This window comes from Corvus brachyrhynchos, unplaced genomic scaffold (genome assembly GCF_000691975.1).
Source record: "Corvus brachyrhynchos isolate BGI_N302 unplaced genomic scaffold, ASM69197v1 scaffold409, whole genome shotgun sequence".
NCBI lineage: Eukaryota > Metazoa > Chordata > Aves > Passeriformes > Corvidae > Corvus > Corvus brachyrhynchos.
In genome coordinates, this window is record NW_008246059.1 from 3816713 (window position 1) to 3878948 (window position 62236).

Genomic DNA, 62236 nt, shown 5'->3' on the forward strand with positions numbered 1-62236 from the left:
ACAGAGAACAAATTATTATAGAATTAGAACAACAGTTTAAAATTAAGGGATTGCTTATTGCACCAGAAAAAATACAACAGATGCCACCTTGGAAATATTTGGGTTCAATAATAGATCAAATCACAGTAAGGCCACAGAAAATTGAGTTAAACCCTACTATTAAAACGCGTAATGATGTTCAAAAAATAGTAGGTAACATTAATTGGGTTTGGACAATATGTGGTATCACCGACTCAGATTTACAACTTCTGTTAAATTTATTGTCAGGAGGAGGGGGTGTTAATGCTCCTCAAAATGTAACCAAAGCAGCACAAAAGGCTCTTGAAAATAATGGGCAAAAAACTGTACAAGTCTATACATTCCACATGAATCCAGATGTGAACATTGCAGTAGCTATATTTAGTCAAAAAGCTCACGTGTTTGCAGTTATTTTTCAATGGGCCCAACAGATCCATTGTGTATATTAGAATGGGTCTTTTTGCCAGCACAACCAAAGAAAACTATAATGACACCTGTGGAATTACTAGCCCATATTATAATAAAAAGCCGAAACCGAGTAATAGAAATATCCGGATTCAAGCCTGCAGGAATTATTGTGCCAACAACTAAAGTATATTTAAATTGGATGCTAAGACATAGCAGAGACTTGCAAACTGCTACTTTGGAGTTTACAGGCAAACCAGTGTTCGTACACCAGGACATAAAATGTACACATTTGTAAAAAATACTGAGATAATTTCAAAATCCCTTTGTTCTTCTAAGCCAGTTCAAGGAATAACAATTTTCACAGCTGCCAGTGGAAAAACTGGGAAGGCTGCTTATGTTTGGAGAGAGAAAGAGCAGTGGAAACAGGAAGTTCTACATGAAACAAATGGCCACTCTACTCAGTACTTAGAATTATTGGCAGTAGCAGCAGTATTTGAAAAATGGAATAATCAGCCAATTAATGTTGTATGCGATTCACTTTATGTGGTAGGAGTAACTTGTCGCTTAGAACATGCATTTTTAAAGGAATTGAATAACCATGACCTATATTTGCTTTTTTGTCACTTGGTTTTTGCTTTATCAAAAAGACACTGTGTTTATTTTGTTATTCCTATTTGTAGTCATTCTAAATTACAGGGTAGCCTAGCCGAAGGCAATGCACGAGCAGATTACTCAGTTTCTCCTGCCTGGGCTGCTCCTGTGGGAAATAAGTTTCAACAAGCAGCACAGTCGCATCAATTTTTTCATCAATCAGCAAAAGTCCTGCACCGACAATTTCATATTTCCTGGACTGATGCACAAGCTATTGTTGCATCTTGCAGTGATTGTCAACAACATCATCAGCCATTTGGGGACAGCAGTTAATCCTAGAGGACTTGGACCCTTGGAATTGTGGCAAATGGATGTAACGCATTTTCCAGAGTTTGGCCAACTTAAGTTTATTCATGTGTCTGTTGACTGTTTTTCTTTTGCAGTCTGGGCCACTGTACAAACAGGAGAAACCACGAAATGTGTTCTAAAACATTTACACACAGCTATTGCTGCCCTTGGGATTCCACGTACCTTCAAAACTGATAACAGCCCGGGTTATACCAGTCGTAATTTTGCCACCTTTTGCAATTTATGGGGTATTGTTCATATCACTGGGATTCCACATTCTCCCACAGGACAAGCTATCGTGGAATGCATCCATCACACCTTGAAGCAATTGCTTTACAAACGAAAAGGGGGAGAATTGTCCCTTTCTCCTCAAGCCCACTTGGAAAATCTGTCTATGTAATGAATTATCTACATATCCCAGGTGATAATCTTGTTCCTCCTGCGGTAAAACATAAGGCAGGACTAAAAGGGGACTTAAGTGAAACTCCACGAGATAGCAGGAAAGTATGGGTAAAAAATGGGGCTACAGGGCAATGGGAAGGACCAATGCAATTCCTAACTTGGGGAAGGGGGTATGCATGTGTTTCCATAGACATGGGATCACGCTGGGTACCTGCGAAGTGGGTGAAACCATGGCTGGGGAAAGACAGCGATCCCAACCTGTGTGCTGATACCGAAAATTGAAATCTCACCTCAGCTACAGCTCAAATGTCCTGATTCAGACTGTGGACAGTGTAAACCATGGGTATTGTGTAAGTTGTGATGCAAGGTGGTATTGCAGTAGTATTAATATTGTTACGAAAAAATGTAAAGAAATACATACTGCAGAGGAACGTAAAGTAGGAGTAAAACGAGTTTTTATTGGAACAAGATCCCTTTGCCAAAAGAGGCTGAAGATTGGTGGGTACCTGAGGATGACTGCTCATGGCTTTTAGCACACTGGAAGGAGAGAATGCAAGAAAAATGGGATCTAGTGGGAAAATTTCAGTGATCACATTTTTACTGTTAAGCCTTATGACAACAGTCAAAGCATACAATATGCTGGAAGTAGCACCACAACACAATGTATGGGTGACTTTTACTAATGTTACTAAGCAGGATTCCTTTTGTCTGTCTATGGCTATGCCAGCTGATCCATTCCGTACTTGCTTGATAGGCATAGCTGACTTTAACCCTGAACGATTTAAGGGATACCTAAATAGACCAATTCCTGCTCCTAGTAATGTTACAATGCTTAATGCTACATTATTGGCTGGTTCAGAAGCAGCAGGAGCCATAGCTAATTGTACTGAGGACTTGCTTTTGGCACTTAATGCGACTTCAATAGAGCCCCAAGAGCTTACACTGTTAGGTTCAATGGGAAAGAACGGCAGTTGTGTTGAATTTGGTAATGTTCATGGTGTCTTGGCATGTCTTAATAGAACCAGACAGCAAGACCCAGAAATAAATTATGGCTATTTCCAAAACATCTCACCCAAAGCACCAGAATACCATGAATGTGTTCCAAATCAAACTCGGAAAATAGGGTGCCAGAAGAATGAGTATTTGTTTTGCCCACACCGATTTGTGCATGAAGTAAACAATCCATCTGCTGCTCTTTGGAATAATGATACAGCTAAACGGCTACCACCTGGAATATTTTTTATTTGTGGGGATCAGGCATGGCAAGGGTGATAGGGGGATCATGTTTCTTGGGAAAACTTACTTTGTTCACACCTTCTAAGGTAGACCTACTAAATCACACTGTATGGAACTTACGAAGAACCTACCACAACGACCACGACAAAGTGTGTCTCAGTTAGGTCCTGAATGTAATGAAAAGATTCAGTTTTGGTCAACACCATCATGGGTTATTACTTCCTTATTAACACCAAGTGTTGCTGCAGCCAGAGCCTTACGTAACTTTAAAAAGCTGGCTTACTGGCCAAATAGTTAAACATTACACCAAATATTATCACTGACATGTTAGTTGATGCAGACAGTGTAAGGCATGCATTATTACAGAATAGGGCTGCTATCGACTTTCCGCTGCTAGCGCAGGGATGTGGTTGTGAGGACTTTGAAGGAATGTGTTGTATGAATTTATCTGATCATTCTGTAGCCATCCATAGAAGGCTTAAGGAAATACAGGAAAACATGAAAAAGATCACGACAGGACATGGGCTAGACACATGGTTGGAAGGATTTGGGCTTACTGGGTGGTTGAAAGATTATTGTCAAACAAATCCTTATTATAGGGGCTGTGTTTATTTGTTTTTTAATTGTTTTGCCATGTTTAATCACTTGTATTTCTAGAAAGGTGTAGAAATCAATACATAGCATATGGCTGGTTCAAGGAAAGAAAGGGCAGAAATGTGGAAACCATGTTTTTACTAGAAAATGGACATATCGTGAACCAGCCATAAAATAGAAGAACCAGAGCATGTAAGACAGAAGGACTTAAGCACGTACACAGGGGAAAAAGTCCATGGGAAGGTTGTGAGAAAGGAACAAGCAGCATTGGGGAGGATGTGAAGGAGGGAAAAGCAAAGGAAGAAAAGGATAAGAAAATGCAAACTGAAGGACAGTTGTGACATACACGATGGACGATGTGACACACACACGAGCCAATCATAAAGCATAAAGTAGTGTGTGAAAATAGGCCTTAACCAATAATAATTATGCACGATCGTGTGTAGGGAACTGTATATTAGGGACAGTAGTTCATCAATAAAATGGCTTCTGCCTGATTCACGCTGAATCGTGTTGAGTCCATTGTTTCTCTCCGCATTCTGTAACATTTGAGTTTAGGAGCTAGTGTGACATTTGATTCTTGCTTTCCAGGTAACACAATAATATTCACTTCAAAGCAGTGAAGTGAGGCAACAATCTTACATATGTGTATATATTTGTATCTGCACCTTGAACTAGGTCACTGAACACACACTAATGGCAATAAAATTACTCAAAGGGCAACTACAGGTTCTGTATGAACTCCTGAAGAATGGTGTCATCAATTAAACTTAATCTTTTACAGAGCAGTTTAATATCTGAAAAGTCATCAAAAATTACAACAAGAATTAAAAGAGTCAAATCCAGCCTTTAAATTATTCCCATAGGAATAAAATTGTTTATTTTCTAACCATTGGACTCAACAAGGAAAACTTATTTGGAAATTTTTTACTGATGAAAAAAACTGGCCCAGACAATGTAACAAAGATTTAAATATTATATCTTTAAAAACCCGACTAGAAACAAGAAAGTAATTTGGAAGAAAGATTAACTGTGCAAGCAAGTAGCAGGACAGACATAATGTGATTCAAAAACTAAACAACTTAGTTAAATTTTCAAATGCATTAGAGGCTTATTAACCTGAACTGTCTGAAGAAGGTGGTGATACATGGATTCACTTGACTGTATTTTACCCTCAATTTTTCATCCAGAAACAGCTACCAATGACAAACAGCAAAATACACAAATCTCAGAGATCCTCAAGTATGTTATTGCCCTCTTGGGAACCTGAATGGAGGAAAACAGAGAAAGTTTGCATCATAGAAGAAACCAAAAGACAACTGAGAACTCTATGGCTAATATGAAGCAGAAAAATATTGCTGTGTTCCCGCATCTGTATTTGCATTCTGTTTACAAAGTTTGGGTTCGGGGCATTCAGATTAAATGTCTGCATTTTTATACAGAACAAGAAAGAATTCTCTCCATGAGAAATCTGTGGTATTATGCACAGATTTATCCTTTCTTTTGATCTGGCTTTTTAAATCTAAAGCCCTCAAAATATCACAACCACTTGTGGTGTTGGAAGAAGGAACTTCTGTTGCAGAAGTCTACTCACACCTTCTTAACCTTTGGCTGAGGTCAGGCAGCCAAACCACATTTTTAACTCTACAAGAAAGTAAGAGACGGAATTTTAAGAAACTATTCTTTAGCATTTATAAATGGTCAACCATGCAATAAATTAAGTCCTAACCTGAAACAATCCCATAGCAATGGAGTATGGATAGGGTAACAGAAAAAATATTACAATAGCAACTCTTTTTTGGAGCATGGTACTTAGGTACCAACAACCTACTGATGTACACAGTCCAAAGGTTATTTCTGCTACGAGATTTGATTAGGAAATTTTTCCTTTTCATAAAAGAAATTGCTTTTTCATTGAAAGATTGAACATTTTCAGATTTTTTTTTTTCAATGAAGCTAACTATTTTCACCCCATAGAAAAGATACTATTTTAGCCTACTATTTCACATCAAGAAAGCATTTGAAAGATGGATTTGTTGAAATTTCTGTAGAATAGCCTTCAAATTATATGATAAATTCCTAAATGTTGGCTTGAGAGATACACCTTTTAGAAGAAACAATCCAATAAATCTCAGCCCAAAACTGCTGAGAATTTTTATGTAGTTCCAATTGCATGGACTTCCTACCTTATTCTTATGTTCACACAATATCCTTACAGGAATGGCAGCAAATACTTTCAGGTGAAATACTACTGTTATTTCTAAATGTGACGAATTTGTATCTTCTCTTTTGCTAAATGAAATTTGGCAACCGAAACCAAAGGTCAGTATCTCACTACAACACAGGAGCAGAACAACAGGAAGAGTTTTGCAGATCAGTGGAAAAGGCTTGGGACCTTCAGTGCTGCCATTTTTACTATGTCTGTTCTTCCACCAACATTTGCAATGATGCAAATGCTTCTTTTAAAGCATCTTTCTGTAGTAGTATATGCTGTCCTTTGGAAGTTCTACTCTTCTGATTTGTCTTAGAAAACAAATTTCTCTTTTACAGTAGTTTTGACCTTGAAAATGATAGGATGACTTTCATTAATAAAGAACTAAGCATGGAGACTCTTAGTATTAGAATCAAATGTTCACCTTCTTAAAATGATAAATACTTCTCTCACGTTGCTTTATTAACACACTCCAACAAAACAAAGAAAAAATTTAGGACGATGCTATGATTTCCTGGCCAAGTCAAGAGGCTGTGCAACTTGGCACATAAGTCATGAAAACCAAGCCCTTTTGCAACATAATTGTAAAAAATGTTTTTATTTTCATGAATTATAGAACAAAGTCCTTGCTGCTGACTACATCACTGAATTCCAATGTAAGGACTTCTCATACATAAATCTTGCTACACAGTAAATTTGAAAACTCACAAGTAATTCCCAAGTGCTCAAACGAAAACATGCACTCTGAATGCATGTGTAGTAATATACGGTAAAGGAATTTAGAGCAAAGCTTTTCAGAGTCAAAACTGCAGGCATGAATCCGACAGCAGAAGTTGTTTTAGCTCCAGTTTTCTTTTTAAATCATCAACACCAGTGAAGGACCCCTACCAGTGGGATCCTTGGGAGTCATATTTTAAACACTGTATGAAAGACTCTTCTCTCCAGGGTTTAAGCATTGTCTACCATGATCAAATTGATCCTGTGGCATTTAACTCATAAATAAGAAAAAAATCAGAGTAAAAAAAAGTAAAGTTCCAACCATTTTCAGAGACACCATTTCTGCTCATCAGTCCTCAGTGAAAGTCACAGATTTTGGACCTATGGATATCTGTACTGATCACTAAAGCAGATCACCTCTGAGGAAGGACCATGCCTGAGCTGCCTGGCTTGAAGCAGGAGAGATGAAACGCTAAACCCAGGAACAGAATATGCTGAATACCAAAGTATGAAGGCCATAGATGGAAAGCTGCCATCCAAAACACAGACTTTCTTTAGGAAAAGCATACAACTGATATATATGTTCACTGGAGAAAATATATCCAAATAAGGAAAGGAAGGACATAAAGTGCATCTCTGAGACAAAAAGCACATTTGGCTACTTGTTATCACTTCCATTGAAGCTAAAAGCCAGGTTAAATGATGTACAGTTTATATTTTGCTTCTTTATTGCTCTGTTTTTCTATTTGCTTTGTAAAATAGACGTTTGTGCTGTTCCGTCTGTGTGACTATCTTGCTTACATCAATATTTTCATTTGAATAAATATACTTCTATTTATCTCTGAAACAGTTAACCATACAGACTACTCCTTCCTGGATGTTTTACAACTGATAACTTGTGATAGGCATTCGGTCCTTAAACATGGTGAGGTTCTTATACTATATCCTAATGCTGTATTCTTAATAATCAAAGGAACATTCAAAGGACAAGCTTGTTTTATCCTGCAAGACTGTTATTGAAAACCATCCACAATGTGGGTTGAAATATCTTGTCACAAAACTAAATTTATTCTGTTTTCATGAGAAGCAATTTTGTCCTTGATTAGATCTCAGCAACACAAGAGCATTTAGCCACCCCATTTCTTGTAATGATGTCACATAATATACACAGCTCCACTGTAACGGTTTTGGGTTTAACTTCAGCTCAGATTCAAATGAAACTTTGAAGCCCAAAAACCAGGTTTATTTTAGTCTGAGAGAAAAACGAGCCAGTCAAAATACAAATTTATGTCAAACTCTAAGTTCTAGTAAGTACAAAATGCCTTTTTTAAAAACATTGCTTGTTTCACTATGAAAGCACAAAGCTTTATTTGCTAGTGTCCTTAGCTTCTGTTACCTTATCAGTTTTCCCTAGAAGCCATTTCTTTAGTAAAGTGATTCCTTTGTAGACAGCTGATATCATCATCATGATCCAAAAGCATAGGAACTATTACAGGTGTGATATTATTTTAATAAAATATTTAAAATTCATAATAAATGTACCCAGAGTTTTCTTTCAATACTCCAGAACACGTTAGGTAGAAGGTTTACTTCTTTTGGCTCTCTTTAACTTTGAATAACCTTCTTCTTTCTGCTCACAAAAACAAGACAAACAAACAGAAAAGGGCAAAAACCAGTAAAGCAAATGAAGCAGCAATACTAAGCTAACAGTTCAACTAAAAAAAAAGTTGTTTCTGAGTGAAATGCTTAGTTGAATAAGAAGTAATTAATAAAAGGTTCTGTTTTCCAATAGAAATAATTTAAAGTATAAGTACAGCGGCTGAATAATTAGGACTACAGCTACTTTGAAAATACCCTTTACATTCTAGCTACCATGACTTTCAAAACCAACTGATCATTCTTGAGGTAATGACAAAGTCTTACTCTTCAGAGATGTGTTTAGCAGTGTCCCCAGTCAGCACCATTATATTTTAATCTGGGGACAGGAGGAATCAGCTCAATAAGTATCAGAGTCCATCCTACCCCAGTTAACAGACAAGTCTCTTTCCTATTCCTGACACACCACTGAAACTTCCCGAGAGCTGTGCATCCACCTCCCTTGAGTCCAGCAGTGGCAGCACTGCAGTGGCAGTGTGGCAGTGAGAACCTGCTGTCTCCTGATACTTCCCAAAAGTAGCTTGCAGGGCTCAGGCCTGTGCTAGTCACAGCCTGCCTGGAGAGTGAGGAATGCATGTGGCACTTGTGACTACTGACTAGGACAGGGTAGTGCCCCTTCCCCATTCCAGCAGTGCTGCCAGACCAGCTACAAGCTCTCCATGATCACAAGCCCTGGTGTGTCTGAGTCATTCCCAGTGGCAGGCAAAGGACTTCATTAATTTGTATTGTGGTGGAAGTCTTCCCTCAATACCCAGACCCCTGTGGGTTATTCTTATAAACAGCTATTTTTAGCTGCTGGTTTTCTTCTCCTTGTGAGACTGACTCTACTGCTGTAGCACTGCAGTGCTGAGCCTGTGTAACCAGTGATTCAGTGGTGGCCCTGTGGAAGGGCCTTTCCCAGCTGCAGTTGGATGGGGCCAGCTCAGAGCAGCTGGGCTGGCGCTTCCCACACAAACTCCTCTCTTCCCTGCTGCAGCTTGAGCTCTGGGGTATGAGTGTATTCCTGCAGCTGGCCCCTGGGGTTGCTGTACTGGCCTTTTTCTGAACTGCACAGAAAGCACAGCCTTTGTTCTTTTAATTACAGTTAAAACTTCCAGAACTGTCTTGTATTTGGCTTTAAAACCATAACAAAACAAGATGTCATTTCTACAGAACATTGCTTAATTCAAGTCCTCTAGATGAAAAACTCATAGAGCCACTGAGAATGCCCAGAGTTATACTGGGCAGGATAAAACTGTTTTCTGTAGAATTAGAAAATCTGCTTCAGAAACATTAATGTCATTAAACATTTCAATAGCATCTCTTCCCAGAGACAAACATTTTAAATGAACTCTTCAAGTGACAGTATCATACCCAATGGTTACTGCTAATTTTTTCCTGGTTAAGGTTAATTTTATACAGAGAGTTCAGTAAGATTTCTTAGCCTGCCCATTTTAATTGGAACATGCTAAAAATTTTAAAATATCTTTTTTATCTCTTAATTCAGGTCCTTCTGGACTGGATTAAGGAGTGCATGGGGCGGGGGGGGGGGGGTTACCTGTCTTCTTCTGGCGCAACCTTTCTTTACAGGTGCTTCCATGTTGCCCTCCTTGACTGGCAAAGTCGGTTTTGAGGTCAGTGTTTCACATGTCAGATACTTGTTCACTGTAATTGTCTTAAAGCATAGAAGTTTATACCTTCATTAGCAAAAACACCCCACAACATTTTGAATACTTTTTCTGACTGTTAAAATTACCTACTTTTTCAAAAGGTGCCCTCATCACACAAAGCTGAGATAACCTTCCAAACTACATTTTATAGATGAAAAAAGTGATAAGCACAAGACATTTCATCCATGTCCCTGATATATGGGGCACCACCTACATAAAAATTTCATGGAAATCAGCTCAACTATTTATTTCATTGAAATGCAGGGAGAATCACAGAAAAATTAGGTTGTAAAGTACTTCTAGCTGTCATGTAATCATAACTTTTACTCAAAACAGAGCTAACTCCAAAAATAGCTTGACTCAGTCAAGTTCTGAGAATCTGAAAAGCTAACCAACCCAAAAACTTCCCTCTGCAACTTTTTCTAGTAGTTGACCATTCTCACACTGAACATTTTTTTCCTCATGTCCAGTGGGATTTTTTCCTGTTGCAACTTGTGCTTTTTGTGAAATTGTAATTAAACTTGTATTTGTAAAACTTCCATATTTGTCTAACAGCACAATGCTTTACACATAACTGCTGTCAGCACTACACAATTGATGAGGTTTGAGATTCCTTTCAGGAGGAAGGAATTATTCCATTAATATTGTTTCATATGAAGAGAGACTGACACCAAAAAAATGTCACCATGTTAACCTCACACAGACCCGGACAAACTGTTTTAAACAAAGGAAAACTAATTACCTCACCATAAAAGTCCCAAATAAAAGAAATGGGTATTTCACAAAACACAGTAAATCATCTTCCTTTTCAGAAATAAAGCAGCAGTGGCTGAAAACATTAAGTTATATGGTAGAATTTTAGGAAACTATATTTAGAATGATGGTAGAACATGATGAAAGTCATGCTTTTTATTGCTTAACGTTGTTTTCGAATTTGTGAGAAGCAGTGAGGATGAGCCCTGTTCTTTACTGTACCTGTTCAAAGTTAGGTTTGGAATGATGACTCGTTGTCTCAGCAATACAGTCCTTAGAGTGGCATGCTGCTTTGTTTTCTTCACTTTCGGCCATGCACACTGTATCTTTGAAGACAGATTCATGAATATTTAACCCAGCTCCTTTATTTGATCTCTTTGTTTGTTGCAGTGACAAACTGGAATTTGTCATTTCATTGTCTAATTTACAAATCTGCACATGCACTTCCTTTGACTGGTGTTGTTTCTCAAGAACTTGAGTAGTATTTTGACTTGCAAACTTTTTTCCCCTTCTTGCACTGGAAGTAGGAGATTCATCATATGTATTCAGACATGGACTGGTGTTTGACTTCTGAAGCACTGGCCCAACATTCTTAAGAAAGAAGGGAGAATTTGCCTTTTTGTGATTGACTTCACTTGGATTCTCAGCTGAAGCTGAGTTTTCAGAAAAATCAGAGTTAGCAATTTGTCCACCAGACTGGGTTTTCCATCGGAATATGGGAGTACCATGTTTTGCCTGTGTCTTCGTGTTCTTTACCTGAAGCACACTGCTGTCAGCAGGATTTTTGACTGGCATATGTTGAAGGTGTTTGAAAACCTGAGTTATGCTGGACTTGTGCACAGACAGCACAGAAGATGAAACACCCACACTTTTTATTGGTGAATGCCTTTCAGCATTTTCCCTTTTCTTCCTATCTATTTGATTTGTGATCTTTCCATTCATTTGCATCAACTTTCCCTTGAAAATTGGTATAATTTTGCTGACTTTTGGGGGTGTGGATTCAAAGGCTGAGTTTTCAGGTGTTCCTAAAGATTTTGCAGTTGGTAACTGTGGTACTCCTGGTATTTGCTTGTAGCTCATTGATTTCTCGGTTGCTTCAATGCTAAGCCCTCCTGTACTCCTACTGCTACTCGAAAAACTGTGGGCTCCCGGCTCTTTGATCAAACGCTCCATCCAGTGGCTGTTCTCCGTACTGCACGGTGAAGGAATTCGAGGCAAAGTCTGTTTCCTTGGAGGAGCCTGCGTTAGAGATACTACACAAACCATCTCACCGTCCAATTTCGTATGCTTAGGTTTTATTTCCTGCAACACAACAAGAGCTGCTAAATTTAATAAACTGGATTTAAAGATCTGATAGTGCCACCTAACGCATCACTATATGATATCAACCCAATACACATCACAATATAGAAGCATAAAATTATGTGTTTTGAATTAGAATTACTATATTTTCAAACAATATTTAGTTGTCACTATAAATTAAAGGTATTTTTTAAATCCTCCTCCAGTTCTTTGCTTACAAACTATGCTAGAATATCTTATTTCTCAGAAGGAAAGACTTAAATTAGAAGTAATTATCTTGGTTTAGTGCTTTCCAACTGGATAATGCCTACCCCTTTTGAGGGGGTCTGCAGAGGGTTTGACTGACAGCGCTCCTCAACTCGGAAGACTTCTAAGAGCATCTCTATTCTGAGCAAAAGACAGTTTGGATGTCTATAAAAACTGCAGATGACACAGAGAACCCATTCTAGCTTTGATCACTGGAGCGACATAAACAGGAACTGCTTTCTGAAAGAGGATTATAGTATTTTAGAACCTCTGCAACTTCTGTCACTATTCTTTGTTTAGAATTAATTACTTCATTTCTTTTTTCACTCACTACTACCAAAGAAATTTGAGTCTCAGCCTTTGACACAACCTCAAATTAAAGGAGTTTGGATTACTTGCCTCCTTTCCATCACCAGACACGGGGTAAATCTTACAGCTTGAGTGTTTTAAAATGCTTATGTCCACATAGTTTTCATTTTATTTTAAAATTAATTGTAATAATAATAATAATAATAATAATAATAGAATCATGAATGGTTTGGGTTGGAAGGGACCTGACAGATCATCTAGTTCCAGACCCACTGCCATGGGCATGGACAACTTTCACTAGACCAGGTTGCTCAGAGCCCCATCCAGCCTAGCCTTGAACAATTCCAGGGATGGGGAATCCACAAGTTCTATGGACAACCTGTTCCAGTGCCTGACCATGTTCACAGCAAAAATTTCTTCCTAATATCGAATCTAAATCTACCTTCTGTCAGTTTAAAGCCATTCCTCCCTGTCCTGCCATTACATGCCCTTGTAATAGTGACAACAGTGATAATGCTACTGTCATTGTTGTTGTTATTACTGTTGTTGTTATTATTATGGAAGAGATTTGAGAAAGTTCTGGATATCCAATTGTAAAAAAAACATCTATTGAACTGCAAATACTGATAGCAACTAATTAACACCAAGTCCATTTTTTTATGTATTTATAATGTCAATAATACCTTTACCATGGCAAATACTGTAGCTTTTACTTACACATGAATTAAAAGTTACAGGATTGATAGTTTGCTGTGAAAAGAATAGTTATATGCTCTTTCTGTGCTCTGAATATGATAAAGACCACTTCATACCGTGAAAAAGTAAGTACCATTAATATGTTTATAAAAAAGCCTTACATGCACTGAAGCCCTGGAGAGTTCCTTTGCAGCATAAAGTGCTTTACTTGTCATCTTTACTGGAAATCCACACAGCTGTGAAAAATTGCTCTTCATGTCAGAAAGAAAAGAGTTCACTACACTTTCTGCATCTGTTCTAGGGAAATACTGCACTGGCTGACTTCGAATGCAACTTAAAGGGTACCTGAGTAAGTGTTCAGGTATATAACAAGTTTCTTTACAATTCTATAATTATTAATCATCTTCGTTGAGAAGAAAGCATGAACATGTCTAAAGGTTTTTTTTAAAGGTGAACAAAAGCACTTAGTTCCTTAAGGGCCTGAAGGTTATAAAGTTACAGGACTTCACAATTATACCACACTAACCTATGATAGCAAAGATTACTCAATAAAGGTAATCCTTAGACTATTCTTTCCTGGCAGGAAAATTCTCTTTAAAAGAAATCTGTGTGGGCCACATTTTTACAGGAATTTAACTCTTTCATCTACATCAGCATTTAGAATGGCATTATCAAGTTTATGGAAGCCATGAAGCAAATTGTTCTATTTGACTTCCTATTATTCATACTGGGACAGAGACTTGACTAAACATTTTGTTTCAGTTTGTCTAGTGAAACACTTCTCTACTGGATTCTATGAAATTATGAAACAAGAAAATGTGCCACATTCAAAAATGAAAAGCAGAGCTAGAAGCGTAGGAAAGGAAACATAACAAATATATTCTGAAAGGATACGTGAAGAACCTTTCCCCTATTGGTTTGAAGTAAACACTCAAGTATATTTTTGTCTCTTCAAGATCCTCAGGAAGAATATATCCATACTTAGATAAACCAAATACAAACAGGTATTACAAGGACAAACTCAATAAATACAAAAAAGGGAGGGAAAAATGAAAGCAGTGTATGTGTTTCTTACCAGACTCTTCCAGTGCATCTGAAAATCTTTATATGAATGGAAAGGAGATTCTGGAGGAATTATGTGGCTGATGTTTATGATCTGACCCATTTTCATGCTGTGCGCAGGTAAAGAAGGGATGCTTAGAAAAGGTGTCATAAAATCCAGCTGAATATATAATGGTCTTTTGGAAAAAAAAATCTTATTTTTGGCATTCAAAGTATTTAGAGATTATTTTTATGTTTTGAGGACTAATACCTTTAGCTTATAAGTTTATCACATAACAATAACAATATTTCCTGAAGTATGGAAAAGAATTTGGCTCCTACAAGTGCAATTTCTCTTCAACCCTCGCTAGCCGTGAATGTAGAACAAAAGCAAATATCATAATTACTTCTCTTATATTTAATGGTGAAAAATCATAGGTAAAAATAGAGGTGGTTTGTGGCAAAGGTGGAAATACTTTTTCCTTAAATTGACATTTAGCTAAAATTGTGTTTGTGATGTTCTTGCATACCACAGAAGTAGCACAAAGATTAGTAAAACTGAAATAGTATTTAAATGTGTAATTTATGATTAGTTGATTTTTTTTCTTATTTTCCTTAACAACGAGATAACAGAAACAAAAAAAAAGAAAAATATTCCTGAATATAACTCAGACTCTAAACCAGAAGTATTCTTATCACTAGTATCAAATTCACAGTTTGTAGGGCAAATATTCTGGGAAATGTTTATTTCTGCTGAAATGTAAACAGATTCCTACCTTGGCAAAACATAGCACCAGTTACTTAATATGGAATGTTGGTGAATAACTGTATTTTCATTGCTGTCAAACAGCTTTACAGTGTTTGCTGAAATATCAAAATCTCCCAGCTTAAAACAGAAAAGAAAGTTTACTTGCAAATAATTCTACAGCAGTACAAATTTAAAATTTTCAAAAATAATTGTGTATCACAAGACACTGAAACTTAATACATTATTATTCTTTCATCAGCTCTCACAGATTTATTATTCCAGAAGATATTCCCATCACCAACACATTATCTTATGTTAGAGCCTACACTTCCACAAGCCATGCAAGTACAAGGCTTAAAGTTTATTGAAGTCAGAGAGATTTAAACTTTTTTGAAATGGTTTAATAAGTGTTTAGAAGGTATTTCTCAAACTGAGACAGCTCTCAGTTTGAGAACTCCATGCATATTTTTTAAAATTCAAATCAGAAACCCATGCTTGACATTCTAGTAACTGTGGGTGTCACTTTGCCTAAGCATGTGCAAATATCCAAGGAACAGAATTAATGGGACATGCAGTTTCATCCTCTGAGAAGTCAAAAAAATACCATACTTTTTCACAATGTCAGAATTTGACTGTAGGGGACAATCAAAGACTGAGATTTGAGAAACATTTTATCTTTCTGTGGTCTACCAGAGTTTTCATTTATTCACAAGACAATAAAATCTGACCATTTCTGTTTTAGAAAAGTATTGAAAGGAGGAAACTTGTAATAAAGCCACATCATGATTTTTTTCCCATCATTGGTCTGTATTATTTGGGAGCTGGATTCCTATAGATAGCTTAAATGTTTATGCTGTCCCAAGTAGGTCTCAGAAAGAATCCTCTTCTTCTATTCCAACAAAGAAGAGTTTGAATCAGAAATACTTATTTTAGAAGAAACTAGCAAACCTGACAAATATGCCCTGCTTGTACGGACATTTTCACCACAGGTGACATGGCTGTCAAAAAGGATGACAAATTTTCAACCTCAACCATGATTTCTTAAACAATGTATTAATTATACTTACAAGCAGCATAGTCCTGGCTGCTTAGAAATTAAGCAGATTCCATAATAACCATGTAAAGGGACTTTGATCATGGTGCTGACAACTCACCTGTAGCTGCACTGTTGTTACTCAAAACTCTCTATGTACTACAGTGTGACTGAAAGCTTTCTAGAAAACACTGTTAGAAAGTAACCTAGAGTCACAAAGACCCTTCACTGCTATATTCTGTTGGCATTTTTGAAAGCTCTCCTAGCATTGAATCTCAGTTTTACAGTGCTTGCTAGAATGCATTAATATAGATACGATATGGATGCTTTTATAACCTGTGCAGATAGTCAATGAATATGGTCAATGTCTCAGTGCAATCAGAAATAAGCACTTGTATCCCCATCATGCTAACTGGAAGTCACCTAACAGAAAAGAAGATAAAGATTAATAAAACAAACACAGTCATAGAAAATATAACTGGCTTATACCTCAGGGGGTGGCAGCCGAATTGAGCAAGGCTCCACACTGATGCAAAGCTGTCTCTCTGACACATTGAGGTCTATAACTAAATTGAAAAAAAAAGCACAACATCCTGTTTTGAATTACAGCTCATCTCTTAGACAGAAAGTTAACCCAAATATTTATTTAGGTAATTATTAGTCAAAATGCTGTGTTTGAAAATCAAAAGCTAGACTTGCTCAGCATGGAAATTAAAAACTATGAAAAATAAAAATAATAATGAATTACTGTCATATAGGAACTTAGAAATTCAAGGCTGGCTGTGGAACTGTGTGCTTGATACTCTTATCCTTGATACACAAACACCCATTTTCAAAGCAAATGTAGTTCATGTAGCCATTTGCTGCACTGAGTCATTCAGCCCAGTATTTTCCACCCAGGAGCTGTCAATAGGAAAGACTAAATAAGCAAGGCAAGCATTTATGGACACACCTCCAAAACTTTTCGCTGAGCTCTGAGTTCCTCAACATATATCTCTGCTACAAATTTAGGCTCCAGCATCCCCAAATGTAATCTTTAACTTTTATAGTGGAATAAAAATACTACTTTGTAGTTTTTGCAATAGCTAAACAGCATGCTTTGTGACTTCACTTTTGTGAACAGCAAACATAGTGTACACTGGACAGTCACTGAAGCTCATTTTCCTCTCTGTTGTTATGGAACTTTCACATCATTTGCAAGACTCATAATTTGAGGCAAGTGCATTTAATTGCAATAATTGTAACTTTAAAATGGCAAATGTCAATCTAAGGCTGTAGATTATTAGTATAAAAATTATCTTCTTTGTGGGTAATTTTTCAAAGGTTCAGTTGAGCTGACAACTATTATGGACAGAACATCACCTGCCACCAAGTGTATTTTGACAGAAGTTATTTCAGAATGAAAACCAAAGACACTGTGCTGGTAATACCAAGATTGTGGCAGTATGAAAGTACTTACTTACCTTTACCTTGCTCTCTCAACTTTACCATTAACAGAATATTGTACTTACCAACAGCATTTTGCCTTCCTGAATGAGACAAAAAGTCCTTCCCTTAATAAATAGAATAGACAGACATTATTTTCTAAATCCTATGTCTAAAGTCTTTATGCAAAAAAAAAAAAAAGAAAAAGAGAAATCACACAGTTTTGTTTGTGTCTGTCACAAATGCTGACAGGCGTGTTCCTTCTAAGGAGAGAAAATTCCCTCTATCAATTAACTTTTCACTGATTCATTAACATCTTATATAAGAAAGAGAGAAATACATAAAAATACATTAGTGGGCAGCAATCTATACATCACTTTTTCCTCCTAACCCTCTACTTCCAGCTGCTACTCCTGAATCAGCTGATTTCATTCTGAGATCCATATATTTTAAAGATACTGAGAACAGGGTGCTGTTGTTACTGTGGCTAGAAATAAGATAACTACATGCACACTTGACTCAGGGTATATTTGAAATGATGTATACAATTGCTCTACTTCATACGAGCACGCTGCAGTATGTCAAGTACATCTGGTTTTCCATACTTTGGTAATTCATGTGTATACTACACAGGAGTTAGCAGAGAGATGTCAGGCAAAGCAACTATGATCCAAAAAAGACAGAGCTTTGTAGAAAGAGAGGGTCTGACAGAAAGCCACTTCTTTAGAAGAGCCTTCCAACCATGCGCAGAAGTGCCACTGCTGAAAGCATGAATCTGAAAAACAGGCCAAATTTTTAGAAGACATTCACTGCCCAACAATATTTGGTTTGGAAATTATTCATCTGGTACACTGCATTCAGTTGACATAATTATTTGATCTATTACAAAGACAAGGAAGAAGATGAAAAGGTGAATGCCATGTCCATTCAAAATATTAACTTGAGTCATTGAACTTTGATAACAAAACAATAAAAGTGCAAATAAAGAAAAAAAGTAATAGGATAAAGGAATGAAATGATTTATTATAATATATGAAATAATTACGGAATTTAAATGATGGAAAATAAATGCAACAATGAAGAACTGAAAACTAAATGCTTGATCCCTGACCCAAGTGATTCAAATACCTTGCACCAAGAGATGACCAGCCTTGTTCCATCTGGGTGCAAGTCGGGCTGTAAGGGTGTAGGAGAGACAGGTTTGGAGAAGGCCTGGAGTAACTGTTTGTAGCACTTCCATCTAAAAACAGTGACAAAAAGAAACATACATTTTTAATAATTTAACAAAAATTTTTAAAGGCTTCAGTCAAAATTTCAGCAAATGTACTGCTACTGCATCTTGGAGCCAAATCCTAGTATATGCCACACACCTTTAGCTTTCATCTACTTAGCTACAAGAGGAAGTTAGCACAGTATTTGATGTAGGCATTTAGATTTCACATGCCATCAAAGTGAGGTGCACTACTGCTCCAGAATGTTTTCACAGGGCTGATAATAGACTTGGGGAAAAGATTAATTGTACCCTCTGGAGTACTCTACTAGATCTGCAACTCCTTTCAGACTACAGGCACAACATCCAAAGCTGATGTTACCTCTGCTGTCAGACTCAAGACCAGAGACATTTTCTGGCAATCACAGTAGATAAATGTAGCTTTGCTCCCCCAGCAGCTCTACTTGCCTGCCTGTTCTGCAGAGCTTTCTCTTGACCATCAGCATTAGTCAAGAAATGAATTACAGTAGGTTAAAAAGAGTTAAGGAGTACACCTCCAGAGGGATGTTTCTAATAAATCCTACAAGGAACTGCTTGGTACTACCAATCTGCTGATGTTGGAGAACCTAACAATGACAGGTCACCTACATGTATCAACATAAAGCAGTTCTGTAAGGTAAGCATATTTGAACAGTGTATGTCTTACTAATCTGCATATGCATTTGCACTTCTTGGAACAAATTAAAATACACCCAACTGGCTGTGCAAATGAATTATGAGAGCTACTGGCTTTGCTTACAACCAGTCTTTTGGCTCAGCAATTTTAGTGCCTCCACACATACATTCATAAACCCCACAGATGTTGCATACTAGAAGATAGTAAATTATATGCATAATGGTCTAAAAATACATCAGCTGTTAAGGTCAGGGGTTCAATTTCTTCTCTGTGCTTTTGTTTTGTTTCCCTGAGACTGTCCTATACAGGCTGGGTAAACCAACAGGTGAATGGGGAGACAGTTCAGCTGCCTGAACAATCCCACTGGAGGAAGGGGATGACACCAGCAGGAGAGCTGTAGGTCTGTGGCCCAAAGGTTGTCTCGAGGTCAACCCCCAATGCCTCTGAGCAAGAGCAGGATGCCACTGCAGCAGAGAAATCTAGGGAAATTATTCACAAACTTCTTAAAACCACTGGCTCTGACAAAGTATACTTACCATAATGCACAGGACACATTTTGTCTGTGGGGCAGACTTACTCACCCTGAAACTTGGCTTCTGTAGTGCAAACTGCATGGCCTATGAAAAATACTCATCTCTGCCAACAGCAATTGCAGACAAATGTAACAGTGAACTGTGTCATATTTCATCACTTACAGTAGCTCCTTGTCTCTCTACATAGGCTTGACATATTCCTGATTCATAAAATGGTATCTAAAAGTAACAATAAAAAAATAAAACAAGTGGCTGGTATTAAGAGTTATTTTAGCAAATTGTAAATTAAATTCTGGTACAACAGTGACTTTGCCTGTGAAAAGCATGCAAGGGAATAATTAAGCAAACACTTTATCCTGCATTTTAAATGAGAAAACTAAAATTAGCTCAGCATTTGTCATAGTGTAATCTTATTTCTAGCTAGAGATACATTAACAAACAAGCCAAACAAGCCAAAGACTGCCCAAAACAAAGCAGCAGAATGCTGCGTCTGCTTCTCTCATTGTGAATTGGGTGGCACTTTACTAGTTGAGTCCACTTCATTCCACAGATTGGTTCACCATCCTAAAAGGCCATTTCATCAAAGGAGTAGAGGACTTAAGTTGTCCTTCTACATTGCTAATGCACAAAAACAAAAGTTTGCTTTAAACGAAATATTTTTACTTATCATTGATCCTCAAAACACTTCTTAAAGTAACATAATGAATACAATTGACCCCTAGACATACTTTGGTTCAGACTGACCGAGAAGCAACAGGCCTCACTTCCTTGGGATGAACTTGCAAGCTGGAAAGTCCCTGGCTCATGTACAAGGGAGTGAAGGTGTCTTGAAAAATATTTCAAAAGCTGTTTTTGAAACCCAAAAGTGCAAGATAACCAAAGTACAGAAAGCGCTAAATCAAAACATCTGTCTTGTCTATTCTATTGACTAGGAGCCAGCTAACTCACCGTTTAAATATTAATATCAGGATGGGCCCAATGTGAGCACTCCCAGAATGCCAGACTGCATGGCAGCTGGCCTGCAGGGCAGGTGACTCTGTTTGAGCAGGGACCCCTCTCAAGTTTAGAGATTCCATACTGGAAATTAGGAGATCCTTCCTTACAAAAGGTTGAGAGACCCCCTTACATGTGATCTGCAGTAAGTGACTGAAAGCGTGCTGAATTCATGCTGTGGAGAATTACTAATCCGTGCAACTATTCAGATACTATAAACATTGTAGGGATAATTCCATTAGGCATGAACTGTTGACGAAGTCTGAGACAACAATTGGATGCAGCCACACGTAGGCTCCAAAAAGGAATTCCAAAGAGGGATCCACTCTGAACCTCATGTCTCCACAGGAGGGCCCTCTTTACACTTCTGGTCTCTCTCTGAGTCATTCTAACTTAGTTTTCCTTTTCATGTTTCTTCCATGTGTAATTGTTAAGGCAAACCTTGGCATTTAACTTCCTAAACCTTGCCAGACCACAGTTGAAACTGCTAAATTCCATCAGACCTATCGAACTCTGTCAAATTATTATTTTACCTCAATAAAACATTGTGCTGCTTCTCTCTTTTGAGTGAGGTGCCCTCTACCCATCTGCAGCAGTCTGTAACTACAGATACTTATTTACACAGTGATACTGACCGCCATCACAACTGAAATTTGATTCAGTGTCCCAAGAACAGGTGCAGAAAGGATCTCTTGATACAGGAATAATAATTGTCTATAAAAAGGGTGAGAAAGAAATTACAAAATATTTTATTTTCACAGCATAAATTTATTTTCCTCACCTTCTGCAAAAACAATACATTCCACTTTTAATCAGTTTCCATTGGTTCAGTATAATAAATTGGATTAGTCCAAGTTACTTGCTCTAGAAGACCCACAGTGGTCTAAGACTACAGGCCTTTGGCACATGAATGAAGCTCTCCAAAAGTGCTCCTTTTGGCAGAATTTCTCATTTCTCCCCTTCTCTTTTAAAGGGAGCAACATAATGCTTGGTGAATGCTAAGGAGCATACATCTGTTTTCTAAATAGTCTTTTCACTTAGTCTCAACCCAAATGAAGCATTCCAGCTTTGCAGGTAAACACACATTAATTTCAACCATTCATTAGTTTGAAGTATGTGGATTTGTTAGTTTTAGCCTATGAAATTTAAAACATAACAGAAATTTATTTTTTTGTTTCCCAATAGACAGCAAATCCCCTGCCCAAGGAAAAAAAAACCCATTTTAAACAATTTCGTACTGTTTGCCACTGATAAGAATTTTGCTGATTTTATTACAGTTAATTCTAGTACTGCTAATAAAATATTTGAATAACAACCACTAGCAGCTTCTGGAAATAACAGCTGTCAAAACTCTTTACCTGCAAGTCTTTATCTGTGTACTCCTTGCCTCAGTTTCTGGTATCTGAGAACTCAGCGTTACTGTAGCAGCACAGAGTTTTTGCAGCTCGGGCAGACTGACAAAGAACAGAGACTGGTGTTTGGTGCTATTCATGGTATATTGTTGATTGCCCCAAAGCAGTACCTGGGTCTTAAAATAAAAAAAATATTTTATTTCTATAAGGCAGGTATTTGTTTAAAGATCTTTATAAGTATATGTTATTAGGTAAATGAATAAGCAATTCTTCTGATTATTCATTTACCTAATAACATATATATATAGAAATATATAGAAATGCATAGAAAGTATAACATAATTTGGTCAGCTAAAACAGCTGAATATCCTTTTGCTATATGTAATTCATTATACTTGAAAAAATAATTATTTGCAAGAGCCAAAATATTCAGAGTAAAGGCAAGGATGAATGAATACAGAGCACATGTATGTTCATCGCCATATCAACTGAGCATATGTGCTGAAACTCTATAATTTTTGGAACTTCCTAAAAACCACCAAAAAGAACCCAAAGAAACAGAATTTCAGACTAAGAATATGATCCTTTGATGCTGTACTAACAAATAACATGTGGATGGGAATAACAGGAATTCATATTACCCATCTTGTGGGGTGCCTGTTTTGTGCTCCTTTGCTTTGCAGCACAGGCCAGGCTCAGTGTAACGAGTTAGAATGTTTAGGAACAAAATAAAAAATCTAACATTTCATTATTTGAAGAAAAAGTCACCTTTTAACTGTAGCACCTTTTCCAGTCAAAGTATTTCAAAGAAAGTCAAGCAGTTAGAAAGCCAGGAACAAACACTGCACACCAGAAGAAGCTGGTTTAGTATTTCTCCCCACTTCAAACCCTAAAACAATTCTGGGAAATGGTCTCACCAGCACAGTGAGGACAGCAATAAATATTTTAATCCCAAATTTTATGAACTCACCAGGTATTCACCTGAAAAGCAATTCTGTAAATCCAGATGAAAAAATTGAACTGGAAACATATTTTCCAGGAAAAATGTCAAAGATAACTTTGCTCTTCTGATTTTGCTTTGCTTTCTTTACACTTTAAACAGATTAACCTCAGTCATACCCTAGAAAAATCACAAGGTGAATGTTTTACAATTGTAATTTAAAAGAAATAATGTTTTCTTGTTTCTTACCTTAAAGGAAAACAATTTTTTTCAGCAATCATGAAAAACAGAAGTCTTTTTAAATGCCAGCCAAGACTATCACTTCATCAGACAATTCCAAAAGCTACAGCTCAAGGGAAAGGACCATGTGAAACAAAAGAGAAAAAAACCTTGTCCTTATGCAACCATGGAAAAGAAAACCTGAGTCCTCAGCTTTCATAAGGTTTATTGGGGATTTTTGTGCCAGAGATGTTGTAAAACACATTCTGCAATGCTCCAGTGTCCTGCTTGCTGTTTGAGGACGACTCCCCTGTGGGAACCACTTGCTGTATTAAGCCTAAGTTAAATCTTCCCAGACATCTTAAAAGCTAATGGGACAGAGTGGTTGCAAAAGGCTTCTCCCTCCAGGAGAGAGGATAAAGAGAAAATTAGCAGTTAACACAGAACTGCCAGTTGAGAAAGAACTAATGATAATAAATCATTGGAAATAAACACAACTGCCCTCTGTACAAGAGGACTTTACGTGTGTGGGAGAAATTACAACTTAACATGCCAATAATCACAGCACATGAACTTGAAACCATCGCTGAGCTGCTGCTAAACTGAACAGAACATCAGTCAGGGAATGGCTATCGCTGTCTTTTCTGTCAGAATAGACAACTAAACCCCAGAGCTTGGCAGCAATATTTGCAATTTTCAGTAACAACCAGGAAGTCGGAATAAAGAGCCTCCTTATTAAAGCTGGGAACAACACCAGTCTGAGGGAGAGTAGCTACTCTTACTGTCAGGCTGACTGAAAAGTTGAGGCAGGATGTGAAGATGGCGGTGGCATTCAGTGAAGTATGAAGCTGTCCTGCACTCAGGCTCAGGGTGCACAAGTTAAGCACCAGCTCTGAGGAAGGGTGACAGGTCACACTAGGTAAGTTTCATACTACAAAAAAAATCCCAAATCCAGCCTGTAATCACGCCTGGGCATGTCCATGGGGCTAGTGCTGCTGAGGGACCCAAGTTGTGTATGGATGTGACATGAGGATGTGGGGATCCAAACTGGCCTGAAATACAGGCGAAGCCATCCAACGTATCTAAGACCAGAGCGAAGGAAACATGTTTTACCTCAGACAAAACTGAAGGGAAACAGGATGCTGGATTGGTGACAGAGCCTCACCGAGAGAAGGGGAAGGCGCTGCTCCCTGTGCCCCAGCCCACCTGGATGCAAAGCAGGGCGGTGCCACAGGGAAGAAGCCTCGCTCCAAGCCCCGCGGTAGAACTGTCCCAAGGCAGGGCGAGGGACTCCTGCGACAGCCGGGAGGTTTTGAGCGCCCCCGCCCGCCCCCTCCCGGCCGGGACCCCGGCGGGAGAGGGCAGGGTGCTCGGGCGGTCACAGCGCTGGCCAGGGCCCCGGCACAGCCGCGTTGTGACTGGGTGTAACTCAGCCCGCGCTCGGCGCTGGGTGTGCCCGCGGCAAAGGCGCTTTAGCCGGGCACAGGCAGCTCTTCCCCGAGCCGGGGCGTCAGTCCGCTTTACCGTAGCGGCACCAGGATAATTCAGCTTAGCTGTTTGGAAAAAAATCTTTACTGCGAGGGTGGTGAGGCATTGGAACGGGCTGCCCAGGGAGCCTGAATCACAAAATCACAGATTGTTAGGGTTGGAAGGGACCTCTAGGGATCATCTCGGCCAAGGCCCCTGCCAAGGCAGGGTCGCCTGGAGCAGGCTTCACAGGAACACGTACGGGTCGGTTTTGAATGTCTTCAAAGAGGGAGACTCCACGACCTCCCTGGGCAGCCCTGACCGGCCCATCTCTGCCACTCTCAATTTAGAGGCCCTTCTCATGTTAAGGTGAAACTTCTTGTTCTTTAGTTTACGGACATTGCTTCTAGTCCTGTCTCACTGAAGAGTCTGACAGCTCCCTGAGTCTCTCCTCATCAAAAGTGCTGTAGACACCTAAACATCTTTGTGGCCCTGTGCTGTGCACTCTCCAGTAGTTCCTTGTCTTTCTTGTACTGGAAGTGTCCAAGGCCAGGCTGGATCGAATTTTGAACAACCTTGTCTAGTTCCCTTCCAACCCAAACCGTTCCAATGTGGTTCTACGTTGCAAGTAAGCGATTATTCGCTCGTCGCCCCGCACACCGGCAGCCGCGCAGCCCGCCTCTGCCAAAGGTGGCGACCGCTGGGGTGACCACCCCAGGGAGGGAGCAATAGAGAAGCTGCAGCTCGGGAGCCCGGCACCGACAGCAGCCCGACCGCGTCCGGCCGGGGCTGTCCCGGCCCCGCCCCCGTCCCGCCCCGCCGGTCACATGGCAGCGCGGAGAGGCGGGGAGAGGGGGCGGGGCACGACGGCAAAGTCCCGCCCCCCGCCGCCACGGCCGCCGCCAGCCTGCCCGTCTGCTTTGAGTGGCATTTCCCTCCGCCAATGAGAGGCCGACTGGGCGGGAGGGGCGGGGCCGCGGCGGGAGGGGATAGGGCCTGCGGCGGGGCCCCGGCGGCGTGCGGGCTCGCAGTTTGTGGTGTGTACGGTGTGGGACAGGAGCGGACAGGACATGGTGGGCTCCAGCGAGACGGGGAAGGAGCCGTGGCGGGGCCGCTACTACCGCCTGGAGGAGGTGCAGAAGCACAACAACAGCCAGAGCACCTGGATCATCATCCACCATCGCATCTACGATGTCACCAAGTTCCTGGACGAGGTGGGTGCCCGCGTTGCCGGGACGCTGAGGGCACCGGAGCCCCGCGGGGCGGGGTGGGCTGGCTGGCCGCTCCTCGGCTCCCCGCGCTGTGCACCTGGCGGGCTCCCGTCTGCTTGTCCCGGCCCGCGGGTGCGGCACGGCGGGAGCCGCCCTGGGTGCCGCGAGAGCGCCCTGGAGGAAGAGCTGCGAGCCGGGCCCGCGCTCCGGGCGCCTCTCGGGCAGGAGAAACCCGGGAGTGCCGAGCGTGCCGGGCACGCTGCGGTGTCATCCGCTGTCTGCCCGCGCCCGCCTAAACTTTCGGCCTTGGAATTTGAATTTCCACTAAATGACGACAAGGAGAAAGAAAATGGAGTCAGTACTGAGGCTCAGATAGGCGGACTGGCTGTGTGGATCTTGGGTACCAAGAGTGGGCCTGAATCCATCTGCTTCTTGCTTTGGTGTGTCAGCTGAAAACAGAATTAAAAGTGAAGACTCAGCTGGGAGCCAGAGCCATATTCTCTTGTGAACTAAAAGTTCAGCAACTCCTCTCTTCCCACTATTATCGTGTGTGTTATATTGGAACAGGAAAGAAACTTGATAAAGTGGAAGGAAAGTATCACAACCTGCAGAATATCACAGATCTTCGGGTTACTCTAATAGTCACAGGATGACAAAATTGGTTTGGAAGAGACGTTAAAGCTCATCTTATTCCAGCCCTGCTGCCAAGGGCAGAGACAGCTTCCACTAGACCGGGTTACTCCCAGCCCCTATTTTTGATTACCTCCAGGAATGGGGCATTCTCTGGGCAAGCTGTGCCAATGCCTCACTACTGTCACTGTAAAAAAATTCTTCCTTATATCCAGTCCTTGGTAAAGCCTTGGTCACAGCGGCTTGTGTTCCTGCCTGCCAAATAAGTGTATCCTGGGTGGTCTTTTTTTGCAGGATGTGGCATTACACACAGGCAGCCAGGTTCAGAAAATTAGGGCTGCTCTCACTGCTGCACTAATCCACTCAGTGCAGGGATGCAGTGTGATGCTGCAAAGCTGCACCAGTTCAAACTCTAGTGTAGAGCACTAGAGTCAAGTTCAATTCCTTTGGTTGTGTTTTGTTGGACTTTTTCCTTCCCCAGTTAGCGGTTGATGTTTTTGATCTCTGACAGACAGTGAGCAGTTGATGTAATCGTTGATAGTCGTGGTTAGTAAAGAAGCATTTTAGTTATTGGACTAAAACATTCTTCTGTGGAGATGCAGAAATAAAACTACCGTGGAGGTTTTTTTTTTTTTGGTAATTGAATGGAACTGGGATTTAGATATTTTGAGTTTTCTCCCTTGCTCCCTATTCCCAGTCTGCAAAGATAAAATCACAGGATCAATTAAGTTGGAAAAGACCTCTGAGATGTTGTCCAACCTTTGACCAAACACCACTGTATCAACTAGACCATGGCAGTAAGTGCCACATCCAGTCTTTCCTTAAAACTATCAGGGACAGTGACTCCGCTACCTCCCTGGGCAGTCCATTCCAATGTCTAATCACTCTTTCTGTGAAGAAACTCTTCCTAAAGGCAACCTAGCATCCAATTAAAAATGTATGGTAGACTTACATTAATTCCATCAAAAAGACAGTTTAGATAGGTAGCGATGTGACAGATTTCAAGCATCACTAGTTCTGTAGCCCCATCTTGATTTTTATGTTTGTAAACACTTGCGATTCACAGGAGAAATTGAACATTTTGCAAAGGAGGGTTGACAAGCAATTTTTCAAAGGCAGTGTTGGCACAGGTAGTATTTCATTCTTAAGCGGTGTGTCAGTGCAAATTGTTTGGCTTTTCAGCAAGGCAGATTGTGAAACTGATCTACTGACTCTTCCTTCATTATTTTTCATCTAGTTCTGCCCCTGGTTGTCTCCATACATTAGTTATGGACATCTCTGTATGGTTATGCAGTCGGGGCCAATTTAATTATAGAAGCCCTGGAGGAGAAAACAGCTTTTCATGTAGTCTGCAAAAGTGAATTGTCTTTTGGAAACTTGATCAGTTTTGATTGATACATAATTGTATTGTATATTGTCCAGATTGAGGAGACGGCAACAAAAAGACCCACAACTCAGAAAAACCCTAAACCTAACCTAACATGAGAAAAAAAATCCAGGTCCAGGATCTCATGAGCTTTTAAGTAGTTGCACAGCCCCTTCTTTCAGTACATCTGGTGAAATTAAAAAATATTAAGAGGCACCACCTTCTGTAAATTTCTCCAAGAAAATCTCATTTTCATCCTTCAGGACAGCATTGATAATTCAGCAGCATATCAAAAGAATTCCCTTTGTAAGCATTTAAATAGTTGGGGTTTGGACAACTGGGGGATATCTTGAGATGCTCTGGTACAGATAAGTCAGACTTCATCCTCATGTTAAGCTTTCAATAGAACATGGCTGGTTTTGAGCTGAAATTTCAAAGACATTCTGAGATAATGAATGAGATTGTTGAGAATAGTTACCCAAAGTATCTTAAGTGAGGCTACAGCCCCAGGGAAAATTTTTGGATATTTTAATATTCATTGTGTTGGTGATTTTTGTTATGGAACTCTTGGACTAAGATACTTCATAGGGCACTTATTTAACCTTTTATTTTTTAATGCTTTTGGTACTTAGTTAACTTATCAAGTGTTATGTTAATTCTTTTGACACTGTCAGACACCGTGAGGCATTTCCATGTGATAGCTGAGGAGACATTGGAGCTAGCCTCTTGCAGGTTCATTCCAGAGTACAGTAAACCCTTCTCAAAGTGGGGATTATGTTAACTGTTTCAATAGTGTTATGGGTTAAACTCAGGTTTATTTCTTGCGGTTCCTTTCAGGAGTAGAAAAGCTTAGCATATTTTAAGACTTATGTGTGGGCCACTGAAATTTAAGTCCAGTAGTATTAAAAAAGGATGCACTGCTAAAGCATAACCTCACTCATGCTCTTGCCAAGTAGTACGTAAGTATCAGTTTACTGGGAAGTGAAGAAATGGGAGCAGCAGCTAAGCTCACCAGTCCCATTTCTTAAACCAATAACTGCATTAACCTATGGAAATATTTTCTTATTAATAACTAAGTGGAAAACTTTGTGGTGCTTCAGTCTTGAAGACACCTTGGATGCTCTTGTATTAATACAAGTGGAAGTGTGGTGCTGCTTTTCACTCCATTACAGTAGTTAAAGGCTGCACTCCCTCTGTCTAGTTGTTGTGTCTTCATGGAGTTTGCAGATGTTTAGTGGAACTTGTTTGGTTTTGGGGAACAATCAGCCTCTGTGAACACTTGATTGAAGTTAGATAGTAAATGGGCTGGGGGTGGTGACATGTATGTGTTGGGAGTAGCAGGGCAGAGTAGGAGTGGAGGCTTTGCATGGTGTGATCCATATTAGCTTGGTTTCCTAAAGGACAAGGCTTAGAAAAGATCATAGAAAATATAGAAAAAGTGCTGAAGGAGGAAACAGTTGTGTGCTCTGATATCTTATCCTTGGAGTTACTGAAGATTCCAGCAACTGCTTTTTTTACTCAGGGTTTGGGGTTTTGTTGGTTGGTTGGTTGGTTTGTTTTTTTTAGTGGAAGATATTGGGGAAAATTCATAGTTTGAATATTCATCTCAGAATTTTCTTTGATTTTCCAAGTCTAGAAGAAGAAATCAAGAGACCTCAGCTTTCAGAATACATTATTTGAAAGGTCTTATCAAGAAAGAGTATTCTTGAAACCAGAAACTTTTATGTCATATGTCGTTAAAGGCAGTCAGACCTGTGTTGCAGAAGCTTTGGGAAACCTTTTCCTTAGCTTCAGCTCTTGTGGTCTAATCCCAGGGAGTACCCATGTACCACGAAGTGGCTCACTCGCTCTCCTGCCCTCCTGGGGAGGAGAATCAGAAAAAGGTCAGTTTTTTGGGTTGATATAAGAACAGTTTAATAGTTGAAATAAAGTAAATGTAATAACAATAGTTATAATAAGGAGAGAGAAGGATAAAACCCAACAGAAACAAATGGTGCATCATACACGTGTTCACCACTCGCTGACCAATGCCCAGCCTGTTCCTGAGCAGTGATTGGTGGCTCATGGCCAACTCCTTCCAGTTTATGGATGGAGCATGACATGCTATGGTATGGAATATCCCTTTGGCCAGTTCGGGTCAGCTGTCCTGGCCATGCTCCCTCACTGGCAGAGCATGGGACACTGAAAAGTCCTTGACATAGGTAAGCACTACTTGGCTGCAACCAAAACATCAGTTTATTAACAACATTATTCTCATGCTAAATCCAAAGCACTGTACTGTACCAGCTACTGAGAAGAAAATGAACTGTATCTCAGCTGAAACCAGGATAAGATCCTATGTCATTTAAAGGAAAATAGCTACTAGAAGTGCTTGTGTACTCACAGCAGGATGTCATGGCTATATCTGCATTGTAGCTAATTACATATATTAATAACATTAAATGTCAATGAATGGAGAGAGTATGTTGGCAATGCTCTATAGTATTTCCCCATAATTTTAATAAAGTCATCCCTCTAGACAGGTTTTGACATCAATCTAATGAGATAAACAAGAGTAGCTGGACCTATTAAAATGAACGATCTGTATCTTGATTTACTTGCTGTTGTGGTGAGGTTCTTGTGGGAACTTGATTGGATTCCTTAAGCTAGGCAAAAAAGCTGACATGTATAGAAATATCTCTACTAGAGAGGAGTTTCTTGTTCTAAAAACCAACTGTGGTATGCATTTAATATTAATCTAATACAGACTTTGTTTAGGTTACTTCAATTGTTGGTAGTCTGAGAATACAGCAAAAAAATTGGTAAATAATTTTTTTTTCCAGAAGGTATGAACTTGTGCTTCCATAGCACTTTTTCTAAACTTTTCCTGGAATGGACAGCTCCCACTAAATGTGTTTTGTAAGACTGATCGAATAAAGTGCTAAAAGCAAATATTGTTTTACTGCGTCAGGATGAAAAATGTTCTCTCCCCTATGTGGCAATAAGTTACATTCATTCAGTGTGATGGTGTTGGGGAGGAGTAGCATAATGCCTTCCATGTTTAAAGTCATGATCAGCTTGCAGTGAAAGATGCCTGTATTGGCACATTTGAAGTCTGCGAGTGAAACGTGGGAATTGTTACTGCAGAACCTTGCAGTTTGCAGGTTAAACCCAGTGTTAACGCTTCCTTAAGCCCTGATGAAGCTTGCAGGAGAATTTGAAAATGCTTTGAAAAATAGCACTTCTTAGCACTTTTATGCAAATCTCTGCAAGCTGTAACTGTTTTGTAAGTGGGGAAATGGGCACTGTTGTGGTTTAACCTCAGTGCCCTGCAGCCCCTTGCTCACTGCTCCCCACAGCCCCTTGGTGGGATGGGGAAGGGAATCAGGGAAAAAAGATAAAATGTGTGGATTGAGATAAAAAAAGTTTCATAACTAAAATAAAATATAGTAACTACAATAAAAAGGGAGACAAAAAGAGATGCTAACCATGTCCAGCCCATTGCCAAGCAGCGAGCTGCAGCTCCCAGCCAACTCCTCCCAGTTTGTTTGCTGGGCATGATGTTCTGTGGTATGGAATACCTTTGGCCAGCTGTCTTGGCTGTGCACCTTCCTGGCTTCTGTGCACCTTCATGCTGGCAGAGCATGGGACATTGAGAAGTCCTTGAATTAGGGTAAGTGCTACTTAGCAACAACATCAGTTTCTTATCAACATTATTCTTGTACTGAATCCAAAGCACAGCACTGTACCAGCTTCCAAGAAGAAAATGGAACTCTATCCTAACTGCAATCAGGGCAGGCACCAAGCTACTGGATATTTCTTTTGCACTTCATCTAAAAGCCTAATGATAGTTTTCAAAAATAAACTGTCAGAGAGAGATCTTCTTACCTAGGCTCCTGATATTTTATATGAGCAGACTATTTAAGTTCCAGGACCAGAATTGATAATAGAAATAATTGGGAGGACTCTTTTCAGACTACATAAAAATGCCCGTGAAATAAGCAAGCATTTGTCTGTCCTGCAGATTAAGGCTGAGGTTCTCTGGGTGTTCCTGGCTCTGCCACTGCCCCCTTTCTGCTTTTCATTCCTGTAGTGCAGACAGTGAAATGTGAGTTTATAAAACTGCCACTAACAGAGACCTTTGATCTCCCTGAAAGTTAGATTGGACCCTAGATTTTGTTCCCCCTGTATAGGAAGGGAGAGGGCACAGGACTTGCAAATTAAGGTAGCTATCCTTTAATAGAGTCTTGAACTATGACACTGAGAAATCAAAATGACTATAGCGGGGGGGAGAAAAGGTGGCATTCAGGATGAGGTAAAAGGGACTTTTGACCCAGATGAGAGCAGCAAGATTAACTGCTTATTTGCCTTATCTAAAACTTTCTAATGTGCTGCTGTTAGGAATTAGTCTGTGGTCTGTGCTAATGCTGGTTCTATATAGGCATCTGTTATTCCTGTAACTTAGATTATTTATTATATTGGGAATGTCCTAGGAATGAGCTAGGCTATCTTAATTTATCATCAAAAGCTTCTTCATTTCCCTTGAACTACAGTTTTACCTGCAAGAACTCTTCAATTACTTTTATCAACAGGATTTTGGTTTAGGAGTTACTACTATCTGTATAGCCTTGTGGGCTTTCCAGTTCCAGGGTCTATCCAGAGGATCTTCATTAAAGTAGCAGTTCTGGTAGCAGGCTTTGTTTACCAGACAGAATTGTGAACAAAGGCCTTGTATAAACAAGCTTTGGGAAGCTCATCCAACCATGAAAGATGCTCATCTTTTGATAGAAAAGTCAGTTCTTGCCCTTTGTGTGAGGCATTACAGTTGCTCTCTTTCATTAGGTGAGGTGAACTCTGTTCATTAATTGCATGAATTATGTGCCAGTTATTTACAGAGGGTTTGTAAGTTCATATGGTTAAGCAGAGGTGGCAGCTAAAAGCAAAGTGTTTAGCTTCAAAGTCCTTCCATCAATGTCTAGTAGGTTATTATTAACATTATCTGGTAGGTGGCTTAAGTTTGGAATTCTGTGTGTGATTGTCTGTACTTAGCCTTGCTCATGTCATAAAAAATAATACCAGTTTTCCAGCTGTAGTGCCAGAGGTCAGGGTGAATTTGTCCTTTTCAGCTGATCTGTGATAGTCAGAGGCTTGGTAGAGAGGATTGGTTGCTGCCGCTGTCTTGATGCTAATATTGTGGTTTTTTAGACAGAGGGATCAGTTGCTAATTAGACCAAAAACTAGTTCTACAGAGAAAAGCTGGAGTGCCTCTGTGGTGCTGCCCACATAGCTACGTGATTGCTTTGTAGTGTCACAAGGGAGGGATTTGGGAACGCAAGTTGGTACATGATCATTTGTAGCTGGCAACCTGCAAGTAGTCTGTTAAAGTACTCCGTGAAGTAATTTTAATGTAGATGCAGTTACATTGGTAGGTATTCACTTGTTTGGCTGGATGGTGAATTTTTTTTTTGTGAGCTAGTGTAAACCATGTGATCTTGATGACTTGCTGGAGTAACTGGTATTTTATGTGTTTGTGTGAGTGGCCTTTGGTTTCAGTGCAATGCTTGAGTTTACATACCACTTTTGGTGCTGGTGCTTTATGGGTAGTTTAACTTTGGGGCCTTTTGCTGTTTGTTGATACCTTGTTTGTTAAGCATGTTTGCCAAGGAGTTGTGCCACCTTTTCTGCTGAAGTTGGTACATATAATTTTCTATTTTGGGGGGCACAATTCTTTAGCATGGTATTAAAAAACTCAAACCCACATTGCTGAAGAAATTCCATGAAGGTTTAGTTGAGACAATGTCTGGGAGTGCTGGTTAGACCCAAGTTCAGTTTAAGTGCCATTTCAAGGCATTGAACTTGAGTGTTCTCTCAACTTTTGTCCTGTCCTTTTCCTGAGTACTTAGCAGAATGGATTCAAGGACAGGACTTTGGTGAGCATGCCATATTTGCAGGTTGCTTGCATAATCTTTACTCTGCTTGTACTCTTCTAACTTTTTTTGGCTCAGCTGCTGCATCTAATCTCTCTATCAGTTGCTTAATCTCGCTTTTGCTTAGTCATGGTAGGGAGCCTTTACCCTAATAGCTGTGGTATCTTGGCTCTTTAAAAAGTGTTTTGTTGGGGGTTTTTGTGGTTTTTTTTTTCCTCCTCAACTTCCTTAATCTGTTAAATGTCTGCCTTTAATGCAAAGATTCAAGTTTTGGAGTTCTGGTACAGTGGGAAGCTCACAGTAGTAGTTTGCTTCATCTGTATAAACAAATATTGTTTTTGTTAGAAGAGAAGGTTTGATAGGAGATTAATGGATTTGAAGTAAGTGCTAACCTGAATTGCCTAGACTAGTAGAAATGTTTATGCCATTTCTTTAATCTGTGGGCTTTGGTCAGCTGTGCTCCCCACAAGATGACTCTAAATAGTAGATGTTTTGCCTAGTTTCTGTAATTTTATATCCTGTAGTCAGAAGCATTAAAAATTGAATTGAGGCTCCAAAGCCTTTTATTTCCTCTGCTGCTGGTAAAGTGCTAATATCTATTCCATGGTCACGTTAATCCAAGGCAGTACTAGCAAGTGCTTTCAAGTTGCTTACCTAATCATTCCCAATGTTTATGTAGTAGTTTCCTACTTGAAAGTTGAGTGGTGAATTTTTATGGCATGTTACCTGTTACATAAATGAGTAACTTGGAGCTGAGGAAATGCACTGGACTAGAAGATGTGATAGATCTTGCAGTATATACAGGCAGTTATTTGATAGATAGACAGAAATGTAGAACTTCATAAAATCCCCAAAGTGCATCCTGAGGAAAATAAAAGTTAATGGAGAACAGGGGTTTATGTTAAGGGAATGGTGATAGATTGAGGTATTAGAAGATACTGGGAGATGACTTCTCTGCATCCTCAGGGGTTTTATCAGCAATGTGGTTTTGGGATTCCATAGTCTATGAAAACCAAATTGCTATTCTGGGGTCTTGAATGGGCTTTCAGTTGTGCTTAAACACTTCCAAAGTATCTGGCAAACTTGATATTTGTACCATAATTTGTTTTGGAAAGGCCCCTTAAAGTTATCTGGCGTAGCCCCCAGCTGAAACCAGGATTAACTAGAAGGTTAGGTTCCTTAGAACCGTGCCAGCCTGTTTTGCCAATGCTTGATTGTGCTTCTTGTGAACAGATTTTTTGTTTTATCTTCCTGGAATGTTCTTGCTGCAGCTTCTACCTTTTGGCTTTTATCCTTCTGCTTTATAAAGCATTGCTTGGATGAAAAATACACATTTCCTAAAGAAGTGAAAACACAGAATGTAACTTCAGATAATAGTTGGGCTTTAAAATACAGACTGATTCCCACACAACATTCTAAATGCTTTAGTTGCAAGGGGTAATGCCTCTTATTGCTTCTTTGCCAATGAAATAGGGACTTAGCTTTCTTGGTTTTGGCTTCAGAGAGTACATAAAGCTCTCTAGTTATTCAGAAAGGCTTACGTTTGCTCTAGAAAGTTTAGAAGCTGATTTTTTTTTTAATTTTAGAAATGTAAAAATGTAGAATTTCCATTTCTAGAATATGAAATGTATTTCACTAACAAATTCAAACTCATTAAAAATTGCAGCACCCAGGAGGTGAAGAGGTCCTTAGGGAGCAAGCTGGAGGAGATGCTACTGAGAACTTTGAAGATGTTGGCCATTCCACAGATGCAAGGGCAATGTCAGAATCCTTCATTGTTGGGGAACTTCATCCTGTGAGTATATGATAGTGTCCTTACTTTTGTGTTTACTATACTGTTTTTGCATCTAGTTACTTGTCTGGTAATTACTTTAAAGTCGAGAAAAACTGCTCGTTTGGTTGGATGCCGGTCCTGCAGCTGTTTGTGGATGGACCTAGGTTTGAGATAGTTCCTTCAGCGTGAAGGGATATGATTAGTGCAGCATAAGGATGGTCACATCTTTTGGTGATTTAAATTGTCTTACAGCTTAGTTCTTGAATAAACTGAATATGGAATCATGTCATTTCTGATGTACCCCTGTCAGCTTTCTAATGAGACTCCGTAACCCCTGAAGGTGGTATGTCAGAATGTCTAGACCTTTTCTTATGCCAAATGACTACTTAACAACCACTTTCATGCTTTCACCATTGTAAATATGTATCTGCCAGGCTTCCATCTGTATCTAAAAGTACAATCCTGGCTCTTCATATATATGTTTAGAAAATGGTTATTATAAACATTGTACTTCCAGTTTGTTGCTCTGTCTTCCCCTCTCTGGCTCCTGCCATTTTTAGCTGTATGATGGTTCCCTGCTTGTGGTTGTCAGGGTTGGTTATGATCAGTTCCCACTGGATCATCTGTCACTTCCTCTTTTCTATACTGTCCATACAATTTCCCGTACGTTTAACAAGCACCTTTCTGCTGTCTTAAGTTTTGAAGCATTTCTTTCTAGCTACAGAGCTGCTGCCTTGGCTTCCTTCAACTAGGCCATTGTTAAACTCTCCTGCATCTTAATAGCTGAAAGACACTGTTGAGGTTTAGGCTGCTAGTGTGCCCATCTGTTCTACTGCCCATTCCTGCCTCTTCTCTTCTCCTCTTGTTTCATGTATGTTTTGTCCTGCATTTGGGGTAAAAATCACTGTTTTGAGTAGCCTATTTCACAGTAAGATTCCCAGTCTTGTTTGTCTCAGGTTGTCTCTTGATCGTGTAGCTTCTCCTAATGAGAAGTAACTTGGCCCTGATGCACATTTGTGGCTTTGCAGGCTTGCCATCTATTTCTGATGCCACTAATGTTCTTAGCCTGGCTATCAGTCCAGTTCTTCCTTGTTTGGCAAGTGCCTGTTTTCATTTGATATGAAACAAACAGCTTGGTAGTTTAATGTACAAATACAGCACTGACAGGATTATGTACTGTTGGGCTTTTTTGCAGTGAATATGACTGTGCCAAGGAGAACTTTGAGTTTATGAAAGATCCATAGAATTTGGGACCTTTGGTCCAGTGGACATTGGACCACAACCAGTTAGTTGACTTTACCTGATAATACAAGTACACTAAGTGGAATTAATATGATTGCAATCTATGTATAAGCTAAGGTTATGTATTCTCTGGAGACAAAGGAAAGGTATAAACGTGGGCACAAAGAACAATGAAATTTTTTGGAGGCTCAAGTTTTACTTTTGTTGCATACTGGGAAGTATTATTTAAGGAAGTGATCGATCTTGTTTATGTTAGCTCAAAATTAATCACTGACATCCGCTCTCCTGCAAGTCTGTTGTTACCTAGGGAAAAATACTTGCTTACACATTAACAGAATGAATTGCAAACTGAATTTAGTGATAAATGGTATGGGTTTGGTTTTGTTTTTAATGCTTTCGGATTTTGTCTAAATGTTTCTTGCTTGTTTTTCTTGCAGGATGACAGAGCCAAGCTTCAGAAACCAACAGTAAGTGTGTTTCTTGAAATGCCACATTGTTTCTTTTAGGAATTACAGACAGCGTCTGAGTGTCTGTGTATAAATGGTATGCCGCCAGAAACAGAAATAATTCCGTTTAAGCGTGATGTTTCAGGTTATAAATATCTTCGACCCATTGATACTGCTTCAAATTATTCTTCCCCTTAACTGTTATTTTCTTTAATTTGTGTGGCTTCATACCAGGAGGTTACTAAGTGTAATGGCATTATACTATAGCAAAAAGGTGACTAGAATCAGTCAGTGGTCTTCTAGTGTTTAGTTTAAAAAAAAAACAAAACAAAAAACCAGTTTATTGGTTGAACAGATTAAAGTAATAAGTGTTTGTGGGAGGAAAAATGTGATGCTTAACAATATATCTGTCATGCTAGTAGATCAAGAATGTAGAGGCGTTCAGTGTATCATAAATCAGTTAAATTGCAATTGTGAACCCTTTTCAAGGTGAAATTACTGTTTACTTCTTGACTATTTCAGTAGATTCTGCTGAGTGTCCTATCAATGCAGTATTGCACTTATTTTCTAATGTTTTTTTCCATCCTTAATAGAATTAATCTGTGTTGGCACTCAGCTATCAAACTCATAAAATTCATATGTCCTTTAAGGGAGAAGGTGCTTCAGGGATTAATTTGTACAGTTGCTGCCGCTGTGTTCAGAGAGGATGTTTGCACTGGGCTTACAAGTACAGCAGCATACTTAGAAAATTATTTTTAAATGAAGCTTAGTAAGAATAAGATCTTAATCTTGCTGTTTTGACAGATTGTTTCTTAGAAGTAATCACTTTTGTAAGATCTTCCAATGACATGAATTAGTTAAAGGAAAGGAGGAAAATTTTATATATATATATATATACTTGCACTGAAGTGCTCACTATACCAGTTATTAATTTTATTATTAAGGCCTGGCATTAGTATACTAATAAAAATAAGAAATGGAATAGTGATTGGAATTCTGAGCTTCTTCCCACCAAGAACAGTATCTGCTGTTCAGATTTCTTTTGAAATTCAGGGCAGTTTACACTTAAGCTGTAAGAGCAGTAATGATAAATGCAACTGAGAACAGGCTGCCTAGTGCAAGTTGTAGCAGATAATCCTCTGAGTAAGCTCACAGGAATTTACCAAACTGAAGTGCTTAGAATATTAGTTGGGCCAGTGCATAGTCAGGTGGGAGTTAAGATGTATCTGCATAGCTACCTACACTACGCTTGTTCTCCATCATTCTAGAAGGAAGTTGGGATGCTTTTCTGCAGCAGGATGGGTGGCTGTAGAAAGACAGTTTCATTTTGCATTATACTCTGGGTGGGTATGGGACAAGTTATGTAGGTTCTGTGCCCTGTCTCTCTAGGAGCTGTCAGAAGGCCTTGGGCTTTCAAATGTCCTTCTTGTCCTCGTACTGTGTTTAAAGTACCCTCAGTGCACATGTCCAGTGTCGTGGAGTTTAAAATTAAGTTTTTATGAGCTGGGCCATATTTCTGTAACTGTCTTGATGTGGGGGGAGCCATCCCCTGGGCCTGGATGTGGCATGTCTGTTACAGAAGGTGTTAGCCTTGATAATGTGGGCACCTATTCCTCCATGCTGTTTGGCTTTGGGGTTAGTTTTTCATTGAGATGTTCACAAAAGCAAAAGAGATGTAATCTCTGAGTCATATTCTTTTACGCACGGTATTTGCATGTGTTAACCTAGGATGATTTGGGTGCTTGCAAAAGTAGCGTGCTTAAACCTCTGAGAGGGTGTTGGAAATCCCCTTGTCTTTAAATTAATTGCAAATGTTCTGATACCGAAGCAAGTAGTTTTGCAGTGACTGATCTTGTACCACTAAATTTAGGTAGAGTTTTAATGCTTGGATCTTTAAAATGCACTTAGGGTCATGCACAATTAGAGTTATTCAAATTAATATGTCTTCATATAAACCATGCACACGTGCCCAACTGGGATTTGACCTTGTAGTGCTGCTTTTCCTATGGAAACTGAACAAGAAATCCAAATCAATATAGCTATAACAATTTGACTTGATTCTTACATAGTCTGAAACACCCCACTAAAACCCCTGAGTTTAATAAGCCTTGTAGATGTAAATTAGTAGCTTTTTTAATGTAGTTTTGATAGAAAAAATATTTGTGAAATCATTCAGAGTCCTTTCAATTAGATTTTAGTCAAGTAAAGGATTTTTGTCTTTTAGGTGACTAAAACTTCTCAAATGTTACCTGAGGTTGCAGTTAGCTTCATAGAAAACTTGAAGCAAAATTCTTCTTGTTGATACTGTTTTAGAAACTTGATGCAATGTTGGTGGTAGAAACTGCTGCTGGTGACCTTATAATACAACAGAACTGCTGTAGGAATTAGGAGAAAATGCTTCCCAAATGCATGCACTGAGTTGTTTCTGAATTAGTCCCACTTGATGAGTTTTGAGAAACTGTGGGGCTAGTTAAGATGGAGTGGGTTGTCTTCCTGAAGTAATATCTTCTTATGCTTTGCTTTCCAGGAAACTCTTATTACCACTGCTCAGTCTACTTCCAGGTACAGTATGACATCTGATGTCAAACTTGAAGTTCCTCATGATTGTGTTTCTGAAGCTTAGAAAGCTGAATAGCTTTTATCTGCTGAAAGCTGAGATGTTGGGGGGTGGTGCATGAAAATTTCTGTTCTGTGTAAAGTGCAAGCTGCCGTCTATGTACCGCTTTACCAGTGTGTCAGCTTACTAGGTAGATGCTTTTCTCACATTGACAGGTGTCAATATCTACCAAATGGTTTGTTTTGCACAGGCCTTTATTTCTGGAGCCTGCCACATGAAGGGAAGACACTTAGTGCCATTGCCAACTTACTGACATGGATGCCTCACTTTTAAAATTTGCTACCACTGTTGCACCTAAGGGAAATAACAGGATTCTGTAGATAAGAAGGAAGATCGGTCAGAATTGGGAGGGGACTGAAAAACACTTTACAAAGTTGGATTCAGTGGTATTCCAAAGTTATAACCTGCTGACAGTGGCCTACTGCTGAAGCCTCAGAGGACTCTTCCATGACCCTCTGGGTGGGGAGTTTGGCTGCTTAGAAGTGTCATGTGATGCTGCTACTTAAATGGCTTTTGAATGAATGATATTCTGGGCAGGACACCATGACTTTAAATGTATCTAGGGTCTTACTCTTCTCTAGTAAGCAAACTTCTTGTAAGCTCTAGTACAAAGCCTTAACTGTACAAGCTTTTTCAGTTGTCTATAGAGTATTACTGGCCAATCCAGGTGTTCTGTTGCGCTGAATTTGAAGTATTCATTGGAGTGGGGAGGAAGGACTTCTTTAAGCAATGACCTTTTTTTTTCTTCTTATAACTTGCTGATTGTCACTTCCTAAACTGCTTTTTCAAAAACTTCCCTTTTAGCTCATGGTCCAACTGGGTGATCCCGGCAATAGCAGCAATTATCGTGGCCCTGATGTATCGTTCCTACATGTCAGAGTAAGCGCCTTACTGAGAAGTAATGCAAGAAGAGTACATTCTCTGGGAGAAAACACAAAAAACCCTAACCCAATATCTTTCTGGACAAAAGCCTGATGTCTGAAGAAAAATTCAGGATTTTCAGAAAAACGAAACAATTCTTTTTCTGCTGTGCACTTTTCTTAATGTTGCCTTCGTATATGCTGCTGTGAAGTGATAAAAAGGCAGCATTTCTCTTTTTGTACAACACTTTTATTCTCTAATGAATTATTTGATAACTGTATTGGTTTCTGTGCTAGAATATTGTTTTGTATGTAACACTGATTCTGGTTATTTCTCTTCAATCTGTAATAGGGTCATTAGGACTCTCTTTACATATATATTTTACAGCTTTAAAAGACTACCAAAACTGTGTACATGTGCACAACTTAACTTAAAAAAATCTTGTTGTCTTCTTAAATGCAGTATGAATGAAATGCAAGTTAAATGTAATGAATAAAACTGAGTGGAGTTATAGGTACCAAACAGCTATAGTGAGCTGTGGTTTTTTCCATTTTTTTTACAACTGCTCTTACAGCTGTTGTACATACTCCTATTAGCAAACTGTTCTGTTTGTCTCCCATTGAAAAATTCAGGTGAAATATGAAACTCAGTGTTTGACCCAATTATGTCTGTCTCATTTTTGTGAAAAATAGCTCTTACTTTTTTCTGCCTTTTTTTTGAAAAAAAAAAAAACCAAAACCTGCTACTAAATAGTACTGTTCCTGCCAAACACTCAGGTGACTAGAATTTGTTCTGGAACTTTTAGCCTTCAATAAAATCTTCAATTTTGTCAAGTACATTGTTAAGGGAAAAAACTGATAAATCTATTTCTGACTCTTCTGTGATGTGCTTTGGTGCTTTACCATGAGGAGGTGACTATTTTCACTGCTAAATACAAGATAACTGTAAGTATGCATTTTGTGGTGAACATTTTTAGTCATATGTAAATCATGAATAAAAGTTTTAAATGCTTACACCTTCATTTCCAAATTCTTTGAAGGCCTTGAAAGGGATATCCTATTGGGGGACTTCTCAGAAGTGCACTTACAGTAGATCCCATCAGCTCCGTATCAAGCACTAGCTTTTGTCCTGTTTTTGCCACGGCTTGTCCTTAGCACGTGGTGAAACAGAGTTTAAAAATTCAAGCTTTATTGGTATTTTTATAGATATCCTTTAAAAAGGATATAATAACTCAGGGTTGGTGTTTAGAATCACAAATCAAATTTAATTTTTAAAACAACAGTTGAGTTCAGATATCTAGGTGATGGGGAAAAAAAAAAAAAAGGACAACTTTAGAAAGCTTATCTTCCTCTGTACAAGAATTTCAGATGGATAAGTATGTCCACATCAGCAGATAGGGCAGTGCAATTAAAGTGGATCTGTAATGTGAAACACTTGCTGTGAAATGCTTTTTTTTCCATGCTGTGTATGTCGGAGTTTTAATATGATGGAGCTCTGTTTGGGTCCTATATACTGCATATTTATGCAATTCCCTGGAGTAACTATGGAAGCTCAGTGCCACGTAAAAGTAGTTAAGCTGGCATGTGCAAGGAATTTCCACAATGTGAACCAGAAGCATGGTGAGTGTAGATAAGTAGGGAGTGCTTCACAAACTGATAGAAGTAAAAATGCTAATGTAGATGTGCACTCCACTGGTGTGGATACAAGTTGTTTCTCAGAATCCTTTTGGGTTTTTAAATGTAAACTGATTTTGTAAACAGAGATAGATCTAAACTAGAGAAATGATCAGGCTTATTTTCCTTTTTAATACTCTTAAGGTTAGAGCTGCTTTCCTTAGAGGCGTCATATAGAACTTTTTATGTGACTTTAGCTTCTAAGTATGAATAGAAGAGAAAGTGTATATGGGTGTGGTGAGGAATGAATGACTGTGCTATTGAAAAAGCAAGTGAGTTGAGGGTGTAGTCAATGTTTTTTACAGTGTGACAGCAAAAAGAAAAGATTTGACAGTCTGCATTCTTCTCAGACCAAAGTCCTTTGTCCACAGATCTAATCTGAAAGAATTTGCTCTAATTGTCTGATAATAAATACTAATTTTTTTAAAGAGGCTGGCTTTAGTGATTGATGCTTTAAACCAGTTGTCATATTGTCTACTTGTACAACCTTGCAATGTTTACACTGCCTTAAATTATCTGGGCATTGCATTTTTGCCCGTTATTTGCCTGTCCTCTGTTCGCAAGAATGCGCAGTGATGGAGAGCTCCCCCTTAAATGGAGATGGCCTTGGCTGCTTCTTGGTGTCTGTGGAGTAAAGCCAGCACAACTTGTTCATTTGTTCCCTCCGAGATGACAAGGGAAAAATAGTGTGCTGTTCGTTTCCCCGGCTTACTTGCTCCGTCACGCTGGTCCGATGCCTTTCCCTAGTCATCAGTGCTGCAGTAATGATTTTGCAGAAGGCTAGAGAGAAGGTGGCAGGGGGGTGAAAGCTAGGCAAATGGAAGCTGATCACAGATTCTATTCAGAGAGAAAAAATGCAAGGGTGCTGTTTTTATTTTCTGTATCTTTGACTACTGAGGGTAAAATAGTGTTTATGAATTTGTGGGTATTTGAAGTAAAACTGTTCCTAGATTTTCTGCAGGGTTGGCAATGACTGTTACCTGAAATTCAGTGAGAATGAATGAGCTGTATCTGTGCACAAAACATAGAGAACGTTTAGTAGTATTACAGCGTTTTCTCCGGAATATAGAAAAGGATTTTGGAAATGGCATAAAAGGAACAAGAAGCAGGAGGAAGCTCATGCTCCTCTATGCTTGGCTCTAATGCCTGTCCATATCTGTGGTGAAGCTGGTAACTGATGGATGACATATTTGAATTCCACTTTACTTTCATACTTCATTACATTTCTTCCTTTGATTTATTCATTATGTTGAGTTTTTAAGTAGGTGGGCAGACAAGCACATGAATTAATGAGAAATGCTGGAACATTAGATCTTTGTAGATGATTAATACTGGATTTTCTGTTCTTTCTGAAAACTAGTTAGACTTGTTCTTAATCTTCTTACATGTAGGAGTGCACATAAAACAATCCTTGACACTTTCTTTGCAAGTTTTTTAACATAGGGACATAAAATGTGACTTTCTAAAAGTGGGAACGTGCAATGGTCCATATTGATGCTGCTAAAACAAAGCTCAGAATAGACACAATTGCACTGCAGTCTCATGTATAAGGGGATAGATTTTTACTTGTAGCCTGTGCAGTATAATTCCTGTGCCTGTTCTTAAACAGTTTGCTACACTTAGGCAGACAGAGCCTAAGTACTGCCCATGGCTGTCAGTTCTGCCCACTGAAAGTAGTACTGTCAGGCAAGAAGAGTTATGCACAGGAAAGCCTCAGGAAAGGCTTTTTGGTGTTTGTGGACAGAACACCAGACAGCTCCTGTGAACCTCCAGAATCAAGGAACTGTACCCAGTAGCACAATTACCACAGAAATTTTTGCTTTTTCCGTAGACTCTGGTCTGTGGGTAAACTTGATTGATCCTATTGCAGGGTAAGAGCACTCCACTGTATCTCTGGAGTTCCACCTATTTAGGTCATAGATAAATACAGCCATGTATTGTTTGAAATTAGGAAGTGTTTTTACCTGTCAGCAGTGTGAAATGAGTTCTGGAAACTGCTTCAAGGTTTGGGAGGGCATGAATAGAGAGGAAAAAGGTAAGCCAAGCAAGGGGCATGCTTTCCTAAAGGACTTTTTTCAAAAAGGAAAGATCATTCTCCTGTCACAGATTTCTGAAGCCTGTGATGCTTTTAGTATCACTCATCTTAACATGGCTTGCAGGGATATCCATAAAAGGTGTGTTTTCTGCATAGGTGCTTGAGGGTAGACATGAAGGAAGAGCTTAACCTGCTGCTTAGAAGCCTTAGAAGCAGGGTGGTGGGCTCATCACAGGAAACAAAAAAAGATGTCCTTCCATTTGTAAACTGAGTGGATTCACAATTTGTATTTATTTGGATCCATTGTCAGAGTAGTGTTGCAGTTGATAACATTCTCTGCATCAGTCTGAGGAGGACAAGAAAGTTAAAAATCTTCAAGGGAAGTTTGTATTTGAACAGTCTGGGATCAGAATGAGAAAACCTTGTTTTATTTTTAGCTGATTCTGTAGAACTACTTTTTGACCCTTTGGAAGTCACAAAGACATTTGAGAATGCAGGTTATTATATATTTTGTTGTCATGGTGAGATCTTGAGACCTGAGGATATGGATGAACAAGTTACTGGAATACAAGCTGGGGTGTGCAGACTTAGAGCTAACTAGCTGCTCTCAGGCAGCTCCTGGTGGTGGGCTGCTCTTAGCCTTACTTGCATGCACGATAATATGTTGCACCTTTGCTGAAGGCGAGACAATCACAGGTTTGAGAAGCTCAGGATCTACTGGATGTGCCAGCCTGAGCAGACAAGATTATCCTGCCTCAAGTTCCCAGAAGAGTCTTGTTCCAGGATTGTGTCTCAGATCATATTTAACACACACTGACAGGATCAGACTCTACAAATTATGCTTTTTCATATTGTAAACTGGTGTCTTCGAATAAACGTCAGCTGGTGAGGAAGAGCAGGAAAGGTGGCTGAAGAAAAGAGAAAGAGCCTGTGAAACAAGGACTGTTGTCCAGGATTTTCTTTCCCAGCTCTGTGCCCTAACTGCTAAGTGCAGAGATTTTTACTCTTTCCTCTCTGCTATGAATCCAGCATTGTTGTTCCTACTGGAACGGATGAACTGATTGAATATTTATCCTGGTTCTTGGACAAAGTTTTACAGCATGGGCAGACTCTGGCCTAGTTTAGAGTGAGTTTGCATATGTCTGCATCATTCCTGTAGGCGTAACCTCACTGGTTTCTGCTGGGCCTCGCTTCTGGTTTGCATGAAGCACGAGAATGCAGCTCAAGACTTGTCACACACTTTCATGTGGGAACCTTTCAGTTTGTTCTTGAAGTCATCAGAAGCTCATTTTAATCCCTTAAAAATAGATGGCCTTCCTACTTCCAGCTGTTCTTATGCAGTTAAAAAAAATAAAAAACCAGCATAGGGTTAAAAAAACAAGTCACCAAACTACATTCCTTTTGTACTTTAAAAAGCCACATATTTTAAATCCATTGTTGCAGGGACTTCACTCCCATGTGTAAAAGAAAACCCTGTGCAAACTGATTCTGATCTTGTTTGGAGTGCTCAGGAGTTGCAACATTGTTAGAAAGGGGGTCAGTAACGCAGCTTACAAGCAAACAGATGAGTGTAAATTCCCTCATAAATACAAATTTGTACATCTGCTAATTTTCTTTTGTTTGCTATGTAAACTACCAGAGCAATTAAAAATCCAAAGTATGGAATGAATTAAGACTACAAACTTTGTCTTGAACCTAAGCACAGTCTGAGCCCCTGAGCGTGTGAGCGCTGTGAGGCACTGCAGCTGTGTGCTGTGCTATGGAGTGACATTGAGAGCAAGGCAGGGGGCTGTGTGTGTCAGCATCCTCCTTCTTCTGGCACACTGCACTCTGGTGATTCTGTCTTCGGGGAAAGCTTCCCTTAATACTTGCATTTTGAATCCACTAGTACAATGCTATTAGAAGGCAGCTGAATTTATCCCAATACTTCTTTTATTAATGTGATGAAAAAGGACTTACAGATTTTGAAAATGTCATACAAATGAGTTCCATTATTCATTGGTCATATCCTGGCTCAGATGTTAACTCTGGAGATCAGAGACAAGGAATATCATGAAGGAAACAGGATTCCCACAAAAATTATATTCTACATCATAAACATACTTTCTTTTTTTAATTTAAAACTTCAAAGAAACTTTAAACTCAGGCAGCAGTGTTCATTTTAGAGGGATCAATCCCATCTATGCAACAAAGTGCCATCAAAATGCCTTGAAAGAAGAATGATCTTCTTCCAGAAACACATTTGCTTAGGTATATGTATTTTTTAGCATCTTGATGCATAGATCAGTCATGTGTAGCCTACAAAGCCTTGCAGGATGTGTAGGCCATAAGCAGCTGCTCAGCATATGACAAATTTTGTCTCCTATGTGTACAACAAAATTAGCATATCTTTGTCAATGTGTTACAGTATGTACAGCATAAACAGAAAGTAGTATCAAACCAAGTTTTGGTGGCTTTTGTTTAGGTGGCTCTTGTTTAGGTGGCTCAGGCATTAGTGTAAGGCACACCATATACCCTGATTATCATCCTTCTCCCAGTTCCTCCCTTTCATGAAATAGTGTGAGCCTTGTTATTTACAATTTAATGTGCCCAAGCCAGAGTGCAGGCATTTCATATCTCTGCCCTAGTAATAAAAATTTCATAGGGTACATTCTATGACTTCACAAGGTGAAAACTTGATTTGATTTCCACTCAAAAAGACAAAAGGAAGGTTTGCCAACACTTCAAATATTGAGGTTTGCATCCAAAAGGTCCTGTCATTTTTAATTATATTATGAGTTAACATGTCACCAGGCAGTTCAGCGATTAGAAGTATCATAGCAAAATAGAAGAGTGCATGGGACTCATCAGGACTCTTTAAATTGCTGGCAATAGAAAAAAATAAGGAAGGTAAGTACAATTTTAACAGGTTTTAATTGGTAAAATGAAAGTTAGTTTTGCTCCAGGCAATGGGCATCAAAGACAAAGCACATGCATTTGAAAACTCTTAGAAACTCTTCTCAGTAACTACGAGTTGCTTTTCTTATGCCACTTTATGAGTGTCCTGCAGCATTTCACTGGTGCTGATTTTCAAATACAGAGGATTTCTGAAGTTACCTTTGGGAAGTGACAGTCTTCCCGTCTGACTCCTCCCATGTTGCAGCTCCTGCACTGTGCTAAGCTACCACGCTCTGGCTGCTGCAGCCTCCTCAGACATCGGAGTGTATCCTCATGCTGAGCATTTTGGCAGTGCTTTGTTGCACTGAGCAGGCTGGTCCCTCTGAAATGGACACCACTGGCTCAGTTTAAAGATATTTTGTACCAGTGAAGCTGCATCCATGAGATGCCTTGTGCTGGTAAAACAAGGTCACCTTCACCCACTTCTTCCATTTATACTCCAAGCTTGTTGAAACCTAGTGCCAAGGTAGTTGCACTTCTTGGAGGCACAGCCATGAAAGGGAGACAGTATTTATTGGAAACACTTGAGCAAAGTAAACAGATTCATTGAGCTAAAGTCAGTCTTAAGGTTCCTTAATGCCGAAGCCTGGTTGGATTATTGCTCTGTGCTGCTGAAATCTTGCCATTTGTTTATCTAGCTGCATATATGGAGATACATGTTAACAACTGAAAAAGGGAAAGCTCTTATTATAAATCAAATTCTCAGACTTACCTGCTCATCTGTGAGTACTGAGCACTGAACAGTCCTTTTCTTTTTGAAAACTTCTGTTCAAACTTAAGTTACTTAAGAATGATTAGCTCTGTTCCACATTCTCTCTTGAGTCCTTAATGCCTTCTCCACAGGGGCAAAACCTGTGTCTGGGTTTTGTAGGTGTGCCAAAAAACAGCCAAGACAGAGAATTCAGCTCAAACATAGAGCTGCTCTGTTGCCAGACAACGTGAGCAGTGAGGAACAAAAGGTTTTCTAAGAGGTTGAGCTGATTCATTAATTTTCTTCCTTCACATCTATACCATATGGGATTACATGGCTTTTGTGAGTTCTACTGCAGTGCTTTCTTCTTTCAAAGCTTTTCCTTCCCCAGCAGGGTGATGCAGAGCATGCCATGGGCAGGGGCAGCTGGGGGATCTGTATAAACTCCCACTCCCCCAGTTTTACTGTGCCTTTAGTTGAAAGTTAGGCAGAGGCAGAAGGGAACTTTGCCATTAGCAAATGTTGGGCCAAATGCTTCTTGACCATAAGTTCAGGCTAAAATAACCGTGCTGAACTAACAGGGCTCTGAGCCATGGAGGAGCTTGGTCTGTGTCCAGGGGAGTTTGTGGAAGATTCCTACATTCTTAGTGGATTTTATTGTTTTTAAGGACTCATGGTTCAGAGGAGGAAAAAGTGCTGCACAGCCACCACAGAAGATTCATATTATGAACTGTGTATTTTCTCAATGCATGCCAACACTCGTGTGGCTGAAATGGCTGAAGACATTTGCTGACTCCCTCTGTGGCTGAGGGTTTACAAGCTACAGCTGAAGGATTTTAAACACGTGTGGCTGCAGTGGGTTGGGTCATAAGGGTGATGGTTCAGGCCTGCCTCTTGTGTTTCTGTAATTCTTCCTTTTCTGTTAGTGTGGCTTTATTTGCTAAACTCCTTTCACAGGCACCTCTGAAAGCTGCTAAGCTCTCAGAGCAAACACTTCCCTGAGGGCTTTGAGGGGTTCCTTTGAAGATGTGCCAGGATCAGCTGTGTCACGCAAGATGTTAATGAGGAGAAATTCAGTGACCTTAGAAGCAAGGCATCACGAAGTTGTGCTAAGGGACCATATGCTGGGATCCTTGTGGGAGTCTTGTCAAGTTGATTAACTGTCAAGGTTTTTTGTGGGGATGAGAAATATAGTTATGTCAGGCTGTGGGCTTAACTGGAGAGACTTAATGAAGCTAACATTTCGAATGAGAGTTATCTTTTCTTCTGTAAAAAATTACTATTTACTAAAACATTTAATGATGAAAAAATGTGGAAAAACCTCTCAAGATCTATTTTTTTCAGTGTAATCATAGGTCAAAAATACTTTTTAGTCTTAGAATATTTTTAAACATGAAGTGTGTAAACAGAAAAGAATATAAGGTGATTGATCTTTTTTTAAGTAAGCATGGTCTTTACATTTGATTTCTTTTTAAAAAGAGAATAAATGATAAGAAACTTTTCCCTCCTACATGTCCAGTAAATTTTTAACTCAGTGTCTATGTGTTGAATAATTTTCATACAAATACAAGTGGAAAGGCTTTATTCTTGTTGTCTTTTCTATCTTTTGTCACCACAAAACTTGGATAAACTTCTTATCCTTTCTCTATCCTTGCCCTACACTAGTGACAACAATCAATCTTTTTATGGTTATCCAGGCAGTTTATCTTTCCTCTCCTTCCCAGTTGCCCAAGCAGACCAATAATCTTTTGTTTACTTGAACTTTGTGTCCTTCTGGACTATGTGAAGGCAACAGTCTCGGGACAGAGTCCAAGGCAAAAGAGTTAAATTGACCCTGTTGCATGACAACTCCATTCAGAGGTTCGCTGCTTAATTAACTGTTTCTGTTGCCTAAGAGCCATTGTCACGGTCCAGTATCCAAATTGGAAGGAAAAATGTTCAGAGTTATATATTCCCTCAGACCTAAGCCAAGTTCAGGGGCACCAGAGAGCAGAAAGACCAAGGGAAAACTGCTTTGGGGACAGTGAACTGTTTGGGGCTCTCCATGGAAAGCCTCTCTTCATTTCCCTGCCTGTTGGCCCAGCATGAACCTTTACCAAGCTCCAAGCCTCCAGATTTATGCAGAAGCAGTGGAGCAGCTGGGAAGCTGTGGGAGTGCTGGTGGTACCAGTTAGATCCAGCCTACTGCTACTCACAGGTGTGTGCAAGACTGAGCCATCATCCTTACCCACAACCTGGCCATAGCTGAGATCTGGGATATAGCAAGGCAACTGATAAAAAAGGTGGTGGTAGGTTAAGCTGTCAGCTGATGCCTGCAAGGGTCACTGAGCTTTGCCTCTGCACAGGGTCACTGAACAGGGATTGATGCTTTTGTTAGAGTTAGGGACACATGCAAAAATGTAGCTAAAGATGTGAAGGGATTGCAGTAAATGACATGGGTTTAGCTCAGCCACACCTGACAGCCCTTTTGGAGCCCAAGCTCTTCTGGAAAAGCCCTCCAAACCTGAACTATGAATCCAGCATTAAACCAAACTCTGACTCCAGCTTTATCCAGACTCTAGCAACCCTTGCTGTCCTTTGCTGGAATGTATCCGTGCTTGTACAAGTGTTGTGCCATTCAAAATCTTCTTATGGGAGAAAGACACCAAGAACTTAGTGTCAGCATAACCGAAGTCTTATTGCACTAATAGAGAAGTTGTTATTCTGCAGGTCCATTTGTTTGTTTGTTTGTTCGTTTTTCAAAATTATTTATGGAAAACCTCAATAATAATAATACAGTCAAAACTGTTATGCACATATTGTGTAGACTCAACCCCTTTCCTCTGGTGTCCCACTCACCCCTCCACTGCTTCTCTGGGCCAATGGCTTAAGTCTGGGGGGAGTGGGTATGGGCAGGCAACAGCATTCTGAGTCCTTCAATGGGATAAGTATGGTGGTAGTAGTGGTTTCTTCCTCCTCCTCCTCCTCTAGGATCCGCTTAAGGTCATACTCATATTTCCCAACACCTTTTGTGCTTTTTTCTTTCTTCACTGGTCTGCAGTTCTATGTTACATGTGAATTTACTGTATATGGTACATTTTGCCGTTTTACCTATGTTAGAAACTTGTTCTTTTTTGTTTGTTTGTTTGGGGTTTTTTTTTGCTGTTGTGGGTTTTTTGATTGTTTGGTTTTGTTTCTCCTAAGATGGGTTTTGTTCAGCTTCCAGGTCAGCACTTTTGTTGCTCAGTACTGGTGTGCTGGTTATAGCTGTGCAGCACTCAGCATCAGCCCATGTCCTGTCTCCAACATCCTGTGCCTATACTCCTCTACAGCACCTCTTAGGACCCCACCTCTGCAGCCTTTCCTCTCATACCAGGCCTGCATTACATCATTCTGCTAAGACTGTAAAAGTTTCATGCTCTACACAAGAACTGTGTGTTGCTACTGTCTGTATAAAAGCCATGGCTATACCTTTGGAAGGTGAGCAATGCAAGTTCAGTGTAGAGACTTGATCATTAGAAAAATGGCTGTTACGGCAATAAATCAAACCAAGTAAAAGGAAAGCCTCATGAAGGTCTAGGCTAATTCAGGCAAAGCAAGACTGATAAACTTCAATCCCAAAGCTCTGCAAAGCCAAAGCAAAGCCTGAGTCCTGTTACCTGCAGGAGCTGTGCTGGCTTTAAGGAGCTGTGGCCTGCAGGGTATGCAGGACAACATATTTTTTTAAGCCTGGGTACTCATGCTGCCCTGAAAAACTATCTCAAACCTAATCCTGTTCTAGGCATCCTGTGTAGCCTTAAGTGCTAAAATGTTGTGATGCTAATTTTGGAGAGTAGCCCCCATTTCAGCCCAGCCAACCCCAGCCACCTCAGTCACCTTCCTGCATTGGGCTTTGCAGGGTCTGAAAGCCAGCTTAAGCCCATGGCTCCACATGCACATGTTCTCAGGCTCTTCCCGGACCACCACCATACTCTCAGGATGAGCCCCTGACCCATTAAACCATCCCCCATGGGATGGTTGGTGTGGGAGCCCTCACAAGAAAGTGAATCCAGACTTGTCCAGAGACCCCTGTAGGTGCCAGCCTGCTGGTCAGCCCCTGGTGCCTTCTCAACACCCTCGAAATACGGCTCTGTAACCTCATCCCTTGTCCTGTCCTTGGCACTGGGGCAGTGGCCTCCCATGGTAGTGGAGATCCTGCCTGAAGCCAGACCTTCACCATAGCCTCAGGTCCATACTTAAAGCCCCAACCCTTTCGGCTCTCCTGTGTCAGGAACCACAAAGTCACAGTGTTCTCAATGGGAGGCAGACGGGGCTGGAGCTGTTTTGAAAAATGCTGGCCTCTGTCAGAGGTAGCAGGATGAATTCTGGCCTGGCAATACCAGATGACGCTCTTTTCTCTCTGTTTTGGCCTAAGTTCAACATGAGTCATGTCCCAGGATCTCCTTGCCATGACAACTTTGTAAAGAAGCGTGGGATCCTTTCTGGGTTTGACGACCAAGTTTTTCGCAGACATTAATTTTTAATATGTTTGGGCAAGAGGGAAAAATTCATTCATTTCATAACAATCTTGGCTATTGTTTCAGTAACTTGTATTCTTAACTTTATCCCATTTCATTTCTTGATCAACCCAATTTCTAAGTGGGGGATATTTTGGTAAGATTATGACTGATGCTGCATTTGTGGTTTTAGCTTTAGGAAGCTGGAGACTGAGCATAGGACAAATGCTCTGGTGGGTCATAGCTGCCTTGATGTCCCAACAGGGAAATGGAATGCAAACAACTTGAGGACAGCATGGTACAGGCTGAGCTAGGGCTAGGGCAGATGACAGGCTACCTTTACTCAGGTAAATGAGAGATGAGGCCTTGTTAAAGGACAGATTTAGGATCAGGCTTCTTAGTGTAGTGAAGTGTTGGTGGGCTGATACTCTGCCTGGAAGGGAGGACAAGAGGAGCTGATTGCTAGGCCCAGGCTAGCAGAGGGAAGCCAGCTGGGGTTACAGAAATTACTTCCCTGGTTTGTGGTCATCTCATCATGAAGCTGTCTGACTTGACCATTGCTCCATGGAGGAGCAGTGCTGTGTCAGTGTGACCAACCTCCTCCTAGCTATGCTCATTCTCTGCAGGTAGTCTGGCTGCTGCTGCGTGTGTAGTGCCACCCACACCCCCTGAGATGAGCACAGCTGCCTGGACTGGGTCTGTGCAGTGGAGACCTGCTATGGTGCCATCCCGGGCTAGCGCGATGTCCTGGCACCGAGCAAACTTCTGCCTGCCCCGAGCGGGGACAGATGGAGACCGATCGCGGCGCGGGAGGGCCGGCGAAGCACCTGCTTGGGTTCGCCTTGCCCACCGATGGTTAGGGAGCGCGAAGGAGGTAGGAAAGGAGCGGAAGGACTTCCTCGTGGGGGAAGGGGTTTACTAAAGAGCAAAATCCATGGAGAAAAGCCGCAGCCGCCTACCTTGAGGGGAGTCTTGTACTCCCACGGTCTGGGCGTGGAAAACACACAATAACCAATGGAACATCAGCCAAGGGGTGTTACTGAGGCGGGGAGAAGGGATTACAGCAAATGGGAGAAGGGGTAGGCAGGGAGGAATAACAAAGACCAATTAACAACCAAAGAACACAGAACTCTCTGAAAGTACAATCACATATGAGAAACAAGGGGAGGGGAGGGCTGCGGCCAATGGTAAGGCAGGGATTTATGTATTTTTCACAGCCTTTTGAACTCTCAGGGCTTTTGGGCTGGGGCAGCATCGAACCAATGGACCTTTGGGTCCACTTGATCCGGCCGACCCTGGCTTTGGCCATGGTTCACCGCAACAGTGACCTGGACCTTGATCCTGTTTTATTTCCTACTGCTGATGTGTTGTTGATGAGACTGTCAGAAGCCAGACAAAAGTATTGCCCAATGTCCAGAACTAAAGGTCCTAAAAACCCTGCCTAGATGTTGCCTCTATGTATCCACAAAAAACCTTTCCCATCTGATTTAAGTTTTCTGAATGACTGCAGTAGCATCTGTATGTGTATCCAGAGAATTCACAGGTATTAACCAGGCTGAGCAGATTGATACCTTGATCATAGGAACCATAAAACAGATTTTTTTTGTGTAAAGGCCCTGAGGCCTTGGTATCTTCTGAGAACACAGACAGGCTGAGACTCAATGTGCTGCACGGGTGGAGCTAAACTTTTCTTCAGAGATGAGAGGCAGGTAAAGGGAGAAGGAATCTGGCATCTTTTCCTCATTTGGGGAAAAATGCTCTAATGCATACTGCTGATCCTAATAGCTCTTAAAGATAGGGACTGGTGGATTTAGCCCCATTCTGCTGGAGGTGTCAGCTTTGTGCCAGATTGGTACATAACCCAGTTTACAAATCAGCACATTAGTACAAGCCCATCTTCATAGATTAGAGTTTTGCAGTGGCCAATGACTGTGATGGGTGAAGAATGGAGACAGGGCAATATCTCCATGGGCTCAGCAACCTTTGCTGGTGAACAGAGAGACCTTTAGCAGGATCAAGAACATCTGAAATCACTTTGACATAAGATATAGCAGCCTTTGTTTTCCAGTCTCGTCCTGTATTTCACTTGGGTCCTACCTATCTGAAAAAATTAACATAGCTATTCAATATTTTGCATATTTAAAACATTGTCGGTGCTAGTTTTTTCTGAAAACAATTATAATTTTAAGTAATTATATTTTATAATATAAAATATCAACATTTTGCATAGCTTTCCAAAACAAATGTGAAACTGATCAAATGCCACATTTTGAAACTTATCTTGAAATGAATCTATTATTTTCACCGATTTATTTTAATATTTTGCTTACTGACAACTTTGAGGTGCCGAAAAAGATTTTTTTCCCCAGGTAATTTATTAAAAAGCCTAACTACTTCTATAGCTATCTGAAAAGGTTTATCATTGCTAAAGAGCAAAAGAGTTCAGTCCTGCCAATAAAACTTTGGACTGTTTGATTGCCAGAATCTATTAATCAGTAAAAGAAGTGTTTTAGAGTCTGTGGGTGAGAGAGAACCTAAAAGGAAACATCTTGATACAATTTTAATTTTAGCCCTTAAATTGCATACCTGTATATAATGTAATTAATTTTTTCTCCTAAAGGGAAAAATACCTATGATTTTTGTGATATTAGGGTGAGAGTAAAACACTGGAATTGAAAAAGCAAAATTAATCACCAAAACAAGTAGATTACAATTGAAGCCCATGTCTGGGTCTAGTGAATGGGATGAAGTGTCAATGCTTTTACATGATCCCTTCCACTAGTGTCCTTGATTTATTTTGCAGATAAACTCCAAAAGCTTAAGTCCTTGAGCTGCCTGTGCTCTAGATCTAAGTCACTTGTTTATTATGGAAAGAGCATATATCTCCATCCTTGGAGATAATCAGAGCTTGACTAGACATGACCCTGAGCGATCCGATCTAATTTTAACATTGACTCTAACTTCAAGGTTGGCCCTGCTTTGAGCAGGGATCAGACTAGATGAGATCAGGAGGATCCTTCTCATGAGGTTTTTCTATGAGTTTGTGTATGTGCATACTTATGTATACAAACAATTACTGAAAGAGGCTACTCCTTGGCTCCAGGCTAAGGATATAAGTTTCATACTGAAAGCATCACTACGAAATTTGTCAAAGGGCACTTTGGCTAAATCAGTGAGTAGAGAAAATGGTTTATCTTGCTATTCTAAAGCATTTAAATTCTAAATTCTGAATTAAATTCTAAAGCATTCAAAGCAATTCAATCAGCTACAGAACAGCCAACCCATGTGAGTAAGGGGCCACGATTTAAAGATTTCTGCAAGTTAAATTTCTTTTTCCCAAGATATTTATTTCTTGGAGGAAAATAATTTAGGAACAGTCCTGAATTCTTGGTGCTTTGGTATTTCTCACTCCAAAACAGGTAAATTTAGAAGTCCTGCCTGCCTGCACAGAAAAAGTGACGTGCAGCAACAAGACAGAGGTGGTGGCCTGAGACAGTGTGGAGGCAGGTTGTTGGTGTCTCCACCAGCGTGACTTGATCAATCATTGCTAATAACCTGTTTGCAATCTCCCTAGGTTTTTTTTTCCTCTCTCTATTCCTGCTCTCCTTCATCTTGTTCTTCTCTCTGCTAGTTGCTGTTATCTAGGAAGAGCACCTAAATCCCATCTAAGGCCTTTTTAAATGGCCATAATATGTCTGCTGAAGTATTTGTTCATAGGAGATGAAACACCATTAGGACACATTACAGTGTGTTGGTTTTCCAACATGCAAACACAGGGCTACTCCGGTTTTCAGAACAGAATAAGAAACTTGGAAAGTTGGATGGATTTTGATAGCTCTTCGAAACTAGAATTACAGCAAGTGTTTCTTCAATCTGATCTCTGAGGGTTTAATGAGGCTTAGGTTCAGGCAGTCATCTGTGAAGCCTGAAAATTTTGTAATCTAATCCTCAACTGCAATCAAAGAAAGTTGTGTAAGAAGATGAAAATCACTTTGCAGTGGGTTAAAGGAACAATATAATTGGGAAATTATATAGGAGCCTGATCAGAGCTTAGGGTGATTCCAGTATAAGTCAATGTAACCCTGTGTCAATCCAAAGATTTATTCCATATTTCAGCCTGTGTGAGTAGAATGCCAAAGCAGCAAAGTAGTTACTGGTGTAGTACTGCAGGGGAGAGGAAAGCAAAACAAAATGAAAACTCTGAAAGCATGTATGGAAAAGTGAGGATTTGTCTATCAAGAAATCCCTCAGAAATCTTTTTATTATTTCTTTCATTCATAGCATCAAGTTCAGGGTTTAAAATATCTTAATATTTAGATGAACTATTTGAAGGGTGAGCAACACAGAACTATTTAAAAAAGAAAAAAAAAGTAAGAATTGAATTGTGGCAACTCTTCCATTAAATATTAGTATTTAACTAAAAGCCTAATTAATGCCAGATATACATGCAATACCTATTTCTGTAGTGCTTCACCTCAGAAGGTCACTGTAAAAAAAGTGTTAATGGTGTTTCTGGAGACAGAAATCAAAATTATCTTGAAATTAAACATTTAAACTAGAAATTCTCTCATCAACTCACTTTGACTTCTACCAAATGAAATCAAAGGTAAAATGTACAATAAAATCCCTAAGAGACAGCACTGAAAATCCGGTTTGCTCCCTTGTTAGCATTTCTCTTTCATTTCTTTCTCTTAGGAATGTAGATCACCCTCAGGGATGTGAAGGCTGGAGCAAGGCCTGGGGCTGGTGCTGGTTTTTGCATCCCAACTGAAACCTGTTGCCCATTTTGCAACTCTAGAGAACAGTGTACCTGCCAGCATTACTGAGAAGAGCACTAATGATTTCCCTCTAGCGATGAAATACGTCAACTACAGCTTATTCTACCTATCTAAAGTACTGCCACACTACAAGTACTTGTTTCTCCCTTCTTTTGAACAGACACTTTGAGAAGGGAAGAAAAAAGAATCAGAAGTTTATTGTTTTTCAGAACATTATAAAGTAAAAGTGCAAATAACAGCACTCTGTACCATGAAAAAAATCCCAGCAATCAACCAAACCAACCAATCAAGCAAAAAAACCTCAAAAACACCCAAACAAAAAAAAAACCCCAAAACAAACCCGCACAACAACCATAAAAAAAACTACCTCAAAGCAACATTTTAAAATGAGAAACAAAGTTTTACACTAAATACACTGCTACATTTTGTTTGGCATCCTGGATAGAAAATGGCTGCCTCTTAAATTGAGTATCATGGCATATTTTCGGATGGAACAAGTAACTCTTTCATCAGTTGTTTTCTTAGTACTTAAAAAAATTTCTTCTCCCAGCCTGAGACACTACTGTAAGAGTTGTTATTCCATGACAGGGCTTGAAGATTATAGCAGAAATAGGAGTGGATTCATCTGATTTTTCTAAGCCAATGAAGAAATTATTTAATTAGCATGGGCACAAAATGCATTAACCAACCTTTGTCACTTCTGGCATCAGAAGTGTGTATTAGTCCCCCTGAAAAATTATGACATTATTGTCTACTACCAAATAAATCTGGCAGTGGAAAAAAGGTTTTGGAGATACTAAGTTTGACACTACCTGCAAAAATAACTAGATAGCTACAAAGGAGAAGTCATTAATGAATGCCCTGAAGGGCATCAGTGCAGGAAGAGTCTGTGTGGACACAGAACGCCTGTGGGAGGCTGACATGGAGAGAACCCAGCCAACTGGTGTCTCATGCCAGATTAGAGAGCAAGTAATTTACACCTAGCTCAAGGTGCCTCTTACACAGATTTTCTTGGCCACAAGAAGATGTGAACAGAGGGGAACAAGGCCAGAATTCAAACATACTGAGAAATTTGAGATAGGGATGACTTTTATCACAGTGACCAAAGAAAGGTGGTAGAGTTGGGCAGGAGCCACTGAATACTGTCACTGCACAGGGAAGGACCAGAGGACATTTGGAGACTGCAGGTCCAACAGTGCTGCAGTAATATCCCAAGGATATGAAGCAATGGAAGAGCCCGCATGGGTGGTTGTGGAGCTAAAACAGCCAAAGGTCTTCAGGTTAGGCAGTTTATTTTTATGTGTAACTTTCCCTGGCCTTGACCTGCAAGACCTAGACTTGCTGACCTCTTTAGATCTTTTACTGCTTTATGGCTACATGAATGATATTTCCTGTGATTAAATCACAAAGTTTGCTGCCTGAGACTGAGGTGGTGGCATTGTGATCACAGAGTTTTTCATACAAAGAGTCAATAAAAAATGAAACGTAAGGAAATGGAGCCTCTCTAGTCCTGGTTAATTTGACAAATGCAGAGAACTGAGTGATTACATGATTAGGTACCAAAATTTTTAACAAGTTAAGTCATGAGTTGGTCACAATTTATTAAACTTGAAACACTGGGTAGGCAGCCTGGTTTGCATCAATGGCTTGTACACTGGTTAAAACCACTTTCTTTATATGTTATCCTTAGTTTTGCAGGAAAGGCTTGATGCAATGTGCTAAAGTGAGGTGAACCATGGCAAATTTTTGCTTGATCCTGACTTATACAGTCAGTCATCTCTTAGAAACCCTGTCCCGTGTCTGTGTCCATCAGATGACCTAAGACAGGGTGGGGCAGAAGAGATAAGATGCTTTCAAATAGTCATTGGGGACATGCCAAACACAGTTTTGGAGGGTTGCATTGCTATAATGTGCAGCTTTGGTAAGGGAGGTCCATTCCCGATGTGTCCAGCTTCTTGAGGCGGGAAGCATCCCACCGCCTCCAGCCATCTGGGCTGTGGATGCACGGATGAAATGTGGTGTGTGTGAGACAACCACTGGAATTTAAGGATCCTGGTATTCATGATCCCCAGTTTTTCAAGATTCAACTGGACAAAGCCATCAGCAACTAAGTCTGACCTCAGGGCTATGAGCAGGAGGTTGGGCTGAGACCTTCTGAATGGTGCTGTGAGCCTGTGGCCAAGTGCTGGGCTGCTCTGCAACTACCTCCAGATAACATTGTTTCTATACCTTATCTTCCTCTCTCTTATCCTTTCCTTTTTGCTTTCTTGATCACCTTTTTAACTTCCCTCTTACATCCCTTTCTCCATCTCCCCCTATCTCCACTCAGATAAACAGCCTGCCCCAAATCACTTTTTCCTCACTGCTCCCAGTTTTGCTGCATCCCACCTCAACTTTGCTATTGGTGACACGCTCAGCCTTGGAGGGCATTACCTAAGTGGATCCCCAGGTCTTGTTGGCCTTGGGAGGTACAGTGTGGTCAAAAGCCCCCAGCACAACCTTCAGCTGTCATGTCTGCCCCTTGCTCACACACCTTTCCCTCAGCCCCCTGTGAAACCCAGTTTCTCCCACTGTCATCTGTCACCATAAGCAATTTCTCCATGTCCTGCTGAGAGAGATGGCATCAGATCGTGCCAGGGACCAGGTGTCGACCTGCACTCATTAGACATCATCTCATTTCTTCCCTCCGGGTTGCTCCTTAAGTCATCTGCTCCTGTCTTCCTCCTCCCACATTATACTCTTATTATTCAATGTGGTTTTATTCACAGAATACTCAGCATGTGCAGAAAGACAGTGTTAACTAATATTTAAAGATGTGGAAAAAGGAAGGACATTATAGTTGCCAGATACTCTGCATATCCTGTGTACTGTGGTCATTACAACTGGAAAAAAACCCCCACCTTCCTGTTAATATTAAACTTCAGTCTCAGTGGTCATGAGATATCTACGTGAACGTGTAACACTCACAGCAAAAACGTCTCCCAAAGCTGGAAGGCTGCAGAATCTGAAAAATAGTCAGCATCACTTCAGCAAGACCTGAAAATCCTTAAATATTTGAACTAGTTCCTCAGAGGATTTAAATTATATTTAAAGAGCAATTCTTCTTTTGCACATGACAACAAGAATGGTGTCTTCTGTATCAGTAAATATGCATCCAGGCTATATTTGAAGTCAATTATGCATATTTTAGAAATTAAAATAAATTATTTCTGTGTTTTACAGTTGTTAGCATCACAATACTGATGTAAAAAAAACCCACCTGTAATTAGATCTTTTACTTCCCTCTAATGACATTACGTCTCCAAATGTTAATTTTGGATATATTGCCAATACAAAACTTAAGGGGGCCTCACTTTTTTTTTCAACAGCACATTAACCATGTATCTTCTCAGCTTTATTTGCAGTGACTGGGGATTTTTGTCTAAAAATCCCTACTGTAGGCAAGAGCCATAAACTAAAGTGCTCACAACAAATTATTTTTCTCCTGCAGGTGCACTTGGGACGAGAATCAATGTTATTTGTAATCAGGAAGCCAGTAAAAAACTCTCAAGTCACTTCAGTTTTCAGTATAGTTTAAACGGCTTAATAAAGAGTAGGATACAATTGCTGGTGCTGAAAAATGGAAACCTTCTCTCCTGTGGGAACTTAATTAATGAAGATTTAAAAAACCCCTACAAAACCCCCCTAATTTGACAGCTCTCTGGCAGGCTTTGCAGGGCTGACTACGTAAGAACTCTTTGACCTTGTAAACTCAGCAGATTCAAAATGCATCTGAGAGACAAGCCTCATTCTCACACTTGCTTACAACCTCTCTGTTCAAACTTGCATCTTCAAGTACATATAAACCTTCATTAAAAAAAAAAAAAATGAAGTAGATTTTGGCCAAATTAATTTTTTTACTGAATGGTAACCAAAATACCTATTTTGTGTCAGTACCTTTCTTTAACTACATCTATGCAATGTTGCATGATCTTAGTCCCTTTAAGACAAGAATTGTTCTCCTATAGACATTTTGATTTAAGGATGCAGTAGCCTTCCTTAAACCAGGAAAGTCGGATCAACTCCTAAGTGCTTTACAGCTTTACATTTCAGCAGCAGGATGCCAGAGCAGCTTTGCTTGGCACGTCGATTAACTCCTGTGTCAGGGAACAACAAGGACAGACCACAAAAGCTTTAGATGTATACAAGCAGAAAGCTGTTAAATGTGTTCCAGTGGATATTTACTTACTTGTGTCAGAGAACTATAAGGCAAGGCATACTCAACTGTAAAAATCAGCAGCTCCAACAGGTGAGTACTGTGTCACTGCATATCACAGAACAGAGATGTTTTGGAGAAGGGTGAACACATCGTATGTTTTAGAGGAGGGTCTAAAACACTACCATGCTGAAGTCTCCCAAAAGCATTAATCTTCAGCTATGGTCTAGGATCCAAAGTGCTTTTCATCTAAACTCATTCCTGTTAATTAAGCTGAGAAAGGAGACAGAATCCACGAGGCAAGCACTTACCACTCTCGTGAAAAAAGAAAGGGGCTATTAATTTTCTGCTAGTAATAGACAAAGGAATATGATTCTATGCTCCCAACTATCAAATCAATCATGTACAAAAAGAGGCCAGCAGTTCTTTTTCTTTGGGATTTATTCTCTTCTGAGACTGTCATCCCAGGCCTTGGCAGAAGCTCAGAGTGAACTAGGACAACCCATCACCTCCCAGGGACACGGATGAGAAAAATGCCATCAAACTTTCTTTCCAGTATGGCAGCAGATACTGCAGCAGTTCAGTCACACAAGTGGCCCATTTATAGGCAGCTGATCAATATGAA

At 39.9% G+C, this 62236-nt stretch overlaps 2 protein-coding genes across 2 annotated transcripts; one reads left to right on the forward strand and one right to left on the reverse strand.

Moving 5' to 3' along the window:
- Positions 1–4501: 4501 nt before the first annotated feature.
- CUNH18orf63 (chromosome unknown C18orf63 homolog) lies at positions 4502–22318 on the reverse strand. The gene is made up of 14 exons (XM_008642729.2): positions 22155–22318; positions 21432–21510; positions 19966–20022; positions 18513–18624; positions 17471–17512; positions 16449–16525; positions 14955–15064; positions 14213–14309; positions 14032–14117; positions 13299–13482; positions 10807–11886; positions 9720–9836; positions 8069–8156; positions 4502–4863 (listed from the first exon to the last, which is right to left on the reverse strand). The coding sequence occupies exons 1-13, from the start codon at positions 22286–22288 to the stop codon at positions 8100–8102; spliced, it is 2232 nt and encodes a 743-aa protein (XP_008640951.1). The 5' UTR covers positions 22289–22318; the 3' UTR covers positions 4502–4863; positions 8069–8099.
- A 3450-nt stretch (positions 22319–25768) lies between these two features.
- Positions 25769–41842, forward strand: LOC103623593 (cytochrome b5). Its single transcript, XM_008642708.2, has 5 exons — positions 25769–25988; positions 35554–35682; positions 37341–37370; positions 39877–39911; positions 40771–41842. Exons 1-5 carry the CDS (start codon positions 25845–25847, stop codon positions 40847–40849), a joined length of 417 nt encoding a protein of 138 aa, XP_008640930.1. The 5' UTR covers positions 25769–25844; the 3' UTR covers positions 40850–41842.
- The last annotated feature ends 20394 nt before the right edge of the window (positions 41843–62236 follow it).

Coding starts and splice junctions, on each gene's coding strand:
- LOC103623593 (XM_008642708.2), top strand. CDS start 25,845: ATGGTGGGCTCCAGCGAGACGGGGAAGGAGCCGTGGCGGGGCCGCTAC. Junction 25,989..35,553: donor TCACCAAGTTCCTGGACGAG/GTGGGTGCCCGC, acceptor TAAAAATTGCAG/CACCCAGGAGGTGAAGAGGT. Junction 37,371..39,876: donor CCAAGCTTCAGAAACCAACA/GTAAGTGTGTTT, acceptor TTTGCTTTCCAG/GAAACTCTTATTACCACTGC.
- CUNH18orf63 (XM_008642729.2), bottom strand. CDS start 22,288: ATGAATAGCACCAAACACCAGTCTCTGTTCTTTGTCAGTCTGCCCGAG. Junction 14,118..14,212: donor AGATGCACTGGAAGAGTCTG/GTAAGAAACACA, acceptor GGTTTATCTAAG/TATGGATATATTCTTCCTGA. Junction 13,483..14,031: donor ATAGGGGAAAGGTTCTTCAC/GTATCCTTTCAG, acceptor ACACTTACTCAG/GTACCCTTTAAGTTGCATTC.